Here is a 72,089-nt window from a genome sequence, read left to right as displayed (position 1 = left end):
TGTGTCAAATTATTAAATGTTGGCTCGAGTTTTTAAAAATTCCATATGAACCTAGTAAAACATATCTGTGGATCAAATTTGCCTCTGGGGTCTCTGGTTTGAGATCTGGTTTAGGAAATAGGAAAGAAAATACCAATCAAAAACCTACTCTGGGGCAAATAAGTATAGAGTCTGTTATCAGATTAAATGGAGGGAAGGAAAAGAGGAAAATAAGGGGAAAATAAGGGTAAAATAAAAGTTAGATTGATATCTCAATTATCCTGCCACAGGGTTTTTCTGAGTGGATAGTCTGTGTGACCTTTTGTTACATCAAGGTGCTAAGATTGGTTTTAAAGAGAGGAGCGAGAAGGCAGAGTTTTATTTGGGTTTCATGGATAAAATAAGACAAAATGGTATCTTGAGGAAGGGAGAATAGATAGAAATAGAGAGACTCTTTCCTTATAAAACCCATCACTGCTGTCTCTAGAGTAAAAGGAACACCATATGAAGAGGATCAGAAACCCATTAGAGACAATTTATGGAAGGTCTTGAAGTATATAAAGCAAAGAGGGTAGGAGCTGGGTTGACTTGGATGTACGTGCACACAGACTGGAGTAGCTTACATGGGAAAACTAGCCAAGTAATGAAATCCCTAAAGAAAGAACTTTGCTTCTTTAAACCAAGAACTGTTTCAATTAATTAGCGATGTCTTGATCTGTTCATTTAGGCACAAACTATATCTACTCAATAAATATCAAATACGATTCTACTTGGTGTATTATCAGGCAGAACAAAATTAATCATCAGCTAGGGCTGTCAGTTTCCATGGGAGGATTAGGTCTAGTTCTCAAACGAGTCATTTTCATAAATATAAATAAACATCAGATCTTTCAGATGATGAATGGAGGAAATTCAGCTCTGTTTATGGGAATGGGTCCTGAAATTGCTTTCTAGTTAACAGATGACTCCAAGTGCTTTCATTTGATGGTGAAAAGTGCCTTCCATAACCAAACCTACAGTCCAACAATAACCAAGAATATTTGATTTTAGCCATAGCCCAATAACATAAACATTGACAATAAAATTTGAATATTTGAGAAGTGAATTTATAAAAAGAGTGAGGATGATGGTGATGAAGACTCAGCAGGTAAGAATCAGAATAAAAATAAGGCATGGAGAGAAAAATCAGAAAGGGAAGAATGACTTACGCATAGAGGGTTGGAGATGAGAGGAAATAAGAACACCAAATTTAAACAAAACAAAACAAAACAAAGAAAAGTGGAAAGGAAACTATGGAAAAGGAAGACAGAGGCAAGAGAAGCAGGATAAGAAAGATTATAACAGTAGCAGGAAAATGTTTGCTCGCAGATGTGGGAAGCCTCATAAATTTTGCAACGAGACATATGATGGGAGAAACAGGAGGTCCTTCTGCAGAATGTATAGTTAGAACAAAATTGTTTTTCTCATGTTCTAATGCTTACTTCTGAGTTCTGCTCTAGATAATGAACAGTTACCAGTAGACTGAGTGCCCTAAGTTCCAATTTCCTAAGTGGAACTTGGGCAAGTGACAGAACTTTTCTCAAGGATGATCCTGATTTGTGTGACAAAGGACTTTCTGAAGCTGCCCTTAAAATAATACCTCCCACTGGGGAGCACTGGCTTCTCACAGGACTCTGGGGCCCTCTGGTCATTGGAGCACAACCAAAACCCATCAATTATCATCACAAATGTCCATTTCTTAAAATCCTTCTCATTTTCTCTTGCTTTGCTAATAGTGCTTTCAAATACATTGCTTGACAGACCCCAGATGGTATTTTATGGCAGTTTTTACTCTCCATAGTCAGAGAGCTGGCCATATAAACATAAGCATACACTAATAATCTGACCTGTGGGTAAGGAAAGCTTATGCAATGCAGTGCAAGAAATCACAAAGAAAAATAAAGATACCACATAAAAGACTTCTGTAAATTAAAAGCAAGTTTAAAAAGAAGACCACAAGCTGAGGGAAATATATTTTAAAATTTACTATGTACTTCTGAATTGCCAAAGTAGTAATTGTTTATGGTAAAAAAAAAAAAAATACAAGCAATACAGAAAATATGTATGGAAAAGTGAAAGTGACTTTCTTGCCTTCTCCTTGACTTAATTCTCACTCTGTTAACAGTTTCTTAAGAGTTCTGCACACATATAAAGGCTTTTCCTATGCACAAACATACCCCAAGTGTCTCCATCAGCCTTGCACTCCTCTCCCACCTCTAAAGGATGACATCTCACCAACATATGTAGGGGAAGAGGAGATTTTCCTTAATGAAGGTTTTCCTAGAGAAATATTTAGTCAGCAGAGTATCTTAATGTCTGTTCTCCTGCTTGGATCACATTCACGTTGCTAAAGATCACTTCCAGAGGCCATAGACAAACTTTAACAAGATGCTGTTTGCTCTCCAAACATGAGCCACAGAAGGACTAATGTGGAGTAGGCTGCATTTCCCTTTTCTACCTCAGTTCCTTATCCTCCCCGGCACCACCACAAGGGGTAGAGATTTTACCGAAGTGGTGAACTTAGGGGGAAAGCATAATGCTGTATGCTAAGTATGACTTTCCTTAAGGTTTAGGGAAAACAAAAACCAAGAGGAACACCATCCATGGGCAAGACCCAGTGCCCCTTAGTTTCACTTTTCAGCTCTCTCTTCTAACCTTCACCAGGGAATTTTTTTTTTAAAGGAAAACACAAACTGTGAGCAAAAAGATGGTCTTTTAATTGAGATATTCCCAGGATGCCTTAGTAGACAATCAGTGATAGCTGTTGACACACAGAGCCCCACACAACAAGCCAGGTGGAATGAGAATATGCGGGCACTCCAAATTTAGCCCCTTCAAGGTTTTCCTGGCCTATGTGACTCAGACATCTGTTTATTCTGATGAATGTATAGTAAATATTCAGCCAAACACACATGCACACACGTATTCAAAGTACAATACTAATTCTCAGAGACTGTACTGTGTGAACCATTCAGGAGAAATAGAAATATAGTCATAACTGATTCAAAATTTTTTTTTTTTTTTTTTTTTTTTTTTTTTTTTTTTTTTTTTTTTTTTTTTTGTGGTACGCGGGCCTCTCACTGTTGTGGCCTCTCCCGTTGCGGAGCACAGGCTCCGGATGCACAGGCTCAGCAGCCATGGCTCACGGGCCCAGCCGCTCCGCGGTATATGGGATCCTCCCAGACCGGGGCACGAACCCGTATCCCCTGCATCGGCAGGCGGACTCTCAACCACTGCGCCACCAGGGAGGCCCTGATTCAAAATTTGTGATGTGTATATTTCACTTTGGAGTTCCTATTTCACATTATTTTTCAGGATGGAGTTAATTGCTTCCTTTCAGTCTGAAACCCCCTCATTCTCAAGCTCTTTCAAATTAGGCTCCTTTGTACCTGTGTGGGATAAGAAAGGAATTCACTGAAGAGCAATGTCCCTTTTAATGGCTGTACCCATAGCTAACCAGTTCAAAGTTAATCTGGTTTATAATAACTCAGTTAAATTCTTAATTAAGAATTTTCCATTTGAGAGAAGTAAAGACTGATTTTTTTTTTTTTTTTTTTTTTTTGCGGTACGCGGGCTTCTCACTGCTGTGGCCTCTCCCGTTGCGGAGCACAGGCTCCGGATGCGCAGGCTCAGCGGCCATGGCGCACGGACCCAGCCGCTCCGCGGCATGTGGGATCTTCCCAGACCGGAGAACGAACCCGTGTCCCCTGCATCGGCAGGCGGACTCTCAATCACTGCGCCACCAGGGAAGCCCGTAAAGACTGGTTTTATTCTTCCAGTAACAAGCACACCCACTGATACATAGTGTTCTATTTTATAAAAGAGAATAATACTATACACATTCTAAAGATTGTCAGGAAATACATTGTAGAAAAAATGTAAAAGGGTTAATACCCTTGATAAAAAGAGCTCTTATAAAATGCATCTTTAAAAGGTTTGTAATAGCTAGATGGGCAAAAGAACAATACCATTTATAAGGAAAACTAAATAATAGAGTAATAATATGTGTATCTCTACAAATATATAAATCAAAATAAAGTAACAATGAGACATCATTGCTGTTCAGAACATTTACAAAAATATAATGAGAAACCTGGTAACAGTACGATGAGATGAGCCCTCTCATCTAATCTTGGTAGAATTATAACTTAGTAGGGCTACTCTGAAAAACAATTTGGCAATATGTATCAAGATACCTTCCCTTAGTACTTCTAGTGTATTAATCTCTTCTATATAAATGATAAGGACTATTGATTAAAATTTATGCATAAAATTTTATTTTGATATTAATTAGAATATCTAAAATGTATAAACAACTTAAACATCAAACATTAAGGGACAATACAGGTATATTACAGTGCATACATGCCATAGAATATTATGTAATCTTTAAAAATGTTTGCAGATCTTCTCTTTACTAACATAGATAAAGGCATATAATACAATGCTTAGTGAAAATTCAGGATATAAAATTATTTTAACATCAACATAAAAATGTATGGATTGACAATTGAATAAGCAGTGGCTAATTCTAGTTGTTTAAGGGTTGAAGATTTAAAACATTCTTCATCCTTTGTTAATTTTTTCCAAAATTTTCCACAATGGCCACATAATACTTTTATCACCAGAAAAATAACCCCTTGTATTTAAAAACTGTGAACAAAGTTAATATGTTAGACATAGGCAAAATATCAATGACAGAGAGAAAATGGTGAAAGTAGGAGCTGATCTAAGGGCTTTCTGCCTCTAAAGCCAGAATGTTTTCAAAACAGACACTATGATCTGAAATCTTCTATACTCTTGAGTAAACAGCATAAAATTTACCTGTAGGCCCATTGAAAAGCCTTGGAGTGATACTTTGTAAGTCCAACTAACCACATTGAAAAAAAGAGTATCCATCCATACTACTTCATAGTTTACTTAGAAAAGGATATTATTACCCCAAAAGCTATAGTGAGTTAGACCTTTATATTTAGAACAATAGCACACTATTATTACAAAATCTAGTGCTTATTTTATAATGTTAATAATTAACATTGAGGTGTATATTAACAAGTACATAAGCAAAAAGTAATTCACAACCTCAGAAAATTTTAAAATTATAAATTAAATTTGAAACTATGTAAATTAAGTTAACTATATCCCTTAAGAAGGGACCATATAATGATCCAGATTTAGATAAATTAATTACAGATTCCTATGGGGACTTTTCACACTGAATGGACTGAATAAGCCCTATTTAATAAAATCCAGAAGTCCTGTAATAAATCCACTAGTTAGGCATTTAACCTAGTAATGCTCAGTGGTCAGACTTCAGGATACATTCAGCATTTCTAAAAACAAGAAGTTCAACATGAACTGAGGAAGCAAAAAAATCCCTATGTCCTTTCATCTGAAGGGCAAAGGGCCAAATAAGAAGTCTGTGGAAATTCTACTTGACATTAGCATTCTCTATGGAAAGCAAAAGAGAATTCACACAGTTATTCCTTAGGGTAAATGGGTTGGTGCTCCAAGATGTTTCCAAATACTGTTGAGCAACTGAGAATGTAAAATGCAACAAAACCCTATACGGCAAAAGTAGAGATAGTTGAAAACTCTTTTGTATTGTTTTCTTATCATAATTGGTCAGTAGATAATTAGACCAAAAATGGGGAAATTATATATAATATAGTCACAGAATCAACACATATTTATTGAGCACTTATATTAGGTCCCAGAGATATACCAATAAGTCAACACTCTTGTTCTCAAGGAGCTGATGTTCTAGTGAGGGAGTACATAAGTAAACAATACATGATATCATTTCAGGTAGCAGTAAGTCCTATGAAGAAGAATGAGCAAGGGTTAGAGTAACAATACATGGTTGTGTGAATACCTACTTTATATAGAGAGTGCTGGAAAGGCCACTCAGAAGAGGTCCAATTTAGACAGAGTTTAGAAGGAAGTGAGAAAACAAACTATGGCATGATCCAAAAGAAGAATGTTCCAGGTAGAGGGAAGAAGATGTACGAAGAGCCAAGGTGGAAACAAGTTTGACACAGTTTAAAGAGAGTACGAATGGCTGAAGTAGAGGGATCAGGAGAGTTAGAGATGAGGAAGCCAATGAGGAGCCAGATCATTTGGAGCCTTAACAGCATAATTAGGATTTTATTCCAAGTGCACTGGAAGCAATTGGAAAGCTTTAAGAGAGAGTGTGATGTGAGCCAGTTTACTCTGAGTTTTGACTGCTGTGAGGGAAATAGATTTTTCAGGGAAATAAATGAGGAAATAGGGCAACTATCTAAGAAGGTATTATTGCAGTAGTTCAGGTGTGAGATGACAGTGGCTTGGACTAGAGTGATAGAGATGAAGGTGGTAATGAATGATCAGATTGAAGATGTGGAGAATAGAGCCAACAGAATGTGCTAATGGACCAGATTTATCATACGCGATATGGAGAAAGGTCAATGATGATTTCCAAGGTTGATGATGGTATTTCACTAAGTTGTGAGCTAAGGGAGAAGCAGGTTTAGGGGTATCAGGGAAGAGGAAGATTGGGAGGCAGTCAGGAAATTACTATGTTTTGGATATGTCAAATTTGAGGTGGTTGTTAAATATCCAAGTGAACATAGCAACTAAGTAGTTGTTTACTAGAGTCTGGAGCTCAGGAAAGAGGTTTGGACAATAGATATAATAGTTATAAATTTGAGTGTCATTAGACTATAGATGGGATTTTTAAAGCCATAGTAATTGATATTACTTAGGAAGTAAGGGTATCAAGAGAAGCTAAGGATGGAGTAGTACTGGACCACTTCAATAATTAGAAGTTGGATAGATAATGAGGAGTCATCAAAGACATGGAGAGGGAGTGTTCTGTGAGGAAGGAGGAAAACTAATAGCATAGTATCTGGAATTTTAAGGGGAGAGAGTATTTCTAAAAGAAGGGAGGTGCCAAAAAGCCAAGTAGTATAAGAATTGACCTTTGTATTTGGCAGCTTGGAGGTCACTGTTGACCACAAGGAGAGCGCTATGTGGGAGGTGGATACCAAGGCCTCAATGGAGTGAGTTAAAAGACAATAGGAGGTGAGGAAGTAGAGATAGCAGAAATAGACTACTCTTTCAGGGAATTTTGCTGTGAAGAAAGCATAGAAATGGAGACATTATTGTATGGGGAAGTGCTGGTAGGGAGGATTTTAAAATATATACATATATGTATACATTCCTTTTTAATACTGAAAGATACTAAAGCATGTGTGCATGCTGATGATTGGAATATCTCAGTAGAGAGTAAAGATTCTCTATGTCTAATAACAAACAATGCTAAAGTTTTAAATTTTCAAATAATGAAAAATCCGTTAAAAATTTAATATTCAGAGAAAAGAGGTGGGTTTTTTCCCATCTTTTGTGGGGTAGAAGTCTGAAAATTTGAGAAACTACTTGAGCACTTGGACTGTTGATAAAAAGAAGGAGGGGGATTATAAATAACACATTGATACATTGGCTAAATGATTTACTGATTTTCTGAACCACTCTTTGAATAGGTAATGTTATGATTTTCATTTTATAGTAAGAAAAGTAAGCTGAGAAATGCTAAGTAATTTGTCTAACATTAGCAAGAGGGAGAGCCAAGATTCCAAATTAGGCCTGGTTTACTCCAGAGCCTTAATTCTTAACCATTAGAAGCAGATGTCCCCAAAATGTCCTGGTTTGATATACTCATCAGTGACCTGCATCTATTTAAGAAGAGCCTCCATTAATGTAAAACACAAAAAACAAAAACTCTTTGGATGGAGTTTTGGTTCTGTTAATGGCAGAGTAGCTTGTATAAGATAAACATTTTTGCAAATAACACTTATACACTCTGGACAATCTATAAGAAACAATTTAATGAAGGTATTGTCAAGTAACCAAAACAGTCAGAAGTTGAGGATTTGACCCTTAAAAGAAGGGAACCAAATTGAGTGATATATATACCTGTATGGCTTTCTCCCTGGGGTCATTCCCTAGTCCATAAAATGTAGGGTGATAGAACTCAAGCAGAAAGTTGCAATTTTATTGGCCTAAAGAGTTATAGCAGGAAATTGGGACCGCCAGAGCAAATAGAGTTGAAGAGAAACTACAGAACCACCAGAGACCCAGAATAGCTAAAGCAATCTCGAGCAAGAAGAATAAAGCTGGAGACATCACACTCTCTGATTCCCAACTATATTACAAAGCTAAAGTAATCAAAACAGTATGACACTGGCAGAAAACAGACACATAGACCAATAGCACAAAGTAGAAAGCCCAGAAATAGTTGCATGCTTATAGGGCCAACTAATCTTTGACAAAGGTGCCAAGAATACACAATGGGGAAATAATAGTCTCTTCAACAAATGGTGCTGGGGAGACTGGAGCTCCACATGCAAAAGAATGAAACTGAATCCTTTTCTTAGACCATATACAAAAAATCAACTCAAAAATGGATTAAAGACTTAAACATAAGACTGGAAACCATAAAATTCCTAGAAGGAAACACAGGGGGAAAATTCCATGTCATTAGTCTTGGCTATGATTTTTTGGATATTACACCAAAGCACAGGTAAAAAAAAACAAAAATAAATAAGTAGAACTACATTAAACTGAAAAGTTTCTGTGCACAAAAAGAACAAAATGAAAAGATGGAAATGGCAGAAAATATTTACAAAACATATATCTGATAAGGAGTTAATATCTAAATTATACAAAGAACTCATACAACTCAAGAGCAAAATAACCCAATTAAAAATGAACAAAGGACTTGAATAGATATTTTTCAATAAAAGACATACAAATGGCCAAAAAATACATAAAAGGTGATCAGGGAAGCATAAATCAAATGAGGTATCACTCCACACCTGTCAGGATGGCTATTAGCAAAAAGTCAAAAGATAACAAGTGCTAGCAAGGATGTGAAGAAAAGGGAACCTTTATGCATTGCTGGTGGGAAAGTAAATTGCTACAGTCATATAGAAACTGTATAGAGGTCCCTCAAAAAATTAAAAATAGAACTACCATATGACTCAGCAATCCCAATTCTGAGTATATATCCAGAGGAAATAAAAAGACTAAAGAGATATATGCACTCCCATGTTCATTGCAACATTATTCATAATAGATATGGAAACATATCTATTATCTTTCCATAAAAGATATGGAAACAATTTAATTGTCTGCCGATGGATGAATAGATAGAGTAACTTTGGTATATGCATACAGCAGAGTATTATTCAGCCTTTAAAAAGAAGGAAATCTTGCCATTTGTGACAACACAGATGAACCTGAAGGACATTATGCTAGGTGAAATAAGCCACATGCAGAAAGACAAATATTTCATGATCTTACTCATATATGGAGTCTAAAATAGTCGAAGTCACAGTAGAAGGTGGTTACCAGGGCATAGAAGTGGGGGAAGTGGGGAGGTGTTGGTCAAAGGAAACAAACATAATATGAATAAGTTCTGGAGACCTAATGTAAATTATGGTGTCTATGGTTAATAAATTGTATGCTTGAAATCTGTTAAGAGAATAGATCTTAAGTATTCTCACCACATACACACTCACACACACACAAAAGGTAACTATATGAGGTGATGAGTATGTTGTGGTAATCATTTTACAATGCATATGTACATTAAGATATCACATTGTCCACCTTAAATATATAAAATTTTTATTTGTCAATCATACTTCAATAAAGCTGAAAAAAGAAAATGAAAAGAAAAATAAAAGAATTGAGGGGAAATGCCAGAAATAAGGGAGTCATAGAGAGGGGAGCCTCAAAATCTACTTATAAAGTCAACTCAAAACATTGGCTAAATTCTGACTGTACAAACATAGGCAATACTCTAATAATAGCAGGAAGGCTGAGAGAGCTGAAGAGATATTTTAATTGTTGCCCTTCTAAGCAACATTTGCTGGTCAAATTCCACCAAATTACAAGATCTTGGTAACCATTTTGGGCTGTCTGTTGAAACCCTAGAAGGGCCATGTCTTAGGAATAAGACTACACTTCCGGACAAAGGGATTCACTGAAAACTAAAGGCAAGACTGAAATAGATTCTCTCCAAAAAAGTGTACAATAAATCTTCTATGAGTTCAAACAATTAACTGCCTGTTAGAACAAACAAAACACTCTTTAGAGGAAGATAATAGAATCCAGAATGTTTACACTGTATTATTCACAGTGTCCAATAAACAAGCAAAATTAAAAGACATACCAAAAAACTCAAGAAAGATAAGACTCAATAGAAATGATCCAGATGTTGGAATTAGAAGAAAAACTGTTTAAAATAACTATAATAAATGTATTAGAGTCTACAGGAAAAGATGGACATAGTGGATGAAGAAATGGGGAATTTCAGGAGGGATTTAGAAACTGCATAAAGAGCACAATGGAAATCCTAAAGATAAGAAACATACCTAAAATCAGAAATTTTGGAAAGTATTAATAATAGATTGAATACAATAGAAGAAAGATCAGTGAATTTGAATAAAGGACAATAGAAGTCTTGTAAGCTGATGCACACAGAGAAAACAAAATTGAAACAAAAAGAGAACAGGTACTAAAGGACTTGTTGGAAGTAACAAGTAGTAAAATATATGTGTAATAGGAGATACAGAAGGACTGGAGAGAGGATGTAGGGTAGACAAAACATGAAGAAATATAAGCTGAAAATTTTCCAGATTTTCTCAGAGTAACCCACACATCCAATAATGTCTGCAAACCTCAAGCAGAATAAAAACAAAGAAAACTGCATCTAAGCATGTCAAAGCCAAATTGCTGAAAACTAGAAGTTAAAAAAAAACCCATAAAAGTAGCCAGGAGACTAAAATGCATATTAAATATAAATAAATAACAGTAAGAAAATTGATTCAGACCTTGAAGGATAGAAGTCAATTGTATAACATCTTTAAAATGCTAAAGGAAAAAAAAAACTGTCAATTATGAATTCTATATTCAGGAAGTTATTCCAAATAACAAAAATGAAAACAATAGATTCAGCATAATTCCTATCAAAATTTCAACAGCTTTTTTTTTTTTACAGAAATGAAAAAGTTGATTGCCAAATTCATGTAGAATTGCAAGGGGCCCTGAATAGCCAAAATAATCTTGAAAAAAAGAATAAAGTCAGAATCTTCACATTTTCCAATTTCAAAACTTACTACAAAGCTACAGTAATTGTAACAGAATGATACTGGCATAAGGATACATTTATAGACAAATAGAATAATATTGAGAGCCCATAAATACACCAATACATCTATGGTCAGTTGGGTTTTGACAAGGGTGCCAGGTCTTTTCAATAGAGAAACAATAGTCTCTTCAACAAATGGTGTTAGGAGGGAGACCTTCAAAATGGCGGAAGAGTAAGATATGGAGATCACCTTCCTCCCCACAAATACCTCAGAACTACATTTACATGTGGAACAACTCCTACAGAACACCTACTGAACGCTGGCAGAAGACCTCAGACTTCCCCAAAGACAAGAAACTCTGCATGTACCTGGGTAGGGCAAAAGAGAAAAGAAAAAACAGAGACAAAAGAATAGGAATGGGACCTGCACCACTGGGAGGGAGCTGTGAAGGAGGAAAGGTTTCCACACACTAGGAAGCCCCTTTGTGGGTGGAGACTGCAGGTGGCGGAGGGAGGAAGCTTCAGAGCCACAGAGGAGAGCGCAGCAACAGGGGTGCAGAGGGCAAAGCAGAGAGATTCCCGCACAGAGGATGGGTGCCGACCAGCACTCACCAGTCTGAGAGGCTTGTCTGCTCACCCGCTGGGACGGGTGGGGGCTGGGAGCTGAGGCTCGGGCTTCAGTCTGAGCGCAGGGAGAGGACTGGGGTTGGCGGCGTGAACACAGCCTGAAGGGAGCTAGTGCTCCATGGCTAGCCGGGAGGGAGTCTATGAAAAAGTCTGGACCTGCCGAAGAGGCAAGAGACCATTGTTTCAGGGAGTGCAAGGAGAGGGTATTCAGAGCACCACCTAAACAAGCTCCACAGATGGGTGCAAGATGCAGCTATCAGCATGAATACCAGAGAAGGGCATGAAAGGCTAAGGCTGCTGCTGCAGCCAGCAAGAACCCTGTGGGCAAGCACAGGTCACTATCCACACCTCCCCTCCCAGGAGCCTGTGCAGCCTGCCACTGCCAGGGTGCCGTAATCCAGGGACAAGTTCTCCGAGAGAACACATGGTGCGCCTCAGGCTGGTGCAACGTTATGCCGTCCTCTGCCAGCACAAGCTCACCCCACATTCGGTACCCCTCCCTCCTCCCGGCCTGAGTGAGCCAGAGCCCCACAATCAGCTGCTACTTTAACCCTGTCCTGTCTGAGTGAAGAACAGACGCCCTCAGGCGACATACACGCAGAGAAGGAGCCAAATCCAAAGCTGAAACCCAGGAGATGTGCGAACAAAGAAGAGAAAGGGAAATTTCTCCCAGCAGCCACAGGAGCAGCAGATTAAATGTCCACAATCAACTTGATGTATGCTGCATCTGTGGAATACCTGAATAGGCAACAGATTATCCCAAACTGAGGCAGTAGACTTCGGGAGCAATGATATATATATTTTTTTCCTTTTTCTCTTTTTGTGAGTGTGTATGTGTATGCTTCTTTGTGTGATTTTGTCTCTATAGCTTTGCTTTTACCATTTGTCCTAGGGTTCTGTCTGTACATATTTTGTTGGATTGTTTTGTTTTGTTTTTTTCTTTTTTTATTACTTTTCTATTTTTTTATTATTAAATTTTATTTTTTATTTTAATAACTTTATTTTCTTTCTTTCTTTCTTTCTTTCTTTTTTTCCCCTTTTCTTCTGATCCTTGTGGATGACAGCATTTTGGTACTTCGGCCAGGTGTCAGGCCTCTGCCTTTGAGGTGAGAGAGCCGAGTTCAGGACACTGGTCCACCAGAGACCTCCCTGCTCCATGTAATATCAAATAGCAAAAGCTCTGACAGAGATATCCACCTCAACGCTAAGACCCAGCTCCACTCAATGATGAGCAAATTACAGTGCTGGACACCCTATGCCAAACAACTAGCAAGACAGGAACACATCCCCACGCATTAGCAGAGAGGCTGCCTAAAATCATAATAGGGTCACAGGCACACCAAAACACACCAACGGATGCGGTCCTGCCCATCAGAAAGACAAGATCCAGCCTCATTCACCAGAACACAGGCACCAGTCCCCTCCGCCAGGAAGCCTACACAACCCACTGAACAAACCTTACCCACTGAGGGCAGACACCAAAAACAACAGGAACTATGAACCTGCACCTGTGAAAAGGAGACCCCAAACACAGTAAGTTAAGCAAAATGAGACGACAGATAAATACGCAGCAGATGATGGAGCAAGGTTAAAACCCACCAGATCAAACAAATGAGGAGGAAGTAGGCAGTCTACCTGAAAAAGAATTCAGAGTAATGATAGTAAACATGATCCAAAATCTTGGAAATACAATGGAGATAATACAAGAAATGTTTAAGAAAGACCTAGAAGAACTAAAAAGCAAACAAACAATGATGAACAACACAATAAATGAAATTAAAAATTCTCTAGAAGGAAGCAATAGCAGAATAACTGAGGTAGAAGAATGGATGAGTGACCTGGAAGATAAAATAGTGGAAATAACTACTGCAGAGCAGAATAAAGACAAAAGAATGAAAAGAATTGAGGACCGGGCTTCCCTGGTGGTGCAGTGGTTGAGAGCCCGCCTGCCGATGCAAGGGACACGGGTTCATGCCCCAGTCCGGGAAGATCCCACATGCCACGGAGCGGCTGGGCCCGTGAGCCATGGCCGTTGAGCCTGCGCGTCCAGAGCCTGTGCTCCTCAACGGGAGAGGCCACAACAGCGCGAGGCCCACATACCGCAAAAAAAAAAAAAAAAAAAAAAAAGAATTGAGGACAGTCTCAGAGACCTCTGGGACAACATTAAAAACACCAGTATTCGAATAATAGGGGTCCCAGAAGAAGAAGAGAAAAAGAAAGGACTGAGAAAATATTTGAAGATATTACAGTTGAAAACTTCCCTAATATGGAAAGGAAATATTTAATCAAGTCCAGAAAGCACATAGAGTCCCATACAGGATAAACCTAAGGAGAAACATGCCAAGACACATATTAATCAAACTGTCAAAAATTAAATACAAAGAAAAAATATTAAAAGCTGCAAGGGAAAAAAAATAAATACCACACAAGGGAATCCCAAGAAAGTTAAACAGGTGATCTTTCAGCAGAAACTCTACAAGCCAGAAGACAGTGGCAGGACATATTTTAAGTGATGAAAGGGAAAAATCTACAACCAAGATAACTCCAGCCAGCAAGGATCTCATTCAGATTCGACAGAGAAATTAAAATCTTTACAGATAATCAAAAGCTAAGAGAATTCAGCACCACCAAACCAGCTTTACAACAAAGGCTAAAGGAACTTCTCCAGGCAGGAAACACAAGAGAAGGAAAATACCTACAATAGCAAACCCAAAACAATTAAGAACATGGTAATAGGAACATACATATCAATAATTACCTTAAATGTAAGTGGATTAAAAGCTCCAACCAAAAGACATAGACTAGCTGAATGGATACAAAAACAAGACCTGTGTATATGCTGTCTACAAGAGACCCACTTCAGACCTAGGGACACATACAGACTGAAAGGGAGGGGATGGAAAAATATATTCCATGCAAATGGAAATCAAAAGAAAGCTGGAGTAGCAATTCTCATATCAGACAAAATAGACTTTAAAATAAGGACTACTAGAAGAGACAAAGAAAGACACTACATAATGATCAAGGGATCGATCCAAGAAGAAGATATAACAATTGTAAATAGTTATGCACCCAACAGAGGAGCACCTCAATACATAAGGCAAATGCTAACAGCCATAAAAGGGGAAATCGACAGTAACATAATCATAGTAGGGGACTTTAACATCCCATCTTCACCAATGGACAGATCATCCAAAATGAAAATAAATAAGGAAACACAAGCTTTAAATGATACACTAAACAAGATGGACTTAATTGATATTTATAGGACATTCCATCCAAACACAACAAAATTTTTCTTCTCAAGTGCTCATGGAACATTCTCCAGGATAGATCATAACTTAGGTCACAAATCAAGCCTCGGTAAATTTAAGAAAATTGAAATTGTATCAAGTACCTTTTCCGACCACAGTGCTAAGAGACTAGATATCAATTACAGGAAAAAATCTGTCAAAAATACAAACACATGGAGGCTAAACAATACACTACTAAATAACCAAGAGTTCACTGAAGAAATCAAAGAGGAAATCAAAATATACCTAGAAATAAATGACAATGAAAACACGATGACCGAAAAGCTATGGGATGCAGCAAAAGCAGTTCTAAGAGGGAAGTTTATAGCAATACAAACCTACCTCAAGAAACAAGAAACATGTCAAATAAACAACCTAAGCTTACACCTAAAGCAATTAGAGAAAGAAGAACAAAAAATCCCAAAGTTAGCAGAAGGAAAGAAATCATAAAGAGCAGATCAGAAATAAATGAAAAAGAAATGAAGGAAACCATAGCAAATATCAATAAAACTAAAAGCTGGTTCTTTGAGGAGATAAACAAAGTTGATAAACCATTAGCCAGACTCATCAAGAAAAAAAGGGAGGGGCTTCCCTGGTGGCGCAGTGGTTGAGAGTCCACCTGCCGATTCAGGGGACATGGGCTCGTGCCCTGGTCCGGGAAAATCCCACTTGCTGCGGAGAGGCTAGGCCCATGAGCCATGGTCACTGAGCCTGTGCATCTGGAGCCTGTGCTCCGCAACAGGAGAGGCCACAGCAGTGAGAGGCCAGCGTACTGCAAAAATAAAAATAAAAATAAAAACAAACGAAAGAAAAAAAGGGAGAAGACTCAAATCAATAGAATTAGAAATGAAAAAGGAGAAGTAACAACTGACACTGCAGAAATACAAAGGATCATGAGAAATTACTACAAGCAACTATATGCCAATAAAATGGACAACCTGGAAGAAATGGACAAATTCTTAGAAAAGCTTCCGAGACTGAACCAGGAAAAAATAGAAAATACAAACAGACCAAACACAAGCACTGAAATTGAGACTGTGATTAAAAATCTTCCAACAAACAAAAGCCCAGGACCAGATGGTTTCACAGGCGAATTCTACCAAATATTTAGAGAAAAGCTAACACCCATCCTTCTTTTTTGTTTGTTTGTTTCGTTTTTTTTTTTTTTTTTGCTTTATAACAAATTTAATCAGTTATACATATACATATGTTCCCATATCCCCTCCCTTTTGCGTCTCCCTCCCACCCTCCCTCTCCCACCCCTCCAGGCGGTCACAAAGCACCGAGCTGATCTCCCTGTGCTCTGCGGCTGCTTCCCACTAGCTATCTACCTTATGTTTGGTAGTGTATATATGTCCATGCCGCTCTTTCACTTTGTCACAGCTTACCCTTACCCCTCCCCATATCCTAAAGTCCATTCTCTAGTAGGTCTGTGTCTTTATTCCTGTCTTACCCCTATGTTCTTCATGACATTTTTTTTTCTTAAATTCCATATATATGTGTCAGCATACAGTATTTGTCTTTCTCTTTCTGACTTACTTCACTCTGTATGACAGACTCTAGGTCCATCCACCTCATTACAAATAGCTCAATTTCATTTCTTTTTATAGCTGAGTAATATTCCATTGTATATATGTGCCACATCTTCTTTACCCATTCATCCGATGATGGACACTTAGGTTGTTTCCAGCTCCGGGCTATTGTGAATAGAGCTGCAATGAACATTTTGGTATATGTCTCTTTTTGAATTATGGTTTTCTCAGGGTATATGCCCAGTAGTGGGATTGCTGGGTCATATGGTAGTTCTATTTGTAGTTTTTTAAGGAACCTCCATACCGTTCTCCATAGTGGCTGTACCAATTCACATTCCCACCAGCAGTGCAAGAGTGTTCCCTTTTCTCCACACCCTCTCCAGCATTTATTGTTTCTAGATTTTTTGATGATGGCCATTCTGACTGGTGTGAGATGATATCTCATTGCAGTTTTGATTTGCATTTCTCTAATGAGTAAAGATGTTGAGCATCCTTTCATGTGTTTGTTGGCAGTCTGTATATCTTCTGTGGAGAAATGTCTATTTAGGTCTTCTGCCCATTTTTGGATTGGGCTGTTTGTTTTTTGTTATTGAGCTGCATGAGCTGCTTATAAATTTTGGAGATTAATCCTTTGTCAGTTGCTTCATTTGCAAATATTTTCTCCCATTCTGAGGGTTGTCTTTTGGTCTTGTTTATGGTTTCCTTTGCTGTGCAAAAGCTTTTAAGTTTCATTAGGTCCCATGTGTTTATTTTTGTCTTTATTTCCATATCTCTAGGAGGTGGGTCAAAAAGGATCTTGCTGTGATTTATGTCATAGAGTGTTCTGCCTATGTTTTCCTCTAAGAGTTTGATAGTGTCTGGCCTTACATTTAGGTCTTTAATCCATTATGAGCTTATTTTTGTGTATGGTGTTAGGGAGTGATCTAATCTCATACTTTTACATGTCCCTATCCAGTTTTCCCAGCACCACTTATTGAAGAGACTGTCCTTTCTCCACTGTACATTCCTGCCTCCTTTATCAAAGATAAGGTGACCATATGTGCGTGGGTTTATCTCTGGGCTTTCTATCCTGTTCCATTGATCTATCTTTCTGTTTTTGTGCCAGTACCATACTGTCTTGATTACTGTAGCTTTGTAGTATAGTCTGAAGTCAGGGAGCCTGATTCCTCCAGCTTCGTTTTTCGTTCTCAAGATTGCTTTGGCTATTCGGGGTCTTTTGTGTTTCCATACAAATTGTGAAATTTTTTGCTCTAGTTCTGTGAAAAATGCCAGTGGTAGTTTGATAGGGATTGCATTGAATCTGTAGATTGCTTTGGGTAGTAGAGTCATTTTCACAATGTTGATTCTTCCAATCCAAGAACATGGTACATCTCTCCATCTATTTGTATCATCTTTAATTTCTTTCATTAGTGTCTTATAATTTTCTGCATACAGGTCTTTTGTCTCCTTAGGTAGGTTTATTCCTACATATTTTATTCTTTTTGTTGCAATGGTAAATGGGAGTGTTTCCTTGATTTCACTTTCAGATTTTTCATCATTAGTATATAGGAATGCAAGAGATTTCCGTGCATTAATTTTGTATCCTGCAACTTTACCAAATTCATTGATTAGCTCTAGTAGTTTTCTGGTAGCATCTTTAGGATTCTCTATGTATAGTATCATGTCATCTGCAAACAGTGACAGCTTTCCTTCTTCTTTTCCAATTTGGATTCCTTTTATTTCCTTTTCTTCTCTGATTGCTGTGGCTAAAACTTCCAAAACTATGTTGAATAAGAGTGGTGAGAGTGGGCAACCTTGTCTTGTTCCTGATCTTAGTGGAAATGCTTTCAGTTTTTCACCACTGAGGACGATGCTGGCTGTGGGTTTGTCATATATGGCCTTTATTATGTTGAGGAAAGTTCCCTCTATGCCTATTTTCTGCAGGGTTTTTATCATAAATGGGTGTTGAATTTTGTCGAAAGCTTTCTCTGCATCTATTGAGATGATCATATGGTTTTTCTCCTTCAATTTGTTAATATGGTGTATCACGTTGATTGATTTGTGTATATTGAAGAATCCTTGCATTCCTGGAATAAACCCCACTTGATCATGGTGTATGATCCTTTTAATGTGCTGTTGGATTCTGTTTGCTAGTATTTTGCTGAGGATTTTTGCATCTATGTTCATCAGTGATATTGGCCTGTAGTTTTCTTACTTTGTGACATCCTTGTCTGGTTTTGGTATCAAGGCGATGGTGGCCTCGTAGAATGTGTTTGGGAGTGTTCCTCCCTCTGCTATATTTTGGAAGAGTTTGAGAAGGATAGGTGTTAGCTCTTCTCTAAATGCATGATAGAATTCGCCTGTGAAGCCATCTGGTCCTGGGCTTTTGTTTGTTGGAAGATTTTTTTTCACAGTTTCAATTTCAGTGCTTGTGATTGGTCTGTTCATATTTTCTATTTCTTCCTGATTCAGTCTTGGCAGGTTGTGCATTTCTAAGAATTTGTCCATTTCTTCCAGGTTGTCCATTTTATTGGCATAGAGTTGCTTGTAGTAATCTCTCATGATCTTTTGTATTTCTGCAGTGTCAGTTGTTACTTCTCCTTTTTCATTTCTAATTCTATTGATTTGAGTCTTCTCCCTTTTTTTCTTGATGAGTCTGGCTAATGGTTTATCAATTTTGTTTATCTTCTCAAAGAACCAGCTTTTAGTTTTATTGATCTTTGCTATCGTTTCCTTCATTTCTTTTTCATTTATTTCTGATCTGATTTTTATGATTTCTTTCCTTCTGCTAACTTTGGGATGTTTTTTTTCTTCTTTCTCTAATTGCTTTAGGTGCAAGGTTAGGTTGTTTATTCGAGATGTTTCCTGTTTCTTAAGGTGGGATTGTATTGCTATAAACTTCCCTCTTAGAACTGCTTTTGCTGCATCCCATAGGTTTTGGGTCGTCGTGTCTCCATTGTCATTTGTTTCTAGGTATTTTTTAATTTCCTCTTTGATTTCTTCAGTGATCACTTCGTTATTAAGTAGTGTATTGTTTAGCCTCCATGTGTTTGTATTTTTTACAGCTCTTTTCCTGTAATTGATATCTAGTCTCATAGCATTGTGATCGGAAAAGATACTTGATACAATTTCAATTTTCTTAAATTTACCAAGGCTTGATTTGTGACCCAAGATATGATCTATCCTGGAGAATGTTCCATGAGCACTTGAGAAAAATGTGTATTCTGTTGTTTTTGGATGGAATGTCCTATAAATATCAATTAAGTCCATCTTGTTTAATGTATCATTTAAAGCTTGTGTGTCCTTATTTATTTTCATTTTGGATGATCTGTCCATTGGTGAAAGTGGGGTGTTAAAGTCCCCTACTATGATTATGTTACTGTCGATTTCCCCTTTTATGGCTGTTAGTATTTGCCTTATGTATTGAGGTGCTCCTATGTTTGGTGCATAAATATTTACAATTGTTATATCTTCTTCTTGGATCGACCCCTTGATCATTATGTAGTGTCCTTCTTTGTCTCTTCTAGTAGTCTTTATTTTAAAGTCTATTTTGTCTGATATGAGAATTGCTACTCCAGCTTTCTTTTGGTTTCCATTTGCATGGAATATCTTTTTCCATCCCCTTACTTTCAGTCTGTATGTGTCTCTAGGTCTGAAGTGGGTCTCTTGTAGACAGCATATATATGGGTCTTGTTTTTGTATCCATTCAGCCAATCTGTGTCTTTTGGTGGGAGCATTTAGTCCATTTACATTTAAGGTAATTATCGATATGTATGTTCCTATTCCCATTTTCTTAATTGTTTTGGGTTCGTTATTGTAGGTCTTTTCCTTCTGTTGTGTTTCTTGCCTAGAGAAGTTCCTTTAGCATTTGTTGTAAAGCTGGTTTGGTGGTGCTGAACTCTCTCAGCTTTTGCTTGTCTGTAAACGTTTTAATTTCTCCATCAAATCTGAATGAGATCCTTGCTGGGTAGAGTAATCTTGGTTGCAGGTTTTTCTCCATCATCACTTTAATTATGTCCTGCCACTCCCTTCTGGATTGTAGAGTTTCTGCTGAGAGATCAGCTGTTATCCTGATGGGGATCCCCTTGTGTGTTACTTGTTGTTTTTGCCTTGCTGCTTTTAATATGATTTCTTTGTGTTTAATTTTTGACAGTTTGATTAATATGTGTCTTGGCGTACTTCTCCTTGGATTAATTCTGTATGGGACTCTCTGTACCTCCTGGACTTGATTAACTATTTCCTTTCCCATATTAGGGAAGTTTTCAACTATAATCTCTTCAAATATTTTCTCAGTCCCTTTCTTTTTCTCTTCTTCTTCTGGAACCCCTATAATTCGAATGTTTGTGCGTTTAATGTTGTCCCAGAGGTCTCTGAGACTGTCCTCTGTTCTTTTCATTCTTTTTTCTTTATTTTGCTCTGCAGCAGTTATTTCCACTATTTTATCTTCCACCTCACTTATCCGTTCTTCTGCCTCAGTTATTCTGCTATTGATCCCATCTAGAGTATTTTTTATTTCATTTATTGTGTTTTTAATCGATGCTTGATTCATCTTTAGTTCTTCTAGGTCCTTGTTAACTGTTTCTTGCATTTTGTCTATCCTATTTCCAAGATTTTGGATCTTGGAAATAGAATCTTGGATCATCTTTACCATCATTATTCTGAATTCTTTTTCAGGTAGACTGCCTATTACCTCTTCATTTGTTAGGTCTGGTGGGTTTTTATCTTGCTCCTTCTCCTGCTGTGTGTTTTTCTGTCTTCTCATTTTGCTTATGTTACTGTATTTGGGGTTTCCTTTTTGCAGGCTGCAGGTTCGTAGTTCCCGTTGTTTTTGGTGTCTGTCCCCAGTGGCTATGGTTGGTTTAGTGGGTTGTGTAGGCTTCCTGGTGGAGGGGACTAGTGCCTGTGTTCTGGTGGATGAGGCTGGATCTTGTCTTTCTGGTGGGCAGGTCCACGTCTGGTGGTGTGTTTTGGGGTGTCTGCGGACTTTTTATGATTTTAGGCCACCTCTCTGCTAATGGGTGGCATTGTGTTCCTGTCTTGCTAGTTGTTTGGCATAGGGTGACCCGCACTGTAGCTTGCTGGTCATTGAGTGAAGCTTGGTGCTGGTGTTGAGATGGAGATCTCTGGAAGATTTTCGCCGTTTGATATTATGTGGAGCTGGGAGGTCTCTTGTGGACCAGTGTCCTGAGGTTGGCTCTCCCACCTCAGAGGCACAGCACTGACTCCTGGCTCCTCAATTTGGGATGATTTGTTGTCTATTCATGTATTCCACAGATGCAGGGTACATCAAGTTGATTATGGAGCTTTAATCCGCTGCTTCTGAGGCTGCTGGGAGAGGTTTTCCTTTCTCTTCTTTGTTCTCACAGCTCCTGGGTCTCAGCTTTGGATTTGGCCCCGCCTCTTGGTGTAGGTCGCCCGAGGGCGTCTGTTCTTCGCTCAGACAGGACAGGGTTAAAGGAGCAGCCTCTTCGGGGACTCTGGCTCACTCAGGCCGGGCGGGAGGGAGGGGCACGGAGTGCGGGGCGAGCCTGCAGCGGCAGAGGCCGGCGTGACGTTGCACCAGCCCGAGGCGCGCCGTGCGTTCTCCCAGGGAACCCGCCCCTGGATCCCGGGACCCCCGCAGTGGCGGGCTGCACTGCCTCCCGGAAGGGCGGTGGGGACAGTGACCTGCGCTCGCACACAGGCTTCTTGGCGGCGGCAGCAGCAGCCCCAGCATCCCACGCCCGTCACTGGGCTCCGCGCTTTCAGTCGTGACTCGCGCCCTTCTGTGGAGCCCCTTTAAGCAGCGCTCTTAATCCCCTCTCCTCGTGCACCAGGAAACCAAGAGGGAAGAAAAAGTCTCTTGCCTCTTCGCCAGCTCCAGAGTTTTCCCGGACTCCCTCCCGGCTAGCTGTGGCACATTAGCCCCCTTCAGGCTGAGTTCTCGCCGCCAGCCCCAGTCCTCTCCCTGCGCTCTGACCGAAGCCCGAGCCTCAGCTTCCAGCGCCGCCCACCCCGGCGGGCGAGCAGACAAGCCTCTCGGGCTGGTGAGTGCCGCTCGGCACCGATCCTCTGTGCGGGAATCTCTCCGCTTTGACCTACCCAGGTATGTGGGGAGTTTCTTGCCTTTTGGGAAGTCTGGGGTCTTCTATCAGCGTTCAGTAGGTGTTCTCACACCGAACCTTCTTAAACTCTTCCAAAATATTACAGAGGGAGGAACACTCCCCAACTCATTCTACAAGGCTACCATCACCCTGATATCAAACCAGGCAAAGATGTCAGAAAGAAAGAAAACTACGGGTCAATATCACTGATGAACATAGATGCAAAAATCCTTAACAAAGTACTAGCAAACAGAACCCAACAGCACATTAAAAGGATCATACACCATGATCAAGTGGGGTTTATTCCAGGAATGCAAGGATTCTTCAATATATGCAAATCAGTCGATGTGATACACCATATTAACAAACTGAAGGAGAAAAACCATAAGATCATCTCAATAGATGTAGAAAAAGCTTTTGACAAAATTCAACACCCATTTATGATAAAAACCCTGCAGAAAGTAGGCATAGAGGGAACTTTCCTCAACATAATAAAGGCCATATATGACAAACCCACAGCCAACATCGTTCTCAGTGGTGAAAAACTGAAACGATTTCCACTAAGATCAGGAGCAAGAAAAAGTTGCCCACATTCACCACTATTGTTCAACATAGTTTTGGAAGTTTTAACCACAGCAATCAGAGAAGAAAAAGAAATGAAAGGAATCCAAATCAGAAAAGAAGTAAAGCTGTCACTGCTTGCAGATGACATGATACTATACATAGAGAATCCTAAAGATGCCACCAGAAAACTACTAGAGCTAATCAATGAATTTGGTAAAGTTGCAGGATACAAAATTAATGCACAGAAATCTCTTGCATTCCTATACACTAATGATGAAACATCTGAAAGAGAAATTAAGGAAACACTCCCGTTTACTACTACAAGAAAAAGAATAAAATACCTAGGAATAAACCTACCTAGGGAGACAAAAGACCTGTATGCAGAAAACTATAACACACTGAAGAAAGAAATGAAAGATGATACAAACAGATGGAGATATATACCATGTTCTTGGATTGAAGGAATCAATATTGTGAAAATGACTCTACTACCCAAAGCAATCTACAGATTCAGTGCATTCCCTATCAAATTACCAATGGCATTTTTTACAGAACTAGAGCAAAAAATCTTAAAATTTGTATGGAGACACAAAAGACCCCAAATAGCCAAAGCAGTCTTGAGGGAAAAAATGGAGCTGGAGGAATCAGACTCCCTGACTTCAGACTATACTACAAAGCTACAGTAATCAAGATAACATGGTACTGGCACAAAAACAGACATAGATCAATGGAACAGGATAGAAAGCCCAGGGATAAACCCATGCACCTATGGTCAACTAATCTATGACAAAGGAGGCAAGAATATACAATGGAGAAATGACACCCTCTTCAATAAGTCGTGCTGGGAAAACTAGACAGCTACATGTAAAAGAATGAAATTAGAACACTCCCTAACACCATACAAAAAAATAAACTCAAAATGGATTAAAGACCTACATGTAAGGCCAGACATTATAAAACTCTTAGAGGAAAACATAGGCAGAACAATCTATGACAAAAATCACAGCAAGATCCTTTGTGACCCACCTCCTAGAGAAATGAAAATAAAAACAAAAATAAACAAATGGGACCTAATGAAACTTAAATCCTTTTGCACAACAAAGGAAACCATAAACAAGATGGAAAGACAACCCTCAGAATGGGAGAAAATATTTGCAAATGAAGCAACTGACAAAGGATTAATCTTCAAAATTTACAAGCAGCTCATTCAGCTCAATATCAAAAAAACAAACAACCCAATCCAAAAATGGGCAGAAGACCTAAATAGACATTTCTCCAAAGAAGATATACACATTGCCAAGAAACACATGAAAGAATGCTCAACATCACTAATCATTAGAGAAATGCAAATCAAAACTACAATGAGGTAACACCTCACAATTGTCAGAATGGCCATCATTAAAAAATCTACAATCAGTAAATGCTGGAGAGGGTGTGGAGGAAAGGGAACCCTCTGGCACTGTTGGTGGGAATGTAAATTGATACAACCACTATGGAGAACAATATGGAGGTTACTTAAAAATCTACAAATAGAACTATGATATGACCCAGCAATCCCACTACTGGGCATATACCCTGAGAAAACCATAATTCAAAAAGAATCATGTACCACAATGTTCATTGCAGCTCTATTTACAATAGCCAGGACATGGAAGCAACCTAAGTGTCCATCGACAGATGAATGGGTAAAGAAGATGTGGCACATGTTACACAATGGAATATTACTCAGCCATAAAAAGAAATGAAATTGAGTTATTTGTAGTGAGGTAGATGGAGTTAGAGTCTGTCATACAGAGTGAAGTATGTTCAGAAAGAGAAAAACAAATACCGTATGCTAACACATATATGTGGAATCTAAAAAAAAAAAAAAATGGCTCTGATGAACCTAGGGGCAGGACAGGAATAAAGACACAGACGTAGAGAATTCACTTGAGGACACAGGAAGGGGAAGGGTAAGCTGAGATGAAGTGAGAAAGTAACTTTGACATATATATACTACCAAATATAAAATAGATAGCTAGTAGGAAGCAGCCACATAGCACAGGGAGATCAGCTTTGTGCTTTGTGACCACCTAGAGGGGTGGGATATTGAGAATGGGAGGGAGATGCAAGAGGGAGGAGATATGGGGATATATGTATATGCATAGCTGTTTCACTTTGTTATAAAGCAGAAAGTAACACACCATTGTAAAACAATTATACTCCAATAAAAACAAACCAACAAAAACAAACAAAAAACACCAAATGGTGCTGGGACAACTGAATAACCATATGTAAAAGAATGTAGTTGAACCCCTGACTCATACCACACACAAAAATTAACTCAAAATGGATCAATGACCAAGTATAAGAAGTCAAGCTATAAAACTCTTAGAAGAAAATATAGAAGCAAACCTTCATGAACTTGTTTTCTTAGTTACAACAACAAGAAAATAGATAAATTGCACTTAATCAAAAAAAAACTTTTGTGTATCAAAGGGCATGGCCAAGAAAGTGAAAAGACAACCTATAGAGAGGGAGAAAATATTTTAACCTCGTATATATGATGCAGTTTAATATCCAGAATATGCAAAACCTCCTACAATGCAACAAAAAGCTAATGCAATTTTTAAATGAGCAAAGAACTGAAAAGACATAGCCAAAAAAGATATACAAGTGGCTAATAAACACATGAAAAGATGTTCAACATCATTAGTCATTAGGGAAATGCAAATGAAAACCACAGTGAGATAGCACATTGCACCTACTCGGATGGTTATAATTTTTTTTTAAAGGGAAATAACACACGATGAGAATGTAGAGACCCTGGACCCCTCGTACATTGCTAGTGGGAATGCAAAATGGTGCAGCTGCTGTGAAAAATAGCTTAACCCTTCCTCAGAAAGCTAAACATAGGCTATTATCCAGCAATTCCATTCTTACCTCAAAGAATTGAAAACAGGGACTCAGATAGATAATTGTACACCAAAACTAATTGTAGCGTTACTCATAATAACCAAAAGGTGGAAACAACCCAAGAGTCTATCAACAGATGAAGGGATAAACAAACTGTAATTATATACATACAGTGGGATGTTTTTCAGCTGTAAAAAGGAAAGAAATTCTGATATATGCCTCAACATGGATGAAACTTGAAAACTATAATAGGCAAATTCATAGGGACAGAAAGTAGATTAGAGGTTACCTGGGGCTAGAAGAGTAGAAGTTATTGCATAATCGCTGGCTACAGAGTTTTTTGGGGAGATAAAAACGTTTTGGAAATAGATGGCAGTGATAGTTGCACATTAGGAATGCAATTAATACCATTGAACTGTACACTTAAGATGGTTAAAATGTCAAGTTTTATGTTATATATATTATATCACAATAAAAATTTTAAATTGTATAAAAAAGAAAGCAAATAAAGACATTTTAAATAATCGAAAACAGATTTAAAATGTTGTCAGCACCTCTGCCTTGCAAGAAATGTCAAAGCTTTTCGTCCTGAAAGGAAACAATATAAAAATAAAAATCTTGATTGAAAGGAAGGAAGGGAAAGAACAGGATATTGTAAATATGTGGGTAAATATAAAGGTCGCTCTTTCTCTTCTTAATTTCTTTAAAATAAATTAACTAAAAGCAAAAACAATAACAATGTATTTGGGGTTTAAAACATATTTTGGGTTTTAAACATACAGTATAAAATGTATGATAATAATAGCACAGGCCAGAGTAAGGGTTATAAGTGAAACTGTGCTGTTGTAAGGGTCTTACATTGTATATCTAATAGTATACTATTAATTCCAGATAGATTGTAACAAGTTAAGTATGCATATTATAATCCCTAGAGAAAGCACTAAATATAATAATATAAAGAGGTAGTTAAAAACGTAAATAGAAGAGATAGAATGAAATTCTAAGCAATATTCAACTGAAGGGAAGATAGGGGAAAAAACCTCACAAAACGAAGCAGACAAATAGAAAACAAAGAGTGAGATGATAGATTTAAACCCAACCATATCAATAATTACATCAATTGTAATGAACTAATATAATTAAAAAGCTGAGATTGAAGACTACATAAAGAAGCATGACCCAGTTATACAGTTTAGAAAGGATGCACTATAAATATAAAGTCACAGTTTGAAAATAAAAGGGTAGAAAAATATGCAATAAAAACATTTAGTATGATATAGTCATACCAGTCTGCTATTAACATCAAAGAAAGAAGTCTTCAAGACAGGAAAAATCATCAAGGATGAAGTTATTTGATGATAAAATGTTCAATTCATCAAAAAGATCTAATGATCCTAAATGCTTATGTTCCTAATAACAGTCTCAAAATACATGAAGCAAAAATTGACAGAACTAAATGGAGAAATAGATAAATAGATTTGTTTCTACATGTTGCTAGATTTGATTTGCTAAACATTTTTCTGTCTATGGATACATGAATTGGAAGACTCAATATTGTTAAGATGTTAGTCCTCCCCAAGTTGATATATAGATCCAAGGCAATCCCATTTAAATTCTAAGCAGTCTTTTTTGGTTTTTGTAAAGACATATGCTAAATCTAAAATTTATGTGAGAATTTAGGGGACCTAGAATATAATCTTTAAAAAGATGAATAAAATTGAAGCTGTTACACAAACTGACTCCAAAACTTATCAACTTATTAAAAAGCTACAATAATCAAAGTAGTAAGGTATTGACAAAAGTAGAAATAGACCACTAGAACTGTATAAAGAGACTAAACATAAACATTTTTTAAAGTTAAATGATTTTTTACAAAGCATCAAGATAATTCAATGGAAAAAGGAAAGTCTTTCAACAAATGATGCTGTAACACAAGATATTTGCATAGAAAAAGAAAATGAATCTCAACTGCCACATCATGTGATATATAAATATTAATTTGAAATGGATGATGGGACTAAACTAAAAAACTAAAACTATAAAGCTTCTAGGAAAAAATTAGGAAAACATCATGATTTTCTGGTACCTAGAGATTTCCTAGAACTCCAAAAGCACTAACTATAATGTAAAATGTATATAGTGTAGTTTGTCAATATTAAGAACTTCTGTTCTCAATGAAACACTTGATAATAAAACAAAACTGTAAGCCACAGACTAGGAGAAAATATTTGCAATATGTATATCTGACAAAGGACTTGTATCTAGGTAATATAAAGAGCTCCCATACTACATCATCATCACTACCATCATCATAACCAAACAACCTGGGTTTTAAAATGGACAGAAGATTTGAAAAAAAAAAACAGTTCATAAAAGAGATTATATATGAACATGGTCACGAGACATATAAAAGCCTCTTTTGACACCACCAGTCTTCAAGGAACTACAAATAAAAACCACCATGATATGCCACTCCCTATCTACCAGAATGGTTAAAATTTAAAAGACCAACAATACTAAGTGTTGACAAGGATGTGGAGCAAGAGGAGCTCTCCTACTTTGGTGGTGGCTGTATGAAATTGTATGACCACTTTAAAAACAGTTTGACAGTTTCTTATAAAGTTAAATGTACACCAATCCTATGACCCAGCAATTTCACTCTTAGTTTTTTAACCCAAGAGAAATGAAAACACACTTGGTGGTGTTGGTTCTGAGCTCTTTTTTTTTTTTTTTTTTTTGCGGTACGCGGGCCTCTCACCATTGTGGCCTCTCCCGTTGCGGAGCACAGGCTCTGGACGCACAGGCTCAGCTGCCATGGCTCACGGGCCTAGCCACTCCGTGGCATGTGGGATCTTCCCGGACCGGGGCACGAACCCACGTCCCCTGCATTGGCAGGCAGACTCTCAACCACTGTGCCACCAGGGAAGCCCTGGTTCTGAGCTCTTTAAAAGACATTTTCGAGTCTGTCATACAGAGTGAAGTAAGTCAGAAAGAGAAAGACAAATACTGTATGCTAACTCATAAATATGGAATTTAAGAAAAAAAAAAGTCATGAAGAACCTAAGGGTAAAACATGAATAAAGACACAGACCTACTTGAGAATGGACTTGAGGATATGGGGAGGGGGAAGCGTAAGCTGTGACAAAGCGAGAGAGAGGCATGGACATATATACACTACCAAACGTAAGGTAGATAGCTAGTGGGAAGCAGCCGCATAGCACAGGGAGATCAGTTCGGTGCTTTGTGACTGACTGGAGGGCTGGGATAGGGAGGGTGGGAGGGAGGGAGACGCAAGAGGGAAGGGATATGGGAAGAGATGTATATGTATAACTGATTCACTTTGTTATAAAGCAGAAGCTAATACACCATTGTGAAGCAATTATACTCCAATAAAGTTTAAAAAAAAAGACATTTTCATAAACAAACTTTCTAAAACGTTAAAACATACTAGCCATCTCCACTTCCTTACCTCTCATTTACTCCTCCAATCACTGTTATCAAGCATCATTCTCTGGATTTCCCTGAAATCACTTTGGCATCTCAAGTGCTTCAAAGTTCATAGTAATTAAAGAGGCTTCCTTGGTTTGAGATTAGCTGGAGTGAATAGTGTTTAATGGGTTTGATTATTCTCAACCTGCTCTGTCATATCCTGGATTAGGGTAGCTACATTATGGTATCTTTTTGTTGATCATGTTGACTCTACACACAGCCAGCTCTGTAATTTAGTTAGGCAATGGGGCCTTAGATTCCTCCTCTAGGCTGTCTTATATTTCCCACTCCCAACCCACAACCCCCTAGTTTAGGCCATCATTACTTCCTTTATATTTTTTTTTTTTTTTTTTTTTTTTTTGCGGTACGCGGGCTTCTCACTGCTGTGGCCTCTCCCGTTGCGGAGCACAGGCTCCGGATGCGCAGGCTCAGCGGCCATGGCTCACGGGCCCAGCCGCTCCACGGGATGTGGGATCTTCCCAGACCGGGGCACGAACCCGCGTCCCCTGCATCGGCAGGCAGACTTGCAACCACTGCGCCACCAGGGAAGCCCACTTCCTTTATATTTTTGCAAGAATTCTTAACTAATGACTCTCCCTCCTCTCTCATAATACGCGTCTACTCTTCACAGGGCTGAGTGAGTAAGGTTCCTAAAGCACATCTCTGTTCAAATAACTTTGTGTTTCCTTTTGCCAGCAGGGTAACATCCATACACTTAGGGTTGATGTTCAAGGCCCACCACGATCTGGTCCTGATTTAGCATGTCCTGGTCATTTTAAATACTTGATTCCAGTTCAGCTGATCAGGGAAAAATTGCAAATAAAAATACCTCATATTTACTGAGTGTTTACTCTGTGCCATTCACAGATCATCCTTGGCATGGTAGTCACAAGATTTGACCTAAAGTAACCTTTGTCCTAACCTGACTCTTGCTTTGTCATTCTGTCACCTCACCTTAACCACCAGCTCCATTACTTTACTTTCCTCATCCATTTCAGTCCCTCTGATTATGGCATCCTGAGTTTTTGGCTTCTCTAGTTGCCTCTGCCATCATTTCCTTTGAGTTCTGTATTCTTATCACCATGACATTTGTCCAACTTTCCTGTTTGTTAACTAACCCTTTTTCTTGTCCTCTGGATGCCCTGCTTAGAATTACCACTACAGAAAGACTTGTTGGCACTGACCCCAGAAACTTGGGCTCTATTCTATTCTTTGGCCTTGATATCAGAGGGGTGGATCCTGGACATTGTGAACCTAGCCTTCCTGGTTTATTATAAAATCATGCTGTAGATTTCCTAGAATGTCAGGTTTAAAAGGAATCCTAAAGTCTATAACAGTAAAACCACTAACTGAGTTAAAAATCCTATGTTCTTTCTCTTATTTTGCTCATTCCTTTGAACAGTGCTTCAAATATTTGATGGCAGAATTCATATCCATAAGTCTCCTGTTTCTAATCTAAATATCCCAGTTTCTTTAGTCATTGTCTCCAGCTTGATTGATTTCCTCAAAATTAGCTTTATTTTTATTACTGCCCCTTTTGCAATAAATGGTGGAAAGAATTTTTTTTTAATGTCCCAATTATGTTCTGACCAGTTTGGGCTAGAATAGGGCTTTATGTTATTTACTATTAACTTTTACATAACTTTTTCCATGATTATTATTGGGATCTTTTTAAATGCTTGTTCTGGAATCAGTGTATTAGTTACTTCCTGCTTCAGCTTCAGCCTCATCTAGATCCGAATCATGGAGCTGGGGTCAGAGTGCCATGCTTCTTCCCACAAGGGCAGCAGCTTTTACTAATTTCTCTGCAGCAATGTACAGATATACAACATATTGCCGTGGGTATGTCCAGATATGTTATCACTGTTGGAGAGTTCTGCACAATTCTCTTCTGCTAATTGTATCTCCCACTCGTCTCCCATTCACTGAAACCATCTGAATGCCAGTGAGGGAGATATTATCAGATAGAAAACTTTGAATCCATGTTGATTTACTTCTCAGCATTAGTAACAAATTCCTCTTCACACACAACTGATTGAAACACATCCGTGTGCTTATCACAGATGAGATTTATCCACATATGAGACTTCCTCTAGGTACTGATCAATAGTACACCTAGTACACATTGTGTAGTTATTTAACCAGCTATTCTAACTGTTCCACATCCTCTCCAAACAATTAAAAAAACTTTATCAAACCCTTGCCAAAATTTTGATTTCATCACGTCTATTGCATTCCTCTTATTTAGAGGCTTCATGAAAAATAAAAACTAGTTTGGCTTAACTTTCTTTCCCCTTTCAAGTTCTGATTATTACTGCTCCATTTTTATTTTTAAAAGCTTTAGAATCTTAACAGGGTCCATGTCAAACTCCCCTTTCTATGCTGTTTCTATGCAATCTACCTCCATTCATCAGGATTAGTCAAGAATTAGCGGATTTCTTTTTCTTTGTAATTGGGATGTGATTCTCCTCTCTAATGGAATCATTCCCCATCCCCAGAATACACCCTCCCTTTTCTCTCCTCCACCTGTGCCCCCCCACCCTGCCCCGAACCCCTACCCCGCTGGCTCTCCTAGCCTTTGCTTAGGGTCTGAAATATCCTGTTCTATTATGTAACTGTGTCTGTATGTCTTGGCTCCTCGGCTAAAACCAGAGATTTCTGAAGGTGGGAGCCCTTTATTATACTTCATAGCGTCTAGTGAAGAGCAAAGCACCTAACAGTCCCGTAAAGACATACTTTCTGAATGGATGAATGAGGACACATTAAGTTTTCTTAGCTTTTTTTCACCGTGAATACTCTTGCAAAAAATATTCCAGCATATATGCCTTTTTGTGAATGGATGCTTTTATATCTAGAGAGTCCCAAGAGCAAAGTTATTTGTATTTAAAAAATAAATGTTGCTAGATTCCTTTTCCCAAAGACTTTATCTGCATTTCTCCCAGCCATGTATAGGAGCATTGCTTTTCTCACATCTCTTTTAGCAATAAGTATTTTGTGTTGGATTTTAATCTTTGATGAGCTCATTATTACACATTTGCAATATCTTTACTATTAAGTTTGCACATATTTTCATATGTTTTTCGATCTTTTTGATTTTCACTTCTGTGAATTTGTTCTTCATGTGAATTTTCATACTCTTTGCCCATTTTCCTGTTTGGTTGCTTGTCTCTTTTTATCAGTTTATAAACTTTTTGTGTATTATTGTTATTTATTCTCTGCTCAAACTTAACATTGCAAAAACTCTTTCCAAACAAATTGTTTGTCGGGCAGTGTTGGTGGTATAGTGGTGAGCATAGCTACTTCTAAATAAATTGTCTTTGAGCTTGTTGTATACTTTTCAATACTTTATGTCTTTCAATAAGATTTTATAGTTTTCTTTATAAACTATATTGACAAATTTATCCCTAATTATTTTGTAGTGTTTGTCAATATTGAGAAAATTTTTTCTCATTTCTATTTCTAGGCCCTTATTATTAAAATAAAGTTATTGATATTTGAATATTTATCTAGTTCCACCTATTTTACCATTACTGCTTGTTATTGCTGTGGTTGTTACTCAGATTTATTGGGTGTTCATACTATCAGCAAAAGCAGATAACTTGATCTCATCTTTTTGAGACTAGTTATTTTATGTTCTTGTTGTTTTGCATTATCTAGAACTTCTAAGACAATGTTTACTAATAATGGTGGCATGAATAAAAATTTGGAATTTCTTGAAAATTAAGACTGATTCTTCTAGATAATTTTTGGATCAAACAGAAATCAAAAGTGAAAAGATAACCAACCTATCTAGAGAGGAGTAAAAAAGAGACATTCTACCCAAACCTATAGAACCTAGAAAACACTGTAGTCAGAGGAAAACATATATATATTCTTAAATGACTTCATTATTAAAGAAAATAAATATTAAAAAATCAAAGGGGAGAAAAGAATTTAATATCCATTTTAAGAATTCAGGAAAGAAACTAAAATGGAATTAATTTAAAAATTTTTAAATGACCCTGTCCCTCCTGTCTCCCTCTTATAAGGACCTTTCTGATTACATTGGACTCACTTCAGAAATCCAGGATAATCTCCCCACCTCAAGATCTTAATCCTATCTGCAAAATGCCTTTTTACCGTACAAAGTACCATATTCATAGGTTCCAAGGATTAGGGCATGAACACTTTTTTTGGAGGGGGGTCATTATTGGGCCTATCACACAAAAATTTGGGCTAAACTTCTCTTTTCCAAAATGATCAGTTTCAGCTTAACACACATTAATTAGATTTTCTTTACTCTCTGTATCTTACTGCCTTTTTGTTTGTTTGGTGCAATAGCCCCAGTTTGGTGTCAGGCTGGGTCTTTTGGGACAGCTTTAATTCTTTCTACTCGCACTAGTACAAAACACTATAAAGCACTCATTTTGCCTTTTAAAATTATTCCTTTTTTTCTCCATTTTCCTTCTTGCTGACTTTTAACCTCTTTCTTTCAAAGTTTCCAAATTCAAAAAGTATACATACACATAATGATCAAACATGTGCTGTACCTTAAGTCCAAAGAGATTTCCTCAAGAGTTTGCTCATGATGGCAGATGGCTGCTTAAACATAGTAACTTATATGTTCTTTTAAATTCAACAGAAAGGAGATAAGTGTTCAGTGAATAATCTTGGATATTTAGCATAAGGAATCTGGGGTTCTTATGCTCTTCATAAAACATACCACAAAAACTTATCTGAACAATATTATCAGCTCTTCTTCCTTCCCATAACAAACTGAAGACCTAAGATAGATTTCTTTTTTAAGATCACTTGCCATCTGTCTCTCAAAGATGACTAAGCCTGTAGAAGTCTATTTCATGTGTATGAACTAAAAGTAACAGTATAGAGAATAACAGTGCCAATTATGGAATCAGACAAACTGTGGTCAACCATAGCTCCATCGATTACTGAACTTAGGAAAATTACTTAATTATTCTAGTTTAGTTTTTCTATTGGTCAGATAACAGTACGTAGCTGGATTAATGTGAGTATTAAATAATTCAGTCAAAGCACTTAATCCAGGATAGGCATGCAGTAAATTCTTGATAAAATTACTTATCAGTTCTTTTTACAAGGTCTCATTAAAAATGTGCCAGACACATCACACAAGGATTTGTTCCCCAGCTTTGATCAGCCTGAAAAACAGAGGCACCCTAACCCTGGAATCAATGGGACCATTGCTGAAAGAAAACTTTCAAGGTCCTTATTCCCCTATGCATGTCATTAATGTTGACCTCATTTGTTGATGAAAAAGAAACAAGTTGGTTTATGCTATCATTAGCCTAAGATCCTGAGTATATACTTCTTCAAAAGGAAATAGGAAAAAGAAAGATCTAGTCCCCTAGAATTTCTCTGTTACTATTAGTCATGTTTCTCTTTTCTCTTCCTGATAAAGCTATAAAAACTCTTTTTAAAAGACTCCTAAAGTTTCTTTACTTTGTTCAGACAGTTTGAAAAATTAAGACTTGTGCTACTCAGATAAATCCTAGAGGAGCCCATGTCCCCTTTCCATGGCAGAAAGAAGGGCCAAAAAGCAGACTTTGCTTAGCAAGGGTCAAACTGGAAGAGATGTAAAGTAGAATACTCTTTTATTATATCAAAGATGTAAACAAAATTGCAGAGCTACCTGGTTGAAAATTTCTGAAGAAACAGAATGAATTAATAAATTCAGTTGCTCAAACATAGTAATTTAATATAATAAAGTGGCACTTTTTCTCCTTTCCCAGGATTTCCTTACATCTTTCTCTATCTGCTTAAGTATTATCAGATCCCCACAGTAGTAAATTATGCAAGACTGGAAAAGAGTGAACAAATGATTCTTGAGGCATAAAGTAACAAAATTTGTATGAGGCACCTGAGGTCGGCTGGATAGCTGGTGAAATATTGAGGTTTAAACCTCAATATTTCACTTCAGTGTGGCCAAGCAATTCTGGCTGTGTCATTCCCCAAGTCCTGTGAGAGTGTGGAGTGATGGTGTGCAGGCTCTTTATGTCACCTTCCCTCCCTCCAAGGCCTTATTTAGAAATTCCAGAGGTGGTTTAGTGGTGAAAGGTTGTTCAAGTACTTTCCTCTCCTTTTTATTCTCTTCAGAGCAAACACTCAAATACTCAGAGAGCCAAAGCAGCTGTCTCACTCTATGTCTGGATTGCAGAGCCCTAAATATTTATAGGTCTTTGAGAATTCCAAGTCTCAAGTTCAGGTAGGATGCTATTTTTACTTGGTTGCCATTTGAAGACTTACTTGCAGTGGTTAACACACTAGAAGATAACTTTTTTGACTATAGCTCTAATACTTTCTAATTTGGAAAACTAATTAGAATTAGTTATTCTAATTTAGTCATTAGAACGACTAAAACAATTTAGTCATTCTAATTTGGAAAAATATTCATACCAAATATTTTATTTGGTATAAATAAAATAAAAATATCCATAATACCACTGTCAGTGTAACACTGTGATCTCCTTTCCTCTCTCTATGTGTATATGCATATTGACACACAGTATTCAGATTTTTATGATGTTTTCACATTTTACATACAATTCTTATTCTGTTTTTATTAATCTATTATTTTATTATTTCTTACTGGAACATAGGCATTTCCCCATGCCAATAAATATGTTTTGAAAATATTATTTTAGTAGCTAAATAATATTCTGTTTTATCCACATATAACATAAGAAAAATGGTTCTCCCATTTCTCACTACTGTGGCAGCCCTGGAACTAAATAATGGAAAGGAAGTTATCACTAAAGGCAGAAATCTGGGAGGGGAGTCTCTGGGAATAGTCAGGGGACAAAGGTATAGATAGAAAATATCAGATGAACATGAGGTGTCAACCTCCTAGAGCACTGCCCTGCTCCTGTTGGTTCCTTTCAATGGCTCTTACTCCTGAACAAAGCCCAAACTTCCAAGTCAGCATTTAAGGCTCCCCACAATTTGCTACAACTCACTTTTCCAACTTCAGCTCTTATTGTACTTGTTTACGTTTTCCCATGTTTCTGCCAAATGGGCTGGTTGCCTTTTCTTTACATAGAAGTCAAAGGTCTTTGCTCCCTCTATACCCATGCTCACTCTTTCCCCTTCACTTTGAATGTCTCTGCCCTTCCTTATAGTGACTTGTCTACATCTTATCCCTTGTTTTAAGATGCAGCTTGAAAAGCACCTCCTTCATGGAGCCATGCCTGAGTCCTTCTATCTCTCCTGGCCAGAGTCAGTGTTTTCCTCCTCTCAGTTTTATCTTTACCTATGCATCAATCTTTACTTGAATTATGGCTATTTGGGCACACATCTTATTACTCCTTCTAGATTATGCATCAAAAATTTTGAATATTTTCATGTCACAGTATTGTCTTGAACATTGTAATTTTTATTGGCACACACTAAGGAATTAATAGCATCCACTGTTATACTGATCACTTATCACTTTGTATCTTTATTTGAGTAAAACTCACCTTACTGGTCTTTCTTACATTCATCAGAGAAATGTTTTTTGATGGTAACTGACCTCCAAAGATGGTCCCAGATATTTCCTGTTCACTCTGTAAATTCCCACACACATCAAGATGTGGTGCTACCTCCTACCCACAACTCTCAGAATCTGAGCTGGCCTTGTGAATTGGCTTTGAGAATGCAGTGGAAATAATAGTCTGAGACTTCCAACCCCAGGACATGTTGTGAGGAACCCATACTACAAAGCAAAGAGCCAAGGTTGTTTTTGACAGCCACAGCTGAGCTCCCAGCTGACAGCCAGCAGTAATTATTGGCCATGTTGTTGAATCACCTTGAATATTCCAACCTACTCAAGACCCTAGACAACTGACCCAAACCCATGAAGAAGAAGAACACAAACCTATGCAGCTGACCCTAGTCATCCCAAGAATCATTAAACATAATAAAATGGTTGTCATTTTAAGCCACAGAATTTTGGGGTGGTGTGTTACACAACATATAAACCTAACACTGATACACAAGTTAAACCATGTGAATTGCTGATATTGGACAGGTTTTGACTGACAACCTCATATAGTTCAACCTAATATGAATAATGCCTTGATATTGTTCTATTGCTCTTAGCTCTTATTCTAAGCAAGTTATAACACTCTTGTCTCAGAACCCACTCAGCAAAGAGAGGTTGAAAGTTATCACCATAACAGTAAATAATAATAACAGTAAATAAAAATAAATGAATATTATGTATTGACCAAAAATTAAATAATCCAACAGAGAAGTGTGTTGTATATACTAGTGGTCCATACACAACACTAAAGAGAAAAACTCCCGAGTTCAGCTTTTCCAAACTTCAGTCCTTTACATACCACCTTCATGATTTAGGGCACGTCTTCATACTCACTATAAGATTATCTACATTATTTTTACTCAGAAAAATCATTTTAGTGAAACATTATATCCCTCCCATCAACGGACCTATTTAAAGAGACTCAAAGTGATAGAATGTTACTGGCCCTCTTTGAAGCTTATATGTTAAGATAGACACATTTACATACCCACAGGCTCTGATTAGATCATCAGACACACAAGTAGTACAACATGTGTCTTAAAACACAAAAGATCAGAGTTCTTTCTTAGCAACACTGTGAAAAACCCAAGTCTTTTCTTCATCTCCTATTTCTCTTTTTCAGTATAATTATCACTCTCCAAACCATAACCTGAGGCATCCATTTCTTCCTAGTACCCCAAATGTCTCTGGTCTACACAATGACATTTGATCTAGAACCCTCCTCAGTGGACAGCACTTAAGCTCAAAAGATTTCTTGTCTTCTTTTCCAACCACATTTATCCTGTTCACCAACTCCATGGGTCTTGTTCTCCAATAGAGAGAGTTAATATAAAGAATTCATCTAGATTACTTTGTTCATGCTTATGCTTTCAAGGTACCAAGTATACACAAACTATTTGAATTTTTGGTTTACTTCTTTGTATTCTGGCCTTTCCATTAAATATTTGAGGTCACTTATAGAAAGTGTTTAATAAAATAATAAAATATGAATGTAAGGAAAAGGCACAAGAGCCAGAAGAAAATGCAAACTGGTACAGATGTAACCAAGGGGAAAATAGCACTCAAACCAACAAAATAGTCCATAAAATACCACACATATGCTATAGTTAATATATAAATTTGACTAAGAATCTCCTGGTTGATCAAAGAATAAAGAAAACAGGTCTTTTATATTAATCTCCTTAATCATGATTTAGAAGAAAACTAATTTCTTCAGCTAAATGTTGTTTCCTGCATTGTATTCTAAAATTAATCTCTTATATGGATCCTTATAATGTGGAGCAGAGAAGTGTAAAATATAAAATATAAAAACATTCCTACAACAAATAGAGAAATAATTTCTAGAGAGTGTTTCTAGCAGTAGTCTTTGATTAAAAGTGAGTTCAGACTTCTATTTCTAGTTAAGGTAAGGAGTTGGATTTACCATTACAACTGAAACAATGACAAAGCCAGAGAATATATATGAAACAATGTTTTTCAGTCATTGGATAGGAGGTTGCAAAGGACAGTGATATTGGCGAGAGTGGAAACAAATGAGGTAAGTCTTCTGATTGCCCAGATTTACTGCCTGGAGAGAGTTCCCAGGCTATAACTTGAAGAGAGAGGGAACTCAGGCAGAGCCTGGGGACTTCCTGAAACTGAGAATGGCTTAGAAGTTGAGAGAGGCTAGGGTTGGTAAAGTGTGCAGGACAGAGTTCCAGAGAGGAGAGAGCTACACAGAGAGAGCTCTGGAAATCTTCAGAAAATCTCCAAATCTTCCTCAAGCTGGGCTATGATAGTTTCCTTTGTAAGAAAACTACCCACATCTGGGGAAAGAAACACCCAATAAGAGCAAGGGGAACAATTCTTGGGTTTCCACAGGACAAAGCATAGTTTGTGCTCCCTTCAACAAGAGTGGGGAAAACTCATAAATCATTGAATATCAGGTAGAATACTCAAGAGAATATTGATTCAGTAATAAAAGAAAATTAGCCCTGGATTAAAGGTGGCTCCAGTCTCACAAAACAATACTTAAAAAATAAAAACCTCAAAAAATAAATAAATAAATAAATAAAAACCTCAAAAGGTTCAACATTTCTCCAAGTAACTTAGCTATGACCTAGAAGAAAAACTCAGGAATATTTATAAGAATATGAATATATCCAGCACCAAGCAAGGTAAAATTCATAATGTCTTGCATCTAATAAAAAATTAAAGGTCACAAAAAAGCAGGAATTTATGACTCATATTAAGGAGATGGGTCAATCAATAGAAACAGACCCAGAAATGACACATATGATAGAATTAGCAACAAGAACATTAGAAGTTATTATAATGATATCCAACACATTCAAGAAGGTGAAGGAAACTTGAGCATGGTGAGTAAAGGCCCAAGTAGGACCACTAGCCATGAAAACTGCTACTGGGATTATTTTAAAAAACACATTGAGTAATAGCAGATTAAACAATGTAGAAGAAAAGATTAGTAAACTTGAAAACATAGCAATTGAAACTATTTAAAATGAAACACAAATAGAAAAAAGACTAGAACAAATAAGCAGAGCATCAGTGAGCTATGGGACAATGCCAAGCACCCTTTTTTATCTGTATTGGAGTTTACAAAAGGGAAGAGGTGGGTGGTACAGAAAAAAATTTTCTGAAGAAATAATGGTTGAAATTTTTCCAAATTTAATGAAAACATAAAGTCACAGATCTAAGAATCTTAACAAACCACAAACACACACACACACACACACAAATCATAAAGAAAACTATATGAAGGCACATCATAATCAAATTTCTAAAGCCAATGTTAAAAATATCCTAAAAACAACAAGAGATAAAAAAGATGTTACATTAAAAGAACAAAGATAAGCAGATTTAGAAGAAGGTGAAACATTTCTAAAGAACAAAAGCAAAAACAAAAACAAAACCCTGTCAACGTAGAATTCTATACCAATAAAGTTCTCTGACCATTTATCTGATTAACTTCCACATTGGAGGAAACTACTGACCTGAAAACTAATGTGAGGCAACAGGATGATACCTGTACATTGTAATTTAATGGAACATAATTATTGTATGTTTATAAAATAGCATAGCCATTTGAATGTATAAATTTGCTAATTAAATTATCTATTCAATTTATTAAAACTATCTTTCAAAATGAAAACTCAAAAAAAAAATACCCAGAGACATTCTCAGAAAAGAATTCATTACCAGAAAACATGTATGTACTATGAGAAATGTTAAAGGAAGTTTCTAAACAGAAGGAAAATGATGGCAGAGGAAAATCTGAATCTACAGAAAAGAATGATGAGTACTAGAAATGGTAAATATGCAGTTAAACATAAAAATTTTTCTTAATTTTCAAATATCTTTAAAAGATAATTGACTTTTTAAAGTAAAAAACAACAGCAATGTATTGTGGGGTTTATTACACCTGTAAAATAAAAATATCTTAGCACGAAACCTGGAAGGGGGAGACAAGAAAATATACTATTATAAAGTTCTCATATGTGAAGTGGTGTAATAGTTAAAGATGTACTATAAATCCTAAAGCAACTACTAAAAACAAAAACATAGATTAATAACTAATAAGCCAATAAAAAGGGTAAAGTGTAATTACTAAAAATATAACAATCAATCCAAAAGAAGGCAGAAAAGAAAAGGAAATATGGAGTAAAGAACAGATGGGATTATCTTACAGCATATACAAAAATCAACTCAAAGTAGATTAAGACTTAACATAAGACCTAAAACTGTAAAATTCCCAGAAGAATACGTAGGGGAAACCAACAAAGGACAGGTATGAAGAATATATATGTATACACATATGTATCTCCAGCTCAAATGGTCCTAAACACAAAGAGTTGTTAAATGTATGAAAAGATGTTCAACCTCACTAGTAATCAGGAAAATGCAAATTTAAACCATTATGGGAAATCTTTTTATACCCATAAGAAAGGCAAATTTTTAAGTCAGACAATGCCAAAGTTTGGTAAGCCAGTTAGTAATGTGAACTCTTATTCACTGCTGGTGGGAGTATAGATTATTTCAATCACTTCAGAAAATAGTTTGGCTTTCCTTATAAACCTGAAAGTGTACTTTTCCTACAACCCAGCAATTTCATTAGAATGTATACACTTTATAGGAATTATTGCACCCTAAGTTAACTCTTACACATGTTAGTCAGGAACATGTAAAACAGTGTTTATAGACACTTTGATCAGTATTGTAAAAATGGGAACAGCCCAAAATGGAAACAGCGCAACACTAGAATGTGTAAATAAGCTGTAGCATAATCTTATAATGAATATACAAAGCTAAATACAATATGGATGAATTATTCAAAAACATAATTTCGTGTGAATAAAGTCATAGACAAATATATTGTTTGATTATTTTTATGTAAAATTCAAAAGCTGGCAAACAAAATAATGTTTCACTTAGGGTTTCCTATATAGGTATAAAATCTCCAAAGAAAGGGAATGGTTAATGTATAATTCAAGATATCGCTTATGCCTCAGTAAGAGAGCTGCAATCAGTGAGTAACAGCTATGAGGCTCTGAAGAATAGTAATGCTCTATCTCTTGGCCTTGGTGGTACATACAGGTGTTCACTTGCTGCCCTTTAATATGTGCATGTTCATCTGCATTCAATCCTCCTGTGTATATTATATTTAAAAAAAAATTTAATTGCAGATTCCAAGGTCACAAAACCAGATATTTCAGTTCAATAGGTTAGGATGGCCCCAAGAAATGTGAATGTTTGTCAAGTTCCCATGATGATTCTGATAAAAGTAATCTGAGGACCATACTTCAAGTATCTGCTTATTATTTCTATGGGTTTGAACTCTTTGGTCTTGGAACTTGACATTTCACAAAGAGCTGCAACATGATTAAAGGAGGCAATTTATAATAAATAAACACACAACTCTTTCAATTCCAGAAATTATCACTTTACTATACAAAAAAACCTAAACATTTACAAAAGAAATCAAAAGAAGTTGCATTTTTAGACCACATTGGGAAAGTTACACAAGAGTCTGATGAACAAACAACATCATAAAACGTCTAAGTACCATATCAGTACCATCCAGAGAAATCCAATCAACCATTATACCATAGGTTGAAGTATTTAGTACCTGAAAGTCAACCCAGTGCCCTCTTGGTTTATCATTTTCCTATAACAATATAAAATCCTAACATCTTTACAAAACATGGAATTGTTGTCTATGAACTTTATAGGAATAAAATTTTGTTAAAGGAAATAAAATATTAAAAAGATGACATAGTTCAGCTGCCAATCAATATTAAGATGCTTTAAGTTATAACAGTCAATCCAAGCAACATTTTAATAATTATAGAAATGTGACTATAATGTGCTGATATTCCAAGCAATCTTGCTATGGCATAGTTTTATTTTACATATATACAAATCATGTTATTGCATATACACATCAAGAAACTACTCCAGTTGTCACATCTCAAAGGTAGTGCCTATTTTTTAGGCAGAAATTTTCCTTTGGCTTCTTGCTCACAACAAGGGGCCTAGGCAGCCATTTCTTTCCAAGAGTTCACTACATTCAAGGAAGTCTGGACTCCTAGCTTGTTGTTTTCCTCATGGAATGATGAGCAGTACTGAGGATTTGAACTGATAAATAGTGTCTCTGAATGAACATTTCAAACATTAGCTACACTTTTGATTTCTGTGCTTCTACAAGACTGTATGACCCTTTCATGTTGGCTTTTCTAGCAAAGTAAATAATCATTCCAATGGCAGGTATTATTAAGGAGGATGCACAATAGAGCACGAGAAGTTCAGGAGAAAAATAGTGCTTGTTACTTTCTCTTCCTGGAAAATAACAAAATGGATGCAATTAATGTCTAGTATAAAAAGAAATTGTTTAATAATAATAGTTACATGTTTTATTTTAACAGTACAACTCGTTCTCTAAAGAGAAGTGACTCAAAGTAGTGATAAGAACCAACAGGACCCAAAATGCATATTTCTTTGAATTATTCAAATAATCAGTTAGCAGTTGCTATGGTCATGATGAGTCTAAAGATGACAGTTGTTGATTTCCACAAACTTGGATTCAAATAGATTCAGGTTCAATAGCAGAATGGAAGGAAGGGCGCAACATTTTAGGACTCATTTAGAAGAGCAAGGATTGGAGCAGAGGGTTTGCTTTGGGAAATAGAAATATATACTAAAGAACTGGGACTCTGATCATTATGAATTACAATAACTAAACAGTTCTCCAAGAAAAGCCTTGTAACACCTAGAGTGTAACCATTATAGTCAAACACCACATATAAGACAGTAAGGGAAAGAATTTTTGTCGATGGCTTTTTTAGAAATATATAGAAAACTTTATATTTTGTATCTCTGAAGTAGGCCATCTTAATATACATTATTCCTCTTCAGCATTTATATCACTTCTTGATAATATGAAGTTTTTTGGATAGCATTATGTTTTAGCTTAAATGTGACTTACTCAGAGAGACATTCTCTGACCTGCATCTCCTCCAGCCTAAATAAGAAACCCTAATATACTTTTTTTCCTAATATAGTTTTATAACCCACTACACTTTCCCTCCATAGCTCTAATCACAGCTTATAGTTAAACATTTGTTTGCTTATCTATTAATTTTGTCTTCCTCCTTCAGACTGTGAATTACATAAACATATGTATTAGTGTCTTTTAGATCCACCACTGAATAGCCTTACCTGCCTCCCTGCTTGGAGTAGCTTGCACCCAATTAATATCTTTTGAATAGTAATATATTTTTTTTCTTTCTGCATCCTGCCATGTTTTCATTTTGTTGTAAATTGGGTACATAAGGTAATAGTATACAAAAACTTTAAAATTAGTACTCTTTCTACTTACAAAAATCATCTGACCCCTACAATACTATTTAATATCTTAACCTTATAAGAACATCTATAGAAGATAGCATGGTATTTACTGAAGTTTCATCTCTATTTATATTTACGTTTGCACAGCATTGTATGACCTCACAAATATTGTTTCTTCAAGTGACATATATATTGTCTCAGTCCTGGAAGAAAGGAGTGATTTGACCTTGATAATCATTGCTTTACTTCTAGAGTTTCTAATCACTGGAGATCAACCAAGAAGAAAAGAATCACTGGAGTCAGATGACGGGAAGTCCATTTTTTTGAATTATTGAGGTCAAAAACACTTCACCATAAACATAATGATAACTGCCTTATTTTTCTACTTTCCCTCGCTAGAGTAGAACTAGTCAGAGTACAAGGGTAATATTTTAATAGAATTTCCATTATCATAATTATGGTTAGGCATCAATATTGATAACCTGCTGAGCAATGAATGGTACCTCTGCTCCTATTGTTTTCTTTTCAATTTAATACATATTATCTTTTGCCTTTGATTTTCCCCTCAGATATCTGCAGTAAAATACAAATTCGCTGCTGAGTTGGTTACCAAGGCAACCTTCAAATACAATTTTCTATTAGCTGTATCAACACTGAAAATCCTAAAGACTTCCAACCATTTCTATCACTGGAATACATTCAAGCAAATATATTTGTAAAAAAAAAAAAAAAAAAACCAAAATTAATTTTAAAACTCAGCTAACTTCAAAAGATGACTAGTTGAAAATTCCCAGGAAAAATGTCCAATTTTTGTTTCCATTCATTTGTAGTTATTTTAAACCATATTTAGTTTGGGGGTTCTAGCTGAGGGCCTAATGTGTTTTAATTTGTTCATTTAAATAATTAGTGAAAAATGGCAAATATGTAAGTTACTAGCTTAATAAAGCAATTAGAAAAGACAGCAAGGTATGAGAAATAAAAAGTGGAGAAGAAGCTTTGGTGTGTCTTTAAAAGATAATCGTTAACTACAAAAAGAAATATAAAAATGTTAGACATCCAAGTTCCTGGGACTAGGCTTAATTAAAGGTGTTCTGGAGGCATTGAGGATTAAATAGGAATAAATGAATTTCAACCTACTCATAACCAAGATCTCAATCCATCCAGAAACATCCCCAACCTCATGGGAAGCACTGATTACATACACCCCTGTGTCACTTTGAGTAACATGATACAAGGTAAATGTTCCATTCTTTGAACACATAGTAACTTCATTGGCCAGATCAACTCTTTTCAGGATAATCACTGCAGGTGGATGACTAAAAGTTTTACCTGTAATCATGATATTTTCCCCTTCTTTAACATTTCCATGTGTATGTATTGATATTGTCGTGTTCCAAGGAGGTATCATGAAGACAAGAAAACATACGGTAAGGTCTTGTAATCTTGAGAGATTTGGCCAGATGAGTAAAATTTTTACCCATTTTCTGACCCACGTTTAAATTTTCTTTACACTGATGAGTAGTTGCTAACTCTGAGAGCCCAGTGCCAGAGGCTCTTAAAAATTGGCATTTGTTTGCAAAAATGTTCACTTCAATTTTGGCTTCCAACACACAGTGGGAGCTCATTAGCCCTCAAGGAGTGGGAGACAGAGTAGTAAAGGCTGACTTATTCTGCTTCCACTGATAAGATCAACAGATCCTACTGTGTGTTCACACGAGGGGTTAGAAGATTAAGAGGCTTCTGAAGTTTCTCTGCTGGGGCCACTGTCCCCTCCCTCCCTCTCTCCATCAGAATAGGGTAAAATGGACAAGGAGCTTGGATTTTCTAAGGAGGCAGTTATGTAGTCTAGAGTTTCCTTTATGTTGTTCAGCATTAAGATCACCAAACTCAATTATTATCCTGAAGAGAGTCAATCCAGAAAATATGTAGTTACTCCGTGTTCAGAGAGTGGCACTCTCTTCTGGTAGGAAGGAAAAGGGTCTGGATAGAGCCTTTCTTTTTCCATGTGCCAATTCTACTTCTCTAGTTTCCTTATAACCCCCAGGGAAAGGTTTTGAAAATACATTTAAACACTTTGGAAATGCAGGACCTCAGAGACCAATGATGAATTGTCAACGTTTATAAAAGCAAACAGGAATTCTACACTGACCAATGATTGATTAATGTCAACTTCCTGGCTGAACTCCATAGGATAGAGCAGCTGTGTGTGATTATTTTAGGAAACACTAAGAAATAACCATAATCATCATGGAATTCAGTTCCATTTTACCCACTCATTCACCTAATCCTTGAAATTCATTACAATTCACCAAGCCTCTGACCGATTATAAAAAATAATAAAAAACAAAAACAAAAAACAAACCTTTAACATCAAGTGTTATGCTTCTTAATTGCAAGCCAACTTCATTTTTAGATTCACATTCGTATACTCCCGCATCCTCCAACTGGGCCCTGTGGATGGTATATGCACCATCTGTAGACTTCAGCACTATGTAGCCTGACTCTGCTTTTTTCTTCAGGATTATCAAAGTTTGGGGAACATTTCCACATGTACAGGAGATAATGACAGTGTCTCCTTCCTTGACACTCTCAGAAGGAAAAGCTGTAAGTCGTACATCTTTTGGAGCAACTGTGGAAAGAATTTAAAGATACCTCTGACTGAATGAAATATAAACCAATCCCATATTAATTTAATGACAGTAACAATAGCTGTCAAGATGGTATTTGTGCTTACTGTTTGCATTAAATATTTAGAGGGGTAATTAAAGAAGTCAAGCATTTACTGGATTGTTGTAAATGATCACATTTTTAATAAAAGAAGACAACTCTTATGCTTCTTTCATGTCCCTTAATATAATTCTTTACCCAGCCTAGCCAATGAATAAGTGTTTTAAAAAGAGCTGTAGATTTCAAATGTGACAAAGAACTTTTTTTTTTTGTCACACTGCTGTGCAAATATTTCTTTAAGTATAAAGGCCTTTACAGGCTTCTGAGTTCTGAGCTGGACAATCCCAGATCAAGAAATTAAGCTGTGCTTACAATTCTTAACAACACCAATTATCCTGGGCTAAGTACTTGACATACAACATCTCTGTTAATACGCAACCCGTGGAGGGAGGTACCACATCACCATTTTATAAGTGAGATTCCCATTAAGTTCATCTGTTTTGTGACTTGATTTGATACTCTTTCCCCAACCAGAGCTACATCCTAAGGGCTTTCTTTAAGGTAGTGCATTGCCCTGCCAAGTTTCTTCCTTTAAAATACAAATTATTATTGTAATGATGTAACAAGAAAGTCCCTAATATCTTAGTGGAAACAATACCAAGGGATAAGAGAGGAACTGACAGCTCTAGTGAAGAAGAGAACCTTGAACCCCAAAAGGGAAGGTATGAGGGAAATCCAAATCACTTCATGATTTTGCCCAAAACTGCCTACAGCTTCATCCTGTCAACTAGGAATTGTTTTGTTCTCAGTCTTGCCTCTCCATCCTGGCAAGAATGGGTCTGGGTCTGCTAACTTCATCCACCCTAGTGATTCTATTCCATTAAACTGATAGACTAGAGGGCATGGTCACTGCTACTCAATCTCAGAATTTATAAAATGTTTAAGTGCCTTCTTAGGCTTCTAAGCACATATTAACAGGCATCTTGTGAGATTACCACTCAGAGTTTAATCCAGCTAGATAAGGTAGCTTTAGTCCTAAGTAATTTCAAAATACATATATACGTCTTCCTATCCTTATTTCAATGGCATAATCAATGCCTTGTAAGTGTAACTGGAACTCTTGGCACAGTTCCTGGATTCCACCTGCAGTTGAAAGAATTTTAGGATAAGTGACTTGGAATGGTTCATGAGGAAGTACTATTCCAGGAGCTTTCCATGCAGAGAAAACATCATGAGCTTTTCAAAACGCTCAATGCATTCTGTTTTAGTAAAAATTTTGTTTGTTTCAAAAAGGACTTTGTTCAAAACCAGTAACACAACCAAAATAAGACTAGCAATCATAACTCATTTAATCACTTAGCTCACCTTGGATAATTAATTCGACTTCTTTTCTGCTTATTCCAACCTGGTTAATGCCTTCACAGACATAAATACCAGAATCTTCCATTTTTGTAGACGTTAAGGTAAGAGTGGTATTCTCAGAAAGAGGCTGTAGATCCCCGTTACTTAGCAGCCTGCTCCACAGGATTTTCGGAGCTGGAAGGCCATCGCTAGAGCATGTCATATTCACAGATCTACCTTCCTCCAGGATGGAGGAGGGGCTGACCAAGATGGTTGTATCCCCGGGAGCAACTGAAAAGGTGGGAACACTTGTTAGCTTGACTCTTTATACACCGAGTTCCAAATAATTTTGATAATGTTGCAAAACTGGGCTATGGATTCGCAGATTAGAACAGTTTATAAATCTTAATAACTTTCCAAAAGAGGTTTCTGTCCCCATTTACTTTAGCAGATACAGAACGAGAGAGAGTAGAATATAGACACATCCTGGATATTTTCCAATGGAAATAAATTCTGTAGAAACTCTCTTACTATCAAAGAATGGATGATCAATGATAGTACATATTGACATTTATGGTACATTAAACATGACCATGAACTATGTGAATCACCTATGAAAAGGTGGACTCTATTTTTCTACCTCTTGAATCTAGGCTGTCCTTGTGACTAACTTTGACCAATATATCCTGGAAGAAGTAACACGGTAGGACTTCCAAGCCCAGCCCCAAGAGCCCCCTTTCATGATCACCCTCTTGAAATACTGCACTCTGGTGACTATACCTAGGCTACCTTCCTTGAGAGACACCACATGGAGAAAGAAAGGCCAAGAAACACCAGAGAAGGCCCAGACATGTGAGTGAGGCCACCTGGGACCATCCCCCACTGACCTGTCAACTGACTGACAATGCATGAATGAGCTCATCTAATACTACATTGAACAAACTGCCCATCTGACCTCTTCCCAAATTGCCAGCTTAGAATCATAAGCCAATAAACAGTTGTTTTAAGCACTGGGGGTGGTTTGTTATAATAATCATTATTTTGTTGTTCCTTTTCAATTATTTTTTTCACATCGGTTTTAACTATCAACCTCATGTTAACTCTTGCCTGGCAACCATGATCTAAAAAATTCATATTAAATTGTGGATAGATCATGCATGTACTTACCATTAACATATAGTATCTGTGTACTCTGCCTTTGTTTGGGTTCAAATTCCATTTCGTCAATAGGTAACTTAGCCAGACAAACAAGAACTTTTCCAGTGTCTTCAGTGGTGGGGATGAAGGTCATTTCCAAACTCTTGGTCTCTAGGGATTTCTTACTTACATCTTCCAAAAAGATTTTATTCTTCATAATATTCTCCCCTTTAAGTAATTCAATTTCCAGCCGGTCAAAAGGATACACATCAGGAACCTTACAGCTTACAGTGACTGGGTTTCCACTCACTAACAGACCACTCATCTCAATTTCTGGATCTCTAAGGAAGGCTGCAAATGTCAAGCAAAAATGATGTTTATATGTGACAGTCAAAGAAAAACAGAACTAATCTCTATTAAATGCAAAGGTCTCAAAATGCAGATTTTAATTCACCTGGGATAGGATGATCACTAATATATAAATAACAACATTGAGTATAAATATTTATGACATTAAATGTCAATAATGCTGGAAACAAAAAATAACTAGCACAACAAATCATCAGGTAATAAATATACTTCTTATTCTTCTCTAGTGATGCAATCTTGCTGACACCTGTGGACTGGTCTTTTCAATGGATATGTCAGCTTCCACCATCCTATTTAGTAACTATATATTTTAAACATTTTAAATATTTTCCAGGATGTATTGGATATTTACTATGTGCTAGTCCCTTAACATTCATTATCTCAGTCTTCAAAACAGCGTAATCTAACGGGTATTAACTTATTTTACAGTTAGAAAAACTTATAGAGAATGTATTTTACAGCTAGGGAAACATAAAATGCATAGAGGCTAAGAGTCTGCCATTTGGCATCATATCTAGTAAGTCACTGAGCTGAGATCAGAATTCCTATTTCCTTGAGCTCAGAGCCCAGGTTTGGTTTCACAGAGCCATGCAGCCTCTCATCTCAAATAAGACCCAAGGGCACTTCTCACTTTAGACATTTTCATTTGCAACAGCGAAGTTTAGTCAGAAAGTCTTAAATATTCCTTGGATAATACTTGTAGTTAAGAAAAAACTATGAGATTTAGATTCTGAATAACATTTATAACACATCTTATGCAAATCAATAAAAGTGAGATTAGAGTGGTTATCAGAGCAAGAGCCATGCTAAAATTTTTTTCTCCTTAAGCAAAATGTTGTTAAAGTGATACATTCTCTAAAGTTTCTGTATGATGGTAAGACTTCACTGCTGGTTCTCATTGCTGTTGGGAATGTGCCTACATCAGCAGGCCCTGGACTCTTGGTAATATGATAACGCAATAAATTTACCCTTCTTCTGAGAGATTCAAATCCCTTTACGGACATACTCTAACTCATGCTGAACAAACTCCTGAGGGGTAACACAAGTTTGGGCAGGATTTCTGGAGGAAAATCTCTACAATTGTTCTCTTGAATTCCACTGAATAAAAACAAGGCAGAATAACCTTCTCAAAGTGTAACTTTATGATCACTTTACATATTTTCTTCTTCGTTCATTATAAACTGAGGAACTCCAGCAATGTCAATTCATAGAGATTTGAGGCTGTAAAGGATTTTTGTTAAGGTGACAAGAACAGCAAGAAAAAGTGTAGTGTATTTATATGGTGTAAATCAATATTCAAATCTAGTTCAGTCTCCTGGTTCTACTTTTTGTCTGCCCCTGACCATCCCCAGTGACCAATCTAACTCCCTGGCTTTCTTTTGCTCCCCATTGCCTCATTTCTCCCATCCTGCCAATCGGCTTTCAAAAGTGCCTTCAAAACAGACCTACTAGAGCATGGACTTGAGGATATGGGGAGGAGGAAGGATAAGCTGTGACAAAGTGAGAGAGTGGCATGGACATATATACACTACCAAACATAAAATAGATAGCTAGTGGGAAGTAGCTGCCTAGCACAGGGAGATCAGCTCGGTGCTTTGTGACCACCTAGAGAGGTGGGATAGGGAGGGTGGGAGGGAGGGATATGCAATAGGGAAGAGATATGGGAACATATGTATATGTATAACTGACTCACTTTGTTATAAAGCAGAAACTAACACACATTGTAAAGCAATTATACTCCAATAAAGATGTTAAAAAAAAAAAACCAATATGCTTGGGCCTCACCCCCAATTCAAATAATTGAGCAGCAGTCATCCCATCCTGTTATCTGAGTGGACACTGACTATACTCCTTGCACACGACCACCTCTGTACACTCCACATACACCCAGAGGGGGATGGGAAGCAGGGAGCATGCAGTGTGTTCAAGTCCATGATGAGAGAGTATCGACAAGACACAACCTAAGCATTGTGGATGCTGGGTTCATATGTAATATCTACTTAAGATTTAGGCCAATTAAGTTACATCAAAAATTCTGGTTCAGAGATTTAGGAACCATTCACAATGCTAAATTCCCTTCTAAACACAAGGATCTTGTCTTGTGTCACAGATTCGCATTCTGTTTCTTCCAGTGGAACTGGGAACAACAACGACAAAACAGTGAACAATTCTGAAAACCACTTACAGTAGAGCTCCACATGGATTCCCTTTTCCAGTTTCTTATGCCCACATGTCACAGTGCACAGATAAAAATGTTCGTTCTCAAATCTCACAGGGCTCAGGGTCAACGTGGACTTGGACCCCTTGCTCCTCACCTTCCCGTTCAGAGGGCTGTCTATCTGGGTTCTCCAAGAGAAAGATGGAGACTCACAACCCATGACATCACAGGTCAATACAACTGAGTCGCCAATCTGAGCAGCAATCTGGGATCCAGGAGAGATCTCTACAGTAAACATTTTCTCTGGGGGATAAAATAACAAGACAAAAAGAAGATAAGATTCTTTTCTTCTTTCATCACAGCTCAATACATGGTCTCTCTTTTTTTCCTGGCCTCTTTTCAGCTAACATCTATGCCAGGAATAAATTACTCTTTTACACCTTGGGACCTTCAGAAATGAAACCACATCTTTTAAGAACAAATGCACAAGACGCTGTTGATTCATTCATTCAACAGAGTGAATAAGGATAAAATTTTGTCAAGACAGAGATTGGCATCTTTTCAACAAAAAAATTCATTCTCCACTCAAATGTAGTTTATCAAATCCCTGTAACAGTGGAATAACAGCTCAAAAATATAAGAGGTTCCAGTGTGTCAAGCATTGTGGAAACCACTTTACATATATTATCTCATTTAATCCTCACAATTTCATGAACTGATATTATTAATTCTGTCTCCCTCTCCTCCTCTTCTTCCTCCTCCTCTTTCTTCTTGATGAAAAATGATAAATAACCTCACCCAGCTTACAAGTGACAAAATTAGGACTTGAAGCCAGGTGGGTCTGATTCAAGATCCCAGCTTTTCAATTGCTTGAACAACTAAATCAAATCATCCTCATGTGGAGATAAAACAAAATCTAAGAAAAGTACTGAAAAAAAGTTATACAAATATGTCTTCTGATTAGAAGCAATACCCATAACAGACCAGCACTTAGAGCTTCTGTATCAACAGAATAAAGCTGCACCATTGAAAGTCACACAGAATCACACTGAAAGCAAAGTCAAAATCTAAGCATTAAAGTGGTATGCAGGCCACCTCTTAAATTTGTTTGATACAATATAAAAATATTTTACTATTGACTCAGGGGCTGAAACTTGAGAGGTCAGGGCAAACTCCTAAGTCTCAGATATCCAGAAAAGCTCTTTGGCTTCCAGTGCCATCCCTGATAGTTGTTTTTGACTAGATTGTGAAGAGTTTTATGTGACTATTTTAAGAAATGTGAATTTTAATTTACATGCAGTTAGGGTTTGGTTGAAGTCATATAAAATGTGCACCTTTTTTGTTTAAGGTAGATAACTCTGGTAGCAGTACATAGGATTATGTGGGGGACAGAATGATAGCAGGGTGACCACTTAAAGACAATTAGCTATAGTTGAAAAACCATGGGGTTTGGGGGTTAAACGGGTCTCTGTTAAATGCCACTAATGAGCTATGTGACTCTAGGCAAATTGTCAACTATTCTGTGCCTGTGTTTTTATTCGCCTCATAAGGTTGTGGTAAAGAAAAAAGATATAACATTTATAAAGAGGAAAGAGACTTCCTGGCAAATATTAGGTGTACAAGCAATAAGGGTCATTATTAATCTCTGGGAGACACTATTCTCTCATCTCTAAAATGGATATAAAATACATACTCGTTAGTTATTTCTTGAAGATTAGAGGAAACATATGTAAAGTGCCTGGAATATAGCTGGTGGTCAGTGGATGTTATTTATTGATAAGAACATCTTTCAAGAGTCCAAGTAAGAGATGATAAACTAAGGCAATAGCAAGAGGGTTGAAGAAAAGAGGTCAAATTCTAGGAATCATTTTGAGGTAGAACTGACAGGTTTTGGTGATATGGAATAGGAACATGAATTTCAGAGTAAACAGCATATAATACATAGTTCAAATCTTGGGAGTCCAGAGTTAGAAGGGAAGAGGACCAGATGTGGGAACCTGAGAATACTAATATTCAAGGGGCAGAAGGAAGAGAGAAAGCCAAGGAATGAGGCAGTGAAAGAATGATGAGAAATGGAAAGGAACCAGAAAAACAGAGACATGGAAGTTCCGGCAGGAAAGATTTCCAAGAAGTATGAGTAAGATGAATATATAATTGTATTAAAGTACATGGCGATCAGATGGATCATCAATAAAAGTTAACGAAGTAATTTTGGCATTGAAGCTATTTCACTATTGCTTAAATCTGAATGATGGCAGTTTTATCATCCTTTTTCACATTCTGCTTACCTTGAACAATTAATTTCACCTCTTTTCTGTCTTTCCCAACCGGATTACCTCCTTCACACACATAAATTCCAGAATCTTCCATCCTCATAGCAATTAAAGTGAGAGTTGCATTCTCAGAAAGGAGCTGTAGATTCCCATTGTCTAATTTCTTGCTCCAGAAAATCTGTGGAGCTGGTAGACCTTCACTGGTACATGTCATCGTCACGGAGTCACCTTCTTGCAGGCTTGTGGAGGGATTCACAGATATAACTGTGTCCTTGGGTGAGACTGAGAAGGCAGGGCACAATAGTAGTCATTGCTAAGCATCATCTTGATCCAATAGGGCTACGGTATTTCTCTCATAGACTTTATTTACATGCTTTCACAAATTTGACAAATTTTCTCTGCCAAACTAGTGTAAAGAATTGCTGAGTCATAAAAATTAGTCAATCCAGTTTCTGACTAATTTGATGGAGTTACTTTTTTTGATGTTTGGTGTTTTCAGACGGCCATAGATACTCAGAAATTAAGAAAACCCTTAGAATAATGTGGTTCAATTCCCAGGTAAGGTAGAAGTTCCGGCTCAGCTTCCTTGCCAAAGGTTCATTCAAGTCAGCTTCAACACTTATGGTGCAAGGAAATCCATACCTTATAGTAAACACAGTCCATTTGATTTTTGGACGGCTCTAATTATTAGAACATTTTCTCTTTATTGAGCTGAACTCTTCCTCTTTGTAACTAACTTTTATACACCGGTCATAGTTCAGTCCTCTACTGCTAAAGAATATATCAAATCCCACTTCTACATGACTGTCTTTCAAATACTTAGTTATAGCTCTCGTTTCCAAGTTTTATATTCTCTAGGAAAAATATCTATTTTGACTATTCTTCTCAAAACATTGATAAAACCTTTCCATCTCATTCTCTTTCAGCTAAACTTGTTATAGAAGGCAATACTTCTTTTAAGTATGGTGTCAAAGCAGACCAGAGCATTTTAGTCTAGAACAAAGCACAGTGAGTCCACTCCTACCAATTTTGGGATTTCAAGACTGCCTCAGCTCCCCCAGCCATCTCAGGGAGCATGGAAACAATCAAACCTCATCTCCTCTCTCTCACCCCACACATATGTGTCCAGGTGAGCATACATATATGCACTCACACACAGAATAATTGCTCACCTTGTAAAATCTCTATACCTTGATATTTCAAGGCATGGTATAAGAGTTTACGAAACATGATTAAAAACATTTTATCACTTAAGCCTATTTCCTACTACTCAATCAGGTGGTATTAGTAGTCCTCTTTGATAGACTGGGAAATTAAGTGACCCAAATTCACACAATTAGTGGAGACAGAACTTAAGCTCAAATCTTCTCAACACAAATTTGGTGCACTTTTTATTAAATTATGCTATTGACAAAAATTATGCTCTCAATGAATCAAAATTGTGTAAAATCTACACACATGTTTCTTCTTGACTTTAGCTCCTAAGTTTACTGCTGTATAGATCCAAGACTAAATTCCCACAGACTTTACACAAGTACTTACTGTAGACTTGCAGTGTTTTTGTAGTCTCCCTTACTTGGGGTTGAGAATCAATTTCATTAATGTGTAATGTAGCTTGACAAACAAGAGCTTTCCCAATATCCTCATCAATAGGAATGAAGGTTACTTCCAAACTCTTCGTTTCCTGGGACTTCATTTCTGAAACCTCCAGAAAGTTCTGTTTCTTCACGGAATGGTTGCCCTTCAGTAATTCTATCTCCAGCCTTTCAAATGGGTAAACATCAGGGACCAAACACGTGACTGTGACTGGCTTCCCAACTTCCAGGGGGCCACTCAAATGAATCTCTGGGTCCTTAGGGAAAGCTGCAAAGTTCAAACAAATACATGCAAATGGACTTTTTGTTCATGTTGTATGAGGTCCCTTACTGATTTGAATCAATGTAAACTAAATCTAATATGTTTGCAAATACAGTCTTAATACAGTAGAATTAATTGTTTAAATAGCCTTTCATGGTTTGGGGTAGGTTCAAAGACTGGAATCTCCTGTTAGAGAGTTCAGCTCTGACGCTGCATGTACTACGTGTTGCATGTTATCAGGGTAAAAGGAGGGAGAAGAAATTCATGTTTATTGAATACTTATGTGTGCCCATCACTCTGCTATTCATTTAACACCAATGACTTTATTTTATCCTCACAACAACCCTAAGAAATAGATACCACAATTCATAGATATGAAAACATAAACTTAGCACATGTGCATAACTTTCCTAAGGTCACATAGCTAGTAATGATAAAGCCGGGATTTAAACTCAGGAGTTTTATTAGTCTGTACTGCTATTGAAGATTTTTTTATGTTATATCACATTCTCTTATTTTAGTGAGGGCAGATATATTTCATTTTATGGATAAGGAACCTGAGGCTTAGAATGTCATTGCAAAAAAAAGTTATTGGGCAAGATATGCTAAGAAATGAAAAGAACAATTCTAAATAATTGGCTTCTGAAAAATGGTGCCTCTGACAGGCATTCATCCACCAGAAAGGTATACCTGTGCAGCCTTTAAATTCTGGAAGGCATATTTGCCTCCCAAAATGCCTAACTCAAAGTCTAACTAATACTCCACTTGAACTTTTTAGTGTCAAGGGACACACTAGTTCAGTCAGCCATTGCTTTCCTTGCAAGGCTACTTTTCGTTGCAAACCACCAGGATGGTAACACATTGGCTTGATTCAAGACTGTGAAATAAGAATACAAAGTTTCCAACTCTAAAGAATATTACAATCAAATGTGGAATGGAGACAGGACTGTTAAACATAATGAAAGACAGACATTCTTCAAAAAAAAAAAACAAAAAACTTCAGCCAAGATAATTAAAGCCAGAAGGGCCTTCATTTCTCTTTTTAAATCTTCAACTATTTGGTACTTGTGAGGAAAGGCAAAGGAACTGGAAATGTTTTGCTATGTGAAGAAACAGTACTTTTCATTTTTCCACCAATAGTCCCATCCCTCATATTCTGAAAGAAATGCGCTTATAATCCATATAGTTTGCTGTCAGGTAATACAAGAACTCACTACTTTCCCCTGTATTTACATAAGGGGGCCTTTCAAGGAGCTCAGGAGGCTGCACAGACATAAACTCTGCATGTACAACCAGCATAATTGAAAGCAGCCGGCCAGGCACAGTTTCTTGGGAAGCACTAGCAACATACAGGCTTCTTGAAGAATCAGTTAAGGTTACTGGACAAAGTTGTCTCCACTACAGCAGAAGAGAAGCAACATAAGTAGAAAAGATTATCAAATGAGGTCTTCCTGAAGAGATGACTATCAAGGATTCCAGTATTTTGGAAAGAACAGTAACCAGAATGCAAGTGATTTATTTCAGGTTATTTTTTCACTCCTTTTGCTAACTTTCTTTGCTGGATTGAGAATGGATTGGGATACATTTTGGTAGGCTGGTAAACGAGGGGTATTCATTCACATTCACAAGGCAAATCTAGTTCATTATACAAATATCTCTGAGGTTGAGCGATTGAGCATTAAGACTTAATGGCACTCAACAAAAACAAAAACAAAACCTCCTAAATTTATCTCCGCCAAAGTCAAATGAGTGAAATGTTTGCAGATATTTTTCTTCTATCTAAAGGGGAAAATTCTGTACAGAAGCCCATTACTAAATTATAGATCCCCTGCTTAATCTTTAAACTAATTTTAAGCACCAAATTGCATAATAATAAATAAATGGAAAATCCCTGAAATATGGAATTCATAAACCATTTAGACACATGGACAAGTAAACACATAAGGATATAATTGAATAGAAAATTTTTAAATAAAATAAACAGAACCTTAGAGATTTTCACTTTATGGTTAAGAAAACTGAAGCCCAGAGAAGTTGAGTCTTACCCATGGTCACCATGTTTGTGGCAGAGTTGGAAATAGAAGCTAGGATTTGGGTCTCTGGTCTAGTGCTAGGTTCAGCTGTCTCTAGCTTTCTCGGTACACTAGGTCCTCTAGCCAAGAATCTGGACATGAATATATTTTTTTCTTTCTTTTCTTTCAAAACTATCCTTTTAAAAACTTATTTTAAAGCAAAATGGAGAGAAAATCAAATATTCTCTAAAGTACTCACAGTAGATCTCCACTGGGATTCCTTTTTCCAGTTTCTGAGACTCACAAATCACTGTGCACAGGTAATAGTGTTCATTCCCCAGACTAACAGGATCCATGGTCAGCGTGGATTTGGTCCCCTCATTTCTCACCTTCCCGTTCAGTGGACTGTCTATCTGAGTTCTCCAGGAGAACGATGGGGTCTCGCAGCCTGTTGTGCTACAAGTCAGTGAGATGGAGTCACCAATCTGAGCAATAATTTTGGATTCAGGGGAGATGTCGATTTTAAAAGCTTGAGCTGTGAAGGCAAAAAGAAAAAAAAAACAAACACTGGTTTGTTGAGTATTCTAGTCCTTCTTCTCTGTTCTAGTATAACACCCAAAATACAATCTGGCTGATCTCTTTCCTAAACTGCTTCCAACTAACGCAAGGCAGCACTGGAGTCACTTTCAAAAGAAGGTGTTGAAATCATCTTCGCTTAGGAGAACCCTCACTTTGACCTTGATGCCCATTTATCAGAGTTGTTTTGTCACTAGCTAAGTTTGCTTTCATTATCAAGTGCAGGAAACTAAAGAGACAGACCTTCCTAGAAATAGAATCCAATTACTCATTTGACATTGGAAAAAAGGTATCCAAAAACATCAACTTTGCAGCTCCAACTATGACAATATAATAGTGTCTAGCAATACTCAATAGCACATTAAAAGTTAGGTTAAATTAAGTTTTCCCACTCTTTAAAAATCCTAGTGCCTTTCTTTACGACCATAACAAAACTGACTGAAGCCAAAAACAGGGCTAAAATGGAATGCTAGCATTTGGAACAAATCAAGGAGAAGAACTTACAAACTGCAAACACCATCCAAAGTATATTTGAGGCTCCAAAGATCACAACCATCTTCCTAGGCATTTTAAGTTGCTGTTGTTATGAGAAAATAATGGTTCCAAAACCCTTCTTTCTGTCCCCACTGAAAGTGCCTGGGAAGTCTTGAGCTCCTAAAGCCAGTGAGGTTCAGTGAGGAATGAAATAGAAAGTCTGCTCTTTATAAAGGGTCTTGTTGCAGAGGCACAGAGGCGGAGGGAAATCCCTTCAAGGGGAAACCCGGAGCAGAGCCAGAAAAAAAGTTTAACTGACACCCAGCCAAGTCCATGTTAACCCCTTCCGTTGCTCTCAGTACTGAAACTACTATCTCTGCCCTAGAAAAAGAAAACACTTCCAAGGCTATAAAATTAAAACTTTTCCTGATTTTCATTCCAAAAGGGTATCTTTACATGAAATATATAAAGTAATGCCTGTGGCAGAATGAGGCTTTGTGAATCCAATGGGGAAAAGAGAGACGGAAAAATAGTAAATTACCCTCTAGTTTTTGAAGTGGCTAAACAAGCACTATGTCATGTGAACTGATTTTTCTCCATTAGGAAGATATATTTGCAATTCTAAAACAGAGACTAAATTTTCTCTTGCAAAAAAAAGGAAAAGATCCTTTCTTTTGATGAGTTACTTTTAAAAAGAGAGACAGCATAGCTTCTTAGTTTTATACTTTTTATTCACAACATAGTTTTTTTGACAACAAACATCCAGCTTCTGAAATGATTTTCTTGAGTAGAGAATACAGGAATGCTATCAGAAAAAGAGAAAGAATTTTCCTCTTCTTTTTTAGAAAAGCTACCAATTCTTTGGTTCAGTTGCTGGATAATTGGAAGTCTTTTTCAGACTTAAATGCAAATGTATGGAATTCATCTGAAGTGGTAAATCTCTTAGACTGTGAGACTTAACCACAAACACAGTTAAAACATGAAAAATAATTTGTTTCTCTTTTATGGGAGGTGACGACAACAATTTTATACTCTTTTTCCCCGCCAGTGAAATGACTTTTTAAAAGGTATTTTTAAATGACTGTTTTTGCCTTACACACACATACTTAAGTCTTTGCAAAATGCTTGCCCATCAGAAAGAAACCGGAATAGCCACTTCCTTGTATTAGACTTGTGCAGGTCTTCCTCCCGCACTGGATCATCAGTTCGTATCATGGTCCCAGACCAGTTCTTGTTCAGCATTGTATCTACCTCTGCCTTCCCAATATCTAATGCATGGTTTTACACTTAATGGGCACCAAAAAAGTGCAATCATAAATATTATAAATTAAAATTTGGAAAAGAAACTTCCAAAATGCTAGCAATAATATGTAAATACTGCATGAGAAAAATGTTGGATTCTACAAAAAATATATATATATACCAAAGCTCACGGACTCCCAGGGATGGTACAATAAACAGCCCTGTGCTATGTGACTGAGGAAGGCCATAACTGAAGTTTGGAACTGATAACTCTTCTTACACGGCTGGAGAGGTTCTGAACCTCCTCTTGGATGCTGATGAGGCTCCCACTCAAGGCTAAGGAGAGAAAAAAAGTGGAAGAAGCTACTGGCTGTGATGGTATCTAAGTGTGACTTCATCTGCCAAATAGCTAAGGATCAGAAAAGGGGCTTCAGGCAAACTTAGCTGATGAACAAGTAATCTAGAGGTCTTTTACAATGTTCATGTCATGGAAGAAGATTATCAGAACCATGTATGTTGACTGCTTAACTCAGAAGAAATCAAAAGGGAATTATGGAGTTTTATTGTACTTCTCTGGGGTGTAGAAACACAAGTGAACCATAGGATCCAAATTGGGATCACTGAGAACAAGTCATAGCAAATAACTTCAGTATCAAGCTAGGATATGATTCCAAGCTTGGGACATTGGAGAAATATCTAATCTATTGAATTAGTTCATAGTGGTTTCGGCAGAAGTGTCTCATGACATACTTGAGTTGGATGCCATTTGAGGTCCTACCAACTCCTCCCAGGTTGAGTTGATTGCATTCTCTTCTGTGACCTCTTCACTAGAGCATACTGGCAGTGAAGCACTTGTCATGCTGCATTTACCTGTTAACATGTCAATCATTCCTAACTTACATACTCAGGTGTTTTCATTTTCCATCATAGCATCTAGCCCAGAATAAGATATCCTTAAAATTTGTGGAATGAATGAATGAATAGAATTTCAAGTACAAGGTTAACAGGTTGGGACTAACCTATCTGGATAGAGTGTTCCTGTGTTTTTTCTTTGAAATTGTTCAGTTCAACATTTTTATCAGTAACACAGGAGACATGATTATCTAATTTATTCATAATGCAAGATTGAGAAAGACAGTTAACCTTAGAGATGACAGAATCAAGATAAGGATGATCTCAAAAGATGTAATAATGGTCCAGATAATGAAGTGAAATTTAATGGGAATGCATTAAAGTCCAGCATTGAAATGTAAAACATCAAAGTCTTAAGTAAAATATGGAAGAGTTTTGACTTGATGGTAATTCATAGGAAGACCCTCTAATGGTTTTAGTGAATCACAAAGTGAACACAAGACAACATTGTCATGAGAAACCAAAATAGATGTTGATAAGCTCAAGGTGCACTCATAGCATTCAACCTTCTCATCACCTGAGGCCACAGTCTCCAAGACTATATTGGGAGCAGGGGTGTCTGATTCAAGGCTCTAGTCTTTATGAGAGAGACTGACAAAATAGAGGGTGTCCAGAAGAAAGTGATAAGGCTGGTGGATGGCTTTAAAAACCATGGCCTGGTAGGAGCTGTTGAAAGAATAGGATGTTTAGTTTGGATAAGAGACACCAATGAAGTCATTTGATAAATAGATGACTGATGTGTGAAGGAAGGAATATACCTGCTGTTCTGTGTTATATCAGAGGCTAAAGGTAGGGCTTATTGGTAGGTAGTTACTAGATTATTAGCTGTAGGAAGGCCAGGAGTATGTGTGTCCTGTTCACCACTAGAGCCTCAGCACTTAACACAGTGACCAGTAGATAGTAGGGGTTCAGTAAAACAATACTGAATGAATAAATAACAATTCGAAAGAGAGCTTGACTCGGATCCCATTAGTCCTGAATTCAAATCCACTACTCCACCTAGGAATTGCACAACTTTGCGCAAGTATAGGTAGCCCCTCTACACTTGTTTACACATGCTCAAATAGGGATAATAGTATCATTTAAAGTGATTCACATGATTTTTATGACTATCAAATCAAAAGTGATCATCTGAAATCTCTTTAAGTAAAAATAGCAAAGTGCTCATTGGTTCAAGATGGTGGAGTAGAAGGACATGAGAGGGAACTGGAACCACAACTAACTGCTGAACAATCATTGACAGGAAGACACTGGAACTCACAAAAAAACATACTCCACATCCAAAGACAAAGGAGAAGCTGCAATGAGATGGTAGGAGGAGCTCAATCACAATAAAATCACATCTCATAACTGCTGGGTGGGTGACTCACAAACTGGAGAACACTTATACCACAGAGTCCACCCACTGGAGTGAAGGTTCTGAGCCCCACGTCAGGCTTCCCAACCTGGGGGTCTGTAAAAAATAAATTAATTAATTAAACAAAACAAAAAAACAAACTTATGGTTCCCAAAGGGGAAAGGGAGGGAGGGATAAATTAGGAGCTTGAGATTAACATACACATACTACTATATATATAATAGATAAACAACAAGGTCCTACTGTATAGCACAGGGAACTATATTCAATACCTTATAATAAACTATAATGGAAAACAATCTGAAAAAGAAATAGAAAAGTGATTCAATTATGTATATGTATATATATATATATATATATATATATATATATATACATAACTGAATCATCTTTCTGTACACCAGAAACTAACAACAAAAAAAGAAAAAAAGAGAAATGCAAATATTATTTACCTTATAAATAGTTTTTAAAATATTGATTACATGTTGAAATGATCATATTCAGGATATGGGTTAAAAATGTATTATTAAAATTAAAAAATAGCAAAGTGCAGTGTAAATGGCATGTATTAATATTAAGATACAACACTATTAAGTTCACTGTGAAGAAGGACATTCTAGTTATTAAATCTTTTAAACGATGGAATGGGTTGCCTTAGGAATTCACCAACTCCTATTCACTGCAAGTTGTCAAGCAAGGTTGGGTGACACCTCCTAAAAATGTGGTAGACGTCAAGTTTTATTTTATATGCGATATCCAACTGGGTGACCATTAAGGTGCCCTTCAAAGTTAAGATTTTTTTATTGTGGGCAGTGTTATCCATCCTTTCTAGCCTAACTTCACCAATTCCCTCATTGTCCATTTCAAAATTCTAAGCATCTTCTGATGCTCCTCTGGATGGACTCTCAGAAGTTTCAGGCATACTTCTTTCAGCTGGTTTAATACCAACCACACTTCTAGTAACTCCAACTCTTTAAGACTTCCAAGTAATCAATTTGTTATGGGCTTCCCTGGAGCTAAAGTTCCTATCTTTTTCTAACACATCTGAGGCAAGTGACATTCCTAGTAGTATCAGTGGCTTTTAATGGCAACCATTCTCACCAAGGTAAGAGGAGGAGCAATTCCTTTTGTGGAGGGCGTATCAGAATGGAGAAGGGAATGTGAAAGACCCCTTTGGTAGATTCTACAATGTCAATTCCTCCCCACTTTGAGAATCACTCTGGATAGGTTAAAAAAAATCTTGTCTGTAACTGCATTAGGCCCTGTGTAATAGAAATCTTTCACAGTGACTTAACAAATGTGAGATCTAAGGGTATGCAGTTCAAGGCTGTTTCAACTACTTGATAAAAACATTGAGAAACAAGATTGAGTCTAGTTTCTGGGTTTGTCATCTATAGCGTGTCACTAACCCTCATGATCATAGAACTGCTGATTCTTCTCCAAACATTACATCTGTATTTCAGGCAAGAAAATGAGAGAAAACAAAGGGCAAACGAACAAAGCCATTGGAGATTATCCCGTTTTAAAGAGTTTTCCAAGAAGTCCCAAGGAATGACTTCCACTTATATTTCATTGAAAAGGTGGAAGAGTGAATATTTTTTTCATCTTTTTCTTTTTTACTTTTTTTCTTTTTGCTGTTTCTTTGAGATTTAATACATATATTTTAAATAAATGAAAAAAAATCAAAGCCAGAAACAAGAAATGATGATTCAAAAATATAATACTTAACCCCAAAAGTAAGTAAATTAGCTTATTTGCAAGTGTAAAACGAAACCCTTTATTTTTTTAAATTATTTTTTATTGGAGAAGAGTTGCTTTACAATGTTATGTTAGTTTCTAATGTACAGCAAAATGAATTGGCTATATATATACATATATGCCCTCTTTTTTGGATTTCCTTCCCATTTAGGTCACCACAGTGCATTAAGTAGAGTTCTCTGTGCTATTCAGTAGGTTCTCATTAGTTATCTACTTTATGCATAATATCAATAGTGTATATGTGTCACTCCCAAGGGAGATTGAATATTTTAACGGAATACATTGTTGCCACAAATGAACCAGGATTCTTTGTATAAGAAAAGAGAATGGATGATAATTAGGCAATTAGTAATGGCAGTCACAATTTCCTAATAGATATAGATATAGATATATAATTATTTTCGGATTCTTTTTCATTGTAGGTTATTACAAGATACTGAATATAGTTCCTTGTGCTATATATTAGGTCCTTGTTGTTTATCTATTTTATGTGTAGTAGTGTGTATATGTTAGTTCCAAATTCCTAATTTATCCCTCCCCCAGCTTCCTGTTTGGTAACCATAAGTGTGTTTTCTATGTCTGTGAGTTTATTTCTGTTTTGTAAATAAGTTCATTTGTATCATTTTTTTAGATTCTGCATGTTAAGTGATATATGATATTTGTCTTTCTCTGTATGACTTACTTCACTTAGTATGATAATCTCTAAGTCCATCCATGTTTCTGCAAATGGCATTACTTGGGTTTTTTTAATGGCTGAGTAGAATTCCATTGTATATATGTAACACATCTTCTTTATCCATTCATCTGTCAATGGACGTTTAGTTTGCTTCCATGTCTTAGTTATTGTAAATAGTGCTGCTGTGAATGCTGGGGTGCATGTATCTTTTTAAATTAGGGTTTAAAATTAGAGTTTTAGAGTTTTCATCCTTGACTCATAATCAGAAGTTTGTACCTTTTGATTCCCCTTCACCCATTTCACCCACACTTTACCCCCTCAGATTCACTCTTAGGGACCTAAGACTCTAATGTCAAAAGAGGAATTCTCTTTGCCTCTTGTTGGAGCTTAGAAGAAAAATTAGTAGAGCCCCTGAGCATCAAAACACACTTCCTATCCATTCTTTGAGTTGCCTCCAGTCAGCCTTAAGTGGGATTTCCTTGTAAACAGCCCCATAAGACAGTCCCACCAACTTCCTGGCCCCAAATGATTCCCACTCTATTTTTCATTTGCAACATGAGCAACACTAAGGAACTGAGGAGATGAAAATATTCAGGTCCTCTTCTGTTCCAAAATGATTAGGAAACATCTGTTTACATTGTGAGGGGCTACTTGGAGAGGACATTTCATGAGCTTGTGGTAGATAAGGACAAATAAATACATGAGAAAGAAAAAAAAGCAAATGCCATCGGAGAAAATCACTCTAAATCAAAATGTGTTAGCTCTATTAATAAATTACTTATTTAATTTGGGAATGATCTTATGATTTACAATGACCAGAGTTTTGTACAGAAAACAATAAAAAATATTTTTCTGCCATTTGATTAGATCATAGACATTTTCTCCCCAAAGCACAATACCTTTGGAAATCTCCCTTTAAACATGATAATTGTTTAAATTTATGTGCTAAATTAAAGTTCCAGTATTCATAAACAACACATAAGGTTTTTTTGTAACCTAGACCCATTTTAAGAATTGTAGCTCAGCATTGCACTGAACGGTTTAGGAAGACATTTTGACATTTGTAGGATACCATGAAGAAAATAGAAGTAGTCAGGAGTAAGGACACCTGGGTTTTGCCTCTATAAATAAAAGTGTAATCTAAGGCTTGAGTCTTTACTTCCAGGGTCCAAGTTTTTTCATCTGCAAAACAGAAGGGGGCAGGATAGATGGTTTGCAAAGTTCTTCCCTTTCATCATTATGATTTCTGGGTTAAAAATGAGTAGCAAAAGAACTATAGATAAATTGGCCAAATATCTGTTTGTCCAGGTGTTATGACTCTAAGCAAACCAGCACAGGTCCTCTTGCAAGGCAGATATTTCTTTGCAGAAACCTCACGGAAATCCAATTGCATGTCTTTTTTAAAAAACATGCTATTGCTTTTTTACGCCTTAAACAGACTCTCTGCTGTTGGGTGAAGCTCTGGGCTCTTGTATCTACTCTGTATGTCCCAATGTTTCTATTTGGGCCCCTGGACATTAACATGTCTATTTCCCCTCCACAGCTAAGGCTGGTGACAAAATGAATATTTATGAGTGCCTCTTATGTGCTAAGCACTGTTCTAGGTGCTCAGGAATACAGTGGTGACAAAGCAGATAATATCCCTGCTTGCTTTTATGGAGTTTATATTCTAGTAGAACTAAGCAAAGAAATATGAAGAGAAATAAACTAGCAGAGGGAAGGTAAGTTAGCAAAGACAGGGAAACAAAGCAAACCCCAGATGGAAGTACAATGTGTTTGAATAAGAGAATGGTCAGTTTCTTTCAGAAATCTCTCCTCCCATTTCCCCTTTTGTCTATTAAAAAAATGTTGTTAGTTGCCTTCGATATAGAATATGGTGTGAAATGAATATCTTAAGAAATCACATACCTAAAAGAATTGCTGATTTTGCCATGCAGCCAGGTTCAGCTTCAGCAGTGCAGATTCTGTATGGTGTAATATTGGATTAACCAAAGTTGGGAGTTTGCCAGGTAAGGACAGTAGAGGAAAATAGGGGCATAGGAGGTGAAGATGAATCTGGGACATGGTATATGGTAACAATAAGAATCAAAGAATTGTTAAATTTGGACTGTAGAACAGTAAGTGAATTGAAAAAAAAATGAGGAGGTAGTGGTCAGAAAATGGGAATCTTGATATCAAAATTATGATTAGGAATATTTTGGGTGATGACAAGTTTTAGAGAATGACTATGAGATGGAATGACTAGGTTCTGTAGAAGCAATGATTATTATAAGCAAAGAAGTCAAAAGTCAGAGGCCAGATCTATGAGGGTATTCAACTTATTAAAAATAAAGATATGAGTGGTGGAGAGGAAGAGATTGAACCAGGTATCCAAATAATTAATGAATGAAGAAGGGTCACCAGAAGTTATCAGGAGGTTAAAGAAGATGGGCTTTGGGGAGTAGTGGAGAGGAGTAATGTTTGGGAATTGGCAATGAGAAGAAGAAAAATCCTTAATCTAAACTCAGGCTCAGTGGCATGTGGGGGTCACCATCTGCTAGGACTTCAGTGGAAAGAGTGTTATCAAACCAAGCCAGTCTTCTCTTGGAATAAAAAGATGAAGGAAAGGCTTAATGAAGGTAGAGATTATCAGAGATTTTGCAGATAACTAATCTTAAATTCTAGAGAGCACAATGAAAGTCTTGGAAGACCTAGAATTGGCACAGAATAAGGAATGTACAGAGAGTTACTGATAATGAGTTCAGAAGCTTAGACTTATGAAGAAGGACCTAAAGAGAGATGGGATTCATCCTGGTGATCTAAGAGATCAGACCTAATTATCACCATCTTCTGGGTTTGGCTTCATAGGCAATTTGTAGTGGTAAGACTAAGATAAGCAGGGGAGAGTTGGTCTTTCTAAGAGCTCACCGAACTTTGGAAGAAGAGCAGAATGGAAGAAGGAGGTCTTTACAGGAATAACTCAATAGTCTTCCTTTAAATCCTATAGCAGAATAAAAAAATTGGTACAGCCACTATGGAAAGCAGTATGGAGGTTCCTTAAAAAACTAAAAATAGAACTACAATATAATCCAGCAATCCCACTCCTGAGCATACTTCTGGAGAAAAACATGGTTTGAAAGGATACATGCACCCCAATGTTCATTGCAGCGATGTTTACAATAGCCAGGACATGGAAGCAACCTAAATGTCCATCGACAGATGAATGAATAAAGAAGATGTGGTACATATATACAAGGGAATACTACTCAGCCATTGAAAAGAATGAAATAATGCCATTTATAGCAACAGGGATGGACCTGGAGATTATCATACTCAGTGAAGTAAGTCAGACAGAGAAAGACAAATATCATATGATATCACTTATATGCAGAATCTAAAAAGAAATGATACAAATAAACTTATTTACAAAACAGAAACAAACTCGCAGACTTAAAGAATGAACTTATGGTTACCAGGGGGGAGGGTGGGGGAAAGGGATAGATTAGGAGTTTGGGATTGACATGAACACACTGCTATATTTAAAATAGGTAACCAAAAAGGACCTACTGTATAGCACAGGGAACTGTGCTCAGTACTCTGTAATAACTAAAATGGCAAAAGAATTTGAAAAAGAATAAATACATGTATATGTATAACCAAAGCACTTTGCTGTACACCTAAAACTAACACAACATTGTTAATCAACTATACTTCAATATAAAATAAAAATGTAATAAATAAATAAAATATATAAGCTACAAGGATATATTGTACAGCACAGGGAATATAGCCAATATTTTATAGTAACTTTAAAAGGAGTATAATCTATAAAAATTTTGAATCACTATGTTGTACACCTAAAACTAATTTAATATTGTAAATCAAGTATACCACAATAAAAATAAATAAATAAATAAATCAAAACAGACAAAATCCTATAGCAGAATCATTAACATTTGCTAACCCTGCTCCAAATAAATAATAGACTTCTGAGGGTATAAACAAGTACTAATGAAAGAAACACCATATCCTGATGAGCTGAAATACCCCAATTAATCTTGTCATCTCATCCAATTTAAACATCATATGTTCAAAGGTTAATTGAATTATAGAAAGATTTTATAAAGATATCTCACGTTCATAAAGTGCTTTATAATTTTGTTAATTCTTTAATATGTTTTATCTCAAGTGAGCCACTTAACAATTCTAAGTACTCAGGTTGAATATTTTTATCTCCATTAAATGAGGAAGAAACTGAGGGTCAGAGAGGTTAACTGACCTCCTCAAAAACACACAGCTAGGTAATAGGAAAACTAGGACTAGAAGTGAAGTTTTCTGATTCCATGTCTAGTGCCCTTTCTGCACTAGCACAGTGCCTACTTTTGAAACAATCTCAATTCAGCTCAACTGAAGACCTTTTTTGGTCTTCCTGTACCAGTGGCTGTCCAGGAAAACCTTATGGATAACTTAGGCATCACCTTTTCCTGGGATGTGTTATTGTCAGAAGCAAACTATTTTTATCCATTTTGCTTCTGATGTCACAAAACAAACTTTCCGTTTCCAAATCACACTTAAAATTCACTGCCCTGATAAGCAAATATATTTGTAAGAAGTAATGTTGTGAAGTAAATCAACTGAATTCAAAAATTCCCTCTGTATATTTTTGTTGGCTCAGAACATAAGCTGTGGAAATTCCAAGACTGCCATATAAAAAATCAGAAAAGCTTGCCTGTGATTTGCCACTTTAGCTAAAATAGGACTTGAGGAGAATAGCCTGCTTTTGAAGACTTTGTGCCAGGATAAATAAGGTAAATACTAAGTGATTAAAATCTTTAAAAATGAAATTATAGCCAAAATTTCAATGTTCTTATGGAGATTAAAAATATGTTCTATAAATGTTCCAGGTAAGCTTTTAAGAAGCCCAGAGGGAAATAAATATATAGGGAGAAATGATGAATGTAAAAATGAAAATAGACAGCTTTGACCTAAAAGATTTCCCACTTGAAGGATTCAGGCACCTAAGAATCTATGGGCTCTGTTATTTCCTACAAATCAGAATGGAGACCATGTTTGCCTCAGATGACAATAATCTTCTTAAGCCGGATGGCACCGGGCAACCTGACATTTTCCATGCCTCTCAGGATTCTGCAGGAGCAGCAATGGATTTGGCAATTTTATTCTCTTCTCAGGGATGTTCTTAAATTATTTCAGGGAATTGCTATAACACCCTTTCTTTTCAGATTAGCAAACTGGACAAAACTTAGAAATAATTGTGCTGTGTAAATTATCTTCAAAGCAGTCAATCCAGAAAGACCACTGTGAAGGTCTACTGGACAAAAGTTTCAAGACCATAATGAGATGTTTGTGTTGGAAGAGATCTGAAAATCACCTAGTCCTATGGTTCTCAACCACAGAGCAGTGATCAGGTGTAAGAGCTGCTCTTTGGAAATTATTTATTTTTTAAAAACAGATTAGATTGCAGATAATTCCTCTGACAGTCATCAGGCTTACTCACTTGCATTCTGAAATGTTTTCCTGATTGGGAGTAAAGAGGTGGAGTTAAACAGCAAGTTTCCTGTGAATTGCTCATAACCCACAGTCTATCTGCTACATGGTGAGTAAGATAACAGACATTCTGGTAATTATTATAGTTGTTGCAATTAGGAAAAAAAAGACTGCAATCTTTTTTTCTTTTTAAGTTATTTATTTATTTATTTATTTTGGCTGTGTTGGGTCTCTGTCTCACTTGTTGCATGCGGGCTTTCTCTAGTTGCAGTGAGCCGGGGCTACTCTTCGTTGTGGTGTGTGGGCTTCTCATTGAGGTGGCTTCTCTTGTTGCAGAGCACGGGCTCTAGGCACTCGGGCTTCAGTAGTTGCAGCGCATGGGCTCAGTAGTTGTGGCACATGGGCCTAGTTGCTCCGCGGCATGTGGGATCTTCCCGGACCAGGGATCGAACCCGTGTCCCCTGCATCGGCATGCAGATCCTTAACCATTGCACCACCAGGGAAGTCCCAGAGCTGCAATCTTATTTGTCTTGCATCCTTGCAAAATATTCATGCGTTTCACCCAAATCTGGGTTTGTGAAAACGAAAATCATCCATCCTATACTCTGGTGGAGAAAAATTTGATGAAGCCCAACTCCATCCGATGTAAATGCAGCAAACAGTGACCACTGGAATCACAGGGAGCAGCAGCTTGGCTGGGGCTGGAACTCAAATCCTGAGTGAGCTCTTTCCACTAATCTCTGGTGACACCAGAACATCTGCCTTTAGGGTTGGTTATACATTACAAATAAAATAATTTTGAGTAGTTCCATGGAATATCAGCAAGGAAAAGGAATGCATGACTATTTTGAGGAAAAGGACATAAAAATAATTCTTTAAAGATCAGACATACCAAGAAAGTAAAAGAGATGATAATAAATTTACAGAATGTAGCATTTGATTTATAGTAGAAAAAAAGAGTAACATCTAAAATATTTCAAAAATAATATCTTGTAGGCATAATATATTCTTCCTCTGTGGTCCTTAACAAGTCTGTTATCTTATTCATTTTGACATTATCCTTGGGAGGAAGGCCCACTTTAAAGAATGTAAACAGTAAAGAGAGTGTTTCGCGGTTTTCCAGGATTATATATTTGGAGGCAGGATGGTACTGCAAATCCTGGTTCCACTACTTTTTCTTTCTGAGCAACCCAAGGGAAGTTACTTTGCCTCCCTAGGCAAAGGTTTCCCCATCTATAAAATAGGATTAAAAATAACACCCATCTAACAGGATTGTCTCAAGGGTTACATAAGATCATGCA

The 72,089-nt window shown here is 36.9% G+C and overlaps 1 protein-coding gene across 3 annotated transcripts; it reads right to left on the bottom strand.

The window, feature by feature from the left end:
- Positions 1-43,326: 43,326 nt before the first annotated feature.
- Positions 43,327-59,459, bottom strand: VCAM1 (vascular cell adhesion molecule 1; the record flags this gene model as incomplete). 3 transcript variants are annotated; one of them, XM_079697062.1, is made up of 9 exons in its annotated part: positions 43,327-43,487; positions 46,858-47,124; positions 48,528-48,794; positions 49,671-49,991; positions 52,195-52,470; positions 54,456-54,722; positions 55,983-56,303; positions 58,569-58,844; positions 59,390-59,459. In XM_079697062.1, the coding sequence occupies 9 exons, from the start codon at positions 59,451-59,453 to the stop codon at positions 43,327-43,329; spliced, it is 2,220 nt and encodes a 739-aa protein (XP_079553188.1). The 3 variants fall into 3 exon arrangements, with proteins under 3 accessions (XP_079553188.1, XP_079553186.1, XP_079553187.1); XM_079697060.1 differs by having other exon boundaries at positions 58,755-58,844; positions 59,390-59,453; XM_079697061.1 differs by lacking the exon at positions 52,195-52,470 and having other exon boundaries at positions 59,390-59,453.
- Positions 59,460-72,089: the final 12,630 nt, after the last annotated feature.

Source organism: Hyperoodon ampullatus (assembly GCF_949752795.1).
Source record: "Hyperoodon ampullatus genome assembly, chromosome: 2".
Taxonomy (NCBI): Eukaryota; Metazoa; Chordata; class Mammalia; order Artiodactyla; family Ziphiidae; genus Hyperoodon; species Hyperoodon ampullatus.
The sequence above is the reverse complement of the archived record's forward strand: the minus strand, read 5'-3'. Positions and strand labels throughout refer to the sequence as shown.